The sequence below is a fragment of the Nannobrachium achirus genome, assembly GCF_963921795.1.
Source record: "Nannobrachium achirus genome assembly, chromosome: 10".
NCBI lineage: Eukaryota > Metazoa > Chordata > Actinopteri > Myctophiformes > Myctophidae > Nannobrachium > Nannobrachium achirus.
Window position 1 is genome coordinate 9,433,064 of NC_137819.1, and position 72,089 is coordinate 9,505,152.

At 42.9% G+C, this 72,089-nt stretch overlaps 1 protein-coding gene across 2 annotated transcripts; it reads left to right on the forward strand.

The window, feature by feature from the left end:
* The first annotated feature begins 5,790 nt into the window (after positions 1-5,790).
* grinaa (glutamate receptor, ionotropic, N-methyl D-aspartate-associated protein 1a (glutamate binding)) lies at positions 5,791-59,914 on the forward strand. 2 transcript variants are annotated; one of them, XM_080735086.1, is made up of 8 exons: positions 5,791-5,869; positions 27,193-27,295; positions 29,332-29,674; positions 32,876-32,991; positions 35,459-35,659; positions 40,081-40,209; positions 46,181-46,324; positions 56,602-59,914. In XM_080735086.1, the coding sequence occupies exons 3-8, from the start codon at positions 29,368-29,370 to the stop codon at positions 56,749-56,751; spliced, it is 1,047 nt and encodes a 348-aa protein (XP_080591212.1). In that variant the 5' UTR covers positions 5,791-5,869; positions 27,193-27,295; positions 29,332-29,367; the 3' UTR covers positions 56,752-59,914. The 2 variants fall into 2 exon arrangements, with proteins under 2 accessions (XP_080591212.1, XP_080591213.1); XM_080735087.1 differs by lacking the exon at positions 27,193-27,295 and having other exon boundaries at positions 5,816-5,869.
* The last annotated feature ends 12,175 nt before the right edge of the window (positions 59,915-72,089 follow it).

The following is a 72,089-nucleotide window of genomic DNA, read 5'->3' on the forward strand; positions in this document are numbered from 1 at the left end:
AATAAATTAATATCAATGAAACTATACAACTTCTCTCAAGCAAACGATTCCCGTTGAAGCCGGTCGATTTGACATATGGCTCAAGTATGTGTCGCAAAAACTGTGGGAGTATTTGTTTGGGATTGAAGAACTTATTAGAAGTTTGCATAGGAAAAGTTACAGTTTCATGACAGTACAGTAACAGTTCACTGGTACAAGGTCAACTAAAAGGATAGGCCCAAGAAAGCACATGGCTCATTTAAATTCAGTTTGTTTTCTTTAACTCATATTATAACATTGAATGACAGTAGTACTGTGCAGAGGATATCAGAAAAAAATTTGTAAAATAAAACACTGCAAAAATAAACAGTACAGAAAGGTCACGGAGGTAAGAACAGTCAGTGGAAAATAGATGGTGAGGTAAGGATAGGCTATGTTTTCATTGAGCGGCCCCCGTATTTAAAGGAAGTTATAGGGATATATATTCCTTTATGGCCTTCAGTAGTTCCACATTTGAGCGGCAAGAGAATGCATTTGACCCCTTTTTGTGCCAAATCTGTGTTGAACATGATCTGTGGAGCTGCCTCTGGTCTTGTAATTGTGAACATCCATGATGTTTTGGAAGTAGGCTACATTTATTCAGGTACATGGGTATCTATAGTGGTGCAGTGTATCTTATAGGAGCCGGACACACTTTTGGTTACTCTAGAAACAGAATAATAATAAAGTATTGTACTACACTAATAATAAAAATACCCTCTCAGTGGTAGTGGGATCTGCTGTTTTCACCAAAGAGATTTGTTGTAGAGGGAGAAAAAGGGGGACCAAGTACAAACCAGGGATGTCTGTGTTCATTTAGGGTTTAATCAAACTCAAGCTGGATGTTTATGCACCTTAGGCCTATGTGTTCAAATAGATGACTGTTGTAAATTCACATAACAAATGATTCATATTCAATGTTTACATGTAGGCTACTACAGGTTATATCGATATAATTACATATGGCAAATGAAGTCCCTTGCGTAGCTGCATTAGAGCCTGTCTGCTGGTCTAGTCTTGCAGTAGCCAGCGATTAGATTACATTTGTTTTTTTGTCTAAGACAAATTTGTACAGTATACTATATGACAATTTCAACTGGGTTCCGTTAAACATGTTATACCAGAAGGATACAGCAGAGGGAGTAACTCCCATTTAGTATACATTGGTTAGTACAGCTTATTTGATGGAAGGAAACAAAAAACATTAATTGTTTTTTTTCCCATTTCTTGACCAGTTGTTTCTTATATGAAAGAGACTGAACCACTTTCTCTAACATGGAACTCAAAACGCAGTGTATTAATGGCTGAAGAAGACTTGGCTGCAGCGCTATGAGGGACCCATTCATGCACTGCCCTATTTTCCAGGGCCTGCTGTACACAACGAGGATAATAATCACAAATAGGAGGCAAACCAGCCAAGGGAAGTGGCAGTTAAATCCAGCCATTGTTGACGCCCCAGTCCCAGATTAACCAGCAGGCTACAGGGGCCCCCAGAGCTCCAGGGGGCCCGGCAGCATGCGCACATGTGTGTGCATGCGTGTGTCGATGTTACAGACAAACAGACACATTGCACAAGGCAGGCTGATGTCCAACAAAATATATCCAGACAAGAAAGGTGTTCCTTGATTGTGTTCACTATATACAGGTTTCCCACGGTCATGAAATGGAAATGGAAATATTTTGAAATTAGAAACATATTTTGAGAAAAGTTTTGGAATTGATCAAGGGTCCTGGAAGGTCCTGGAAAAAATAGCTATGCATAGCTATGCTCTGAAATGAGAAAGAAGTGGTAGCCAGCACTCAAGGAATATCCTTTTTAGATGATTTTATTTACCTCAATGCATGGACAGTATACGGACGCGTTTCGGCCCTTCGGCCTTCCTCAGCGTTGCATGAATGCAAAGTCAGGAAGTGACGTATTTAAATGCATTGTGTTACAATCATTGTGATTCGTACCAGCTGACAAAGCTGTTATCACACAAAATAAAAAATAGACAATTTACAATACAATTGCAATACATGCTTTGGTACCAAAGACAAATCGTATGTATATTATTTTTTTTAAAACAGTTGAATGTACAAAATAATTGAATGTACAAAATACAAAAATATAAATCCAATACCACTTATAATGACAGTCGACTCTCTATAAAGAGGCGCCCTCTAGGGGTCTTGGACTGGCCAGTCCTATGGTCAGTGAAGACCAAACTGACACTGATCAAGTGCTATAAGTAGTAAATAGTAATATAAAGAGTAATGTAAAGAGTAAGTTTATAAATTGTAAAATGTAAAAAGTTAGTCGGAGGAAGAGGACACTTGGACACACTGTCTTGTTAAAGCCTCCAAATAGGAGCCTCTTAAATAACAGCTTTGTCAGCTGGTACGAATCACAATGATTGTAACACAATGCATTTAAATACGTCACTTCCTGACTTTGCATTCATGCAACGCTGAGGAAGGCCGAAGGGCCGAAACGTGTCCGTATACTGTCCATGCATTGAGGTAAATAAAATCATCTAAAAAGGATATTCCTTGAGTGCTGGCTACCACTTCTTTCTCATTATGCTTCTCTGAGCCGTGCACCTAAAAGCCTTCATTTAACTTGGAGTGTTGCGGGCTGTCTGCTTTATTGCAGATATCTTTCTCTACATGCTCTGAAATGACAAATTAAACATTGGCCAAATTGTCAAATATTAGAGGCAGAAAGTGTGAAAATAGCCGATCTACGTGCTCACAACGCCTCAGCGTTGGCGTTGTGAGCATGTAGATCGGCTATTTTCACAATAGAACCGTGTTATACAAAATTCCTCAACTTAAAATTCCTCCCCAGTTAAAATATGATTATTTCTGAGGTCACGGCCTGAAAAGGTTGAGAACCACTGGCATACACTACCTGTCTTTGGGCATTGCGTATAGTAGTAAGCGACTTGTTATTGAGCAGAATTATTGTTATAATATAGTCTTGGAAATTGGGTTAAATATTCTGGAAAAGTTTTGGAAATTCATTGGTAAAATTGTGTGGGAACCGTGTATATAAACTAACAGAATTAGAATATATATCTGGAAATTGAGCAGTGTTTTGTATTTCTTTAACAATATCCAATCCATGCCAGGTGCCATCTTCATCAATCAGCCTGTACAAATGAAGTAGGCCTCACTCAAAGAGACTTACTTGAAGGATGACTGCAGAAGGATTAGTCCATTTAAAAGAATAATATATTAGAAATTAGCTAAAACAATTTTCAAGGGAACATGTCTGGTCCCCTGGGTCTACATAGCCTAGTAAGAAGAAGAATGGAATGGTCAATTATTAAAGGCACACTTATAAGCTGCGGCAGAACTGAACATTCTCCAACATCAGCTCTCATAAAGATGTCATTTTGAGAGCCTGCCTGCAGATGGACATTTCAGCAGTGTTCCTCTGACAGAACAAGACAGACTGGAACTTTTCAAATGGTTGTCCAGAAGGCCAGATGGACATGGCCTGCAGGCGTGAGCCTCTTGACTCATTAATAACATGCCTCTGTCAAACAATAAACTGTTAACTACAGTAGTCAGATTCTTGAAGGGGCTGTAAAAGATGTTTTTTGTTATAGCATTCATTGTTATAGATGGCTAGAGTGAGGTTTCTCTCCTTCTCTCCATCACCATGTTTAGGTCAGGATGGATGTATGGACTAGGGTTGGGTATCGTCGGCGATACTTTTAATGGTATCGATTCACTGATGTCGATACTATCGAGTATCGGGTCACGTAAAAACGAACGATACCTTGTTTCGATACTTTTGAATACACCCCTTGCCGGTCGCATCTGTAACAGTTGGGCTACTGAAAGTTTAATGAAAGTTTAGTAGGCTACACTCGTTACTGTGAAAATAGCCGAGAATAGCCTATAATGTTTATTATTCTGATAATGATCCAACGTCTATAAAATAGCCCATAGAAAAAGGCAAATAATAATTATAATAATAACAATAAATAAAAAGTATCGAAAATGGTATCGAAAAAGGTATCGTACGATTCCCAGGTATCGAAAAAGGTATCGTATCGATTAAAAGTTGAACGATACCCATCCCTAGTATGGACGGACTGGGATTGAACCGGGAACCCTTCAGGAACCCTCTGTGTTCTAATGGTTTCTCTACCAATGCCACCCATTTGTTTGTTGTAGCCCTGGGGATGAAGGAGTTCATGTGTTCTAGTTTACAACATAACTGTCTGTGAGGTAAGGGCTGTGTGCAGGCCTGCAGGGCAGTGACTGATTAACATCCTCCATCCTGGATGAATAGAGTCATAGCCAGAGTTATCTTCTCTGTCGCTGAATTGCCACAAAGAGTCAGCTCCAGCCGGTGCGGCTAGTCTAGCGGTCCAGGCACGGCAGCGTGTCGCAGGTTCGACTCCCGATCCCGACGACCTTTGCTGCGCATGTCACTCTCATCTCTCTCTCGCCCCGTTTCCTGTCAGTCTAACTGTTCACTATCAATAAAAGCAGAAAAACACAAAAAAACGAAAAGCTCCATCCCAACCACAGAGCAGAGCCAGGCCGCCTGATAAGTCTGTCCAGTCTCTGTGTAGTCCTTTGTGCTTTGCACTGCTTGCCTGCAGGGTAACCGGAACGCTCGCCCCAAACCACGCTCGCACCCGTTCTTTGAGTGGACCGCTTGCCCTGCTTAAGCGATACTCTCGTCCCTATAGCGGCGAACCACTCGCCCCGCTGGTGCAGAGTGCTCACCCGGAACACCGCCCTGCCTGTGCGGTGCTCTCACCCCGCTTAATGAGAACAGATTACAGAGCCCCTGACATTAAGTTAGGAAGTAGTTAGGCCAAAAACCTCCAGGCCCCCACCGTTGTGTTTAGGTTCGTTGGCCTGGTCACGTACCTGACCCGGGGCGAGCGTGTTTTGGGGCGACCATTCTTGCATTCTTCCCCAGCAGCACACTGCACACCACAGCATTGTAAAGGACACTGGAAACCACACTTATCCAACAACCTGCAGAAGTTTCCTGCAGATATTGAAGGAGGACAATGTCCTCACGAAACAAAGCCTGCTCTGACCCTTCCTGTGTGTATGGTATATCAATTTGATCCAACCAGGAGAGATAACTCATACAGGAAACCGGATAAACAAGTGAAATTGGAAGTGATAGGGCAAAAAAAAAACTAAAAAAAGAGTTGAACTGGGACATTTAAGCTGATAAATGATGTTTGTGTGGGCTTCTCTTTTTAAACCAAAAACAGTATCACTTAAACACCCAATCAAAGTGCCATTCACATTGAGAACCATAACTATAAAGATAACTTTAACTATATTCTTCACCTTTGTATTTTTTTTATAGTCGGTGTCTTGAGTTAGATTTTTTTTAACTATAGTTAAAAAAAAAAAAAAGCCTGGTAGGCGAGGTTATAGTTATAGTGCTCAGTGTGAATGGCTCTTTAAACATAATATGCTGCTAATCACCGTTCCTATGAAATATGTGGAGAAAGATTGTGCTAAAACGTGTGTTAAACATACCAGCTTTAAAAGCATGTATTTATGAAAAGTGAATTTTGGACATAGGCCTATCACAAATTTAAAAATATAAGTATATAATATAAGGATACAATTCCTAATTGACTGTATGCATCCCTGAGAATAGCTTTGATAAAGAGATTTGTAAAAAAAAAAAGAAGGAAAAATGAAAATATTTATTGGAGGTTCCCACACAGCACGTCACGTGACACGCGGTATGGTGAGGTGACGTCATGGCTCGCGCAACCCTACAACACTGACAGTCAGACAGCGTCACAGTGAATTCAACGTTCACTTCACAACATTATAAAACACATTATCCTCATAAAAGGACAACCACAAGGTAAGAATATACATTATGTTCATATTGTTTAACGACAGAAGCCTTCGTTCTCCTGTAAATGTTGTCGTTATTATTATTCTGAGATATAATCTGTCGGACCCGGCTCTAAAACATGGATGTTGTTTCTCTCTCTCTTTCGACGCCAGTATGCTGTTATCGGGACTACACCGAAATCGGTGACTTGTCGAATACGGAGCCGCACGGGGTTGACAATAACGTTTCTTTGACGGAATAAACAACCAAGCAGTTTATTTCTGTCGGGTTCTCACCGCTATCTAAAACTACAGAGTAGAAAAGAGTAGAAACGTATAAAACTCTCTTCTCCGTAAAGGAAAGTACGAACGCGGGGCGGTCGCAGAATTCGCTAGGTCACTGCTCTCGGCGTGGTGTGACTGCACGCTGGGCTGTGGATGGAGTGCAGTGGTCCTGTGTGTTGTGTTTTTAACGCTCGTTTTAGTCCGTTTTTATCATACATATTTTATTTAACAATTTTTTATTAAACTATTTCTAAATATGGCAGTTATAGGAAACTGTTTGTCTTTCAGAATTCCCTTTATGTAATATAATAAATTTTAAAATACAATTCTAACGGCCGCAAAATACAACGGACCCCCCACAAACGTGTGCTTCTTGTTATACAGACTACACAATCACATTCATACATGATGGGGAAACGACCTAAATACACAAATATGATGAATAGAATAATGAACAACACGTGTATTTTCCAAAACTGTTCTGTCTGTGTGTGTGTAATAATTACATAAAGGCACCTGTCGTCCTGTTAACATGCTAGCCATAGCATGATAACTGCTACACCCCCCCCCCCCCCCATATTACATATTAATGTATTCTCATGGCTGACCACAACATACACATACTTCTGCTTTGATCTATACTGTGTTATTGTCCGACACGCATAATGTACTGTAGGCAGCAGCATGTGATGCTAGTTTATGTAGATGATGTCGCATTGATATCCATAGGAGCAGGCAGGCAGTGAGGCCTAGATGGATGGATGGATGGATGCAGGTGTTTATACCAGTGGTGTTAAGCAGGGGTCTTCAACGTTTTCAGGCCAAGGACCCCTTAGTTGAGAGAGAGAGAGAGAGAGAGAGAGAAAGAGAGAGAGAGAGAGAGAGAGAGAGGGAGAGGGAGAGAGATGAAGCAGGGACCCCCACAACCTGTTCATAGATTCCATTTAGTTTCACTGTTTGACAGCACGATCATCAGTGTATTTTTTTGGATTCATGTCAATTTGTGTTTTCTGATATTTAAACACTTGAACCGTCAATACTTGACCTTTCACTCTGTACTTGGTCTGCTCTTTTCCCCCTCTGCACCAAAGCTCTTTGCCAAAAATAGCAGATCTAAAAGCTCACAACATCTCAGATCTGCTATTTTTGGCTTAAAGTTGTACCATGTAACTTTTTTTATAAAACAAATCTTAAAATTGTCCTAACTGTTAAATCGCTAAAGTTTTAGAACACCCACTCCGTTATTTTCAGCTTCTGAAGCCTTCTCTTTATATGTTTTCTATGATCCTGGCCGTGGACCGGATTTCGCGCCAAAATGACGTAATCTGCATCATCTGTATACGTTGTGTATACGTTGCCCAATCACATCGCCGATCATGCACACATGGTACACTACCGGCCAATCACAGCTTATCTGCTCTGGTATCCAGGAAGCGCCTCCGCTTGGCTACAGTGTTTACCATGGTGAAGGATTTTAACCTCTTAATCCACAAATCCTGGCCAGAAAATTACGTTCTACCATGCGTTCTAGCCCTCCACGGATTACTATCGGTCGCGGTGGTTTGCGGCGCCGCTCCGGTGGTCCGCGGCGGTGGTCCGCGACGACTCCGGCCGAAAAACGGCCGAAAAAAGCAATACCGCTACTGACCACTAGTTGAACTTACACAGTATAGCTTTAAGTTATCAGAATAGTCGTTAATATCAAAAAGGAGGAAAACAAAGTCACACAAAGATTTGGAGAACCCCCTGTTGTAGCTCTGAGGACCCCTTAGGGGTCCCGGACCCCCTGTTGAAGACCCCTGGTGTAAAGTAACTGAGTACATTTACTTAAGTGCTGTACTTAAGTACACTTTTGAAGTATTTGTACTTTACCTGGGAATTTCCAATATACTTTTACTTCTACTCCACTACATCTCAGATCCAAATACTGTACCTTTACTCCACTACACTTATTTGAAAACTTTACTAGTTTAGTTACTTTGAAGGTGTAAATTATAATATTATAAAACACACATTAATCCACTTTAGCCCTATTTTATACCGTGGCTATATTTGAGCTTGTAGATCTGCTATTTTCAAACATTTTGTACTTTTACTTTTGGTACTTTTAAGTACATTTTGATGCCAATGCTTTCGTACTTTTACTCAAGTACATTTTGAATTCCGGACACTTACTTGGAGTATTTCTATATTGCAGTATTGATACTTTGACTTGAGTAAAAACTTTGAGTACTTTTTCCACCACTGGTGTTTGTTTACATTTGACAGGCCTGCCTGTCCTGTTCAGCTCAAAGAATATTTACATGTGTGCATGCATATTAACTTGTGTCAGATTATTTGTTGTTGGTTGGTTTGTTTGTTTGATTGATTGATTATTCTATTAGAACAAAATGGAGAACAGTACAAGTATGGTCAATACAATGGACATCTATTACAGTACAAGTACAGTTAAACACCCTGCCTAAAAGGAACATCCCAAATAAGTCCTTTTACAGTATTTTTTCTTCTTCTTTTTTACGTTGGAAGTCCTTGGTATTCAATTCATTGTGTCATTTTAGTCATTGAGTTTTTGCAGGGGGAATTTCAGTCCACTGCAGAAGAAATAGTCGGTGGCAATGCCATTTGTTTACACTTGAAACAAATGGCAAATTGCCCCTTCCCAATTCCCCAAATTGAGAAGGGGCAAATGGACTAGTATTTATTTGGCATATAGATTTGGCAATGATTACTAGCCACAAGCAACTTGTGATGCCATCTGCATTATTCCCATAGTGCCCATACTGGTGTAGGCTATTTATCCTCCTAATCAGATAAGACTTTTCTGTTTTGTGAATGGGCCGTCGACGGAGGTTATTGCACCTTGGATGCACATATAGCATCTTAGGTTGCTTGCGGCTAAACCAGGGGTCTTCAACGTTTTCAGGCCCTTAGTTGATTGAGATGAAGCAGGGACCCCCACCCACAATCTGTTCATGGATTCCATATAGTTTCATTTAGAGATGTTACCGATCAATCGGCAATGGATCGGATCGGGCCGATCAAAGTGTGATCGGCGATAATCGGTGGTTTAGATCAAAAGGTGGATGCACTGATCCGATCCGATCGGTGCATCCGATCAACCAGCCGTTCAGTATGCCCACTTGAGGCCATTTTGGGGTATTGATTTCCACAGTGCTGAAGGAATAATTAGTTACTGCTATGATAATAAATACATAGTAATGCTGGTAAATAACTATAAGGGAAATATATAAATGAATTCATGAGTGAATTAATTAATTAAAGTTAAAACATTAACATTTAGAAAATGTAAATAATATATAAATAATAACTTGATCGGATCGGTGACTGATCGGTATCGGGTGATCAAACTTTTGTGATCGGTGCTCGGTGATCGATTCCAAAAAACCTGATCGGACCATCCCTAGTTTCATTGTTTGACAGCACAATCATGTATTTGTATTTTGGATTCATGTCAATTTGTTTTCAGATTTCTAACCACTTGAGCCGTCATTACCTAATTAACGTGACCTTTTACTCTGTACTTAGTCTGCTCTTTTTCCCCTCTACACCAAACCTCTTTGCCGAAAAGAGCCGATCTACAAGATCGTCTATTTTTGTCTACAGTTTTCAGACGGGACACTAGGGTTCAAGTTGTTAATATAAAAAGGATTGGAAGATATGGAGGACCCCCTGTAGTAACTTTGAGGACCCCCTAGGGGTCCCGGAGTCCCCTTGTTGAAGACCCCTGGGCTAAACTATTACTGCTGACACACTTATTGTAGTCTTCTTCATGTTTGTCCAGTACAGTATATACAGTACTAGAGCCTCTATGTATCTGTGTGGGTGGCTGCGTCTCTGACTGAGCATTGGTGAGGCTAAATCAATGAGGAAACAGGCCAATATCGCTCTTCATTAGCTCGCATAGATTGAACTAAATCCAGGAAATGGAGAGTGATGCAATACAAAATCTAGTGTTTGCTACAGTACCACCGACTGATGCTTCCCAATGTTATTCTCCTAGAGATGTTACCGATCAATCGGCAATGGATCGGATCGGGCCGATCAAAGCGTGATCGGCGATAATCGGTGGTTTAGATCAAAAGGTAAATTCACCGATCCGATCCGATCGGTGCATCCGATCAACCAGCCGTTCAGTATGCCCACTTGAGGCCATTTTGGGGTATTGATTTCCACAGTGCTGAAGGAATAATTAGTTACTGCTATGATAATAAATACATAGTAATGCTGGTAAATAACTATAAGGCAAATATATAAATGAATTCATGAGTGAATTAATTAATTAAAGTTAAAACATTAACATTTAGAAAATATAAATAATATATAAATAATAACTTGATCGGATCGGTGATTGATCGGTATCGGGTGATCAAAATCTTGTGATCGGTGCTCGGTGATCGGTTCCAAAAAACCTGATCGGACCATCCCTAAAAACTACCTTTAACACGTACTCCTGGTTAAACCGGTCCACTTGTGTCTTTATTTAGTTTACAGAGTGACTAGTCGCAGTTGATCAGGGGTAGAAGGCTACCCTGCAAACCAAGTGATGTCATGATGACGTTATGATAACGTCCTCCGGTGACGTTCAGAACTAGGCCAGATCACAGCCCATATGGGGATGATCTTGACGTCATTTCCAGGACGTCATATGGACTATAGGATTATTGTTATTGTTTGTAATGTTAGTTCTAATATGAGCATATAAGGTTATATTCTGGGACATATCTGACTAGTTATGATATTTATCTGGCCTCGATCGGACCCTCTCTGATTAATCCAGGACGTCCGTTTTTCGTGGGCAGGATTTATGTTGGTAAATCCAGATCTGACTAGTCATGGTTTGACTTGATCTGGCCCTATTGGAGACGTCACTGATTGGTCCAGGTCCTGACCGTGCTTGCTGGGTCATGAGTGTGTTGTGATGTAAACATTACATGTCTCAAGTACAAACAGTTCCTCTGTCCAGTCTGTTGCTGTCCTGATAGCAGGAGATGCATGATGCCGTGCGGAACTGAGCAAATTCACTCTTCAGGTGAAACATAGCCTTGCGTAGCCAGGCTTACTCATCTGCAACGATAAAAGCCTGGTTACAATATGAGGCTGAGACGGCATAGAACGGTGCGACTTCCGCCACAAGAATCTCCCCGGATGATGTTTTTTTTTCACAGTGCGGCGTTCCCGCAAACGCATTCCCCGCTGGGGAAAACAAAACAGTTCTACTTCTCCCGACCCTTCGGTATCCAAACAAAAACATGGATTCTGACAAAATTACACCTATGAAGAGCTACAATCTATTTAGTTTTTTTTCACTGGGAGATGTAAACAGACCTGCACTGCGTGACGTAACTTCCCTTGACCGCAGCACTTCCGCCACTTCGCTATGCAGCCCACAGCGGTTATTGGGCCAGGGTGTGTGAAACGAGTGCATCTCTCCATTCCAACATGTCTCCTTTCCGACAGCCCTAACCCTAACCTTAACCTCTATGGAAGTGTTGCCACTCCGACAATAAGAAGTCACTGTCGGAGTGGCGACATGTCGGAATGGAGAGCGCCCCCCCTGTGAAACAGGCCCTGCCTACTTCTTCTGGTCCTCGTTGTATGCATGTGTACTTTAACATTTTACCTTTGTGTGTGTGTGTGTGTGTGTGTGTGTGTGTGTGTGTGTGTGTGTGTGTGTGTGTGTGTGTGTGTGTGTGTGTGTGTGTGTGTGTGTGTGTGTGTGTGTGTGTGTGTGTGTGTGTGTGTGTGTGTGTGTGTGTGTGGACGTTGTAGCGAAAGGGCACTGTGTGCGTTTTCCATGGTTGATTGATTTGGTAAGATAGACTATCATCATTGCAGGCATTAAAAGAGAGAGAGACGATAAGTCTGCTAGGCTGAGTGAGCGACCGACGTGAACCTGGTCCAGCAGCTCTGCTCAATCTTTATAGCAGCCATGGAAACTAGTGCTTCATCCCGGCAGGATCTTTATGGGCTCCCATTTCCATTTTACTATCAGAGAAACAGTCAATGGACGGATGGATGGAAAGTTGGAGAGGAGAACAACAGTTTACCATCTTGCATCGATCTGTCTTTTTATATCATCAATCTAGTTTGTCAGTAATCCGATCCAATTTTGAAGAAGAGCAATTTGCCACGCTGTTCTGGTTTTAAGGTACGCCAGCTGGTAAGCTGTAGCAGCTTGTCAAGTGATGTTCATATTTGGAGATCTTAAATTAAACGTTGCCATTTAAAAACAAACCCTCGCAGGCAGTCATGTTCCATATTGGGCCCAACAACAAGCTTAATGCTTCTCCCCTATCCCCCTTTTTCGTGGATTTAGACAATTAATTAGCATATTGTGCATCACCAAATGGGACTGTAATTTGTTTACTTTGTTTAATTAGTTTAGTTGTTATTATGATGATTATTATTGTTGTTTTGTAAATCAAATGACATTGAACGAATTGTGTATTTTCTTAAAATATTTGTCCAGGATCCCCCCCCCCCCCCAAAAAAAAAACACAACCATTGTGAATTGCTTTTTATGAGTTTCTTTCATTGAGCGTGGCTTGGCCAATGAGCCAGGTGTGGGATATACTCTACATACGTACGTTCGTATACATACAGACAAAGCCAGATGTAGGAGCGATGATTAGCACCGCTCAAAAAACAATGTGAAGTGAAGCTTGTGCAGTCGTCTGTCACAAGGTGAGGTGAGGAGGATGTCTGTGCAGTCATCTGTCACAAGGTGAGGTGAGGAGGATGTTACAAGGTGAGGTGAGGAGGATGTCTGTGCAGTCGTCTGTCACAAGGTGAGGTGAGGAGGAGGTCTGTGCAGTCGTCTGTCACAAGGTGAGGTGAGGAGGATGTCTGTGCAGTCGTCTGTCACAAGGTGAGGTGAGGTGAGGAGGATGTCTGTGCGTTATTTGACATGGCTAGAGTTGCTGCTGACACAGCGTGGCACGGAGGGCATCTGGCTCCTCCTGCCAGGCTGATGCTGCCAGGCTGCCAGCCAGTGGTGGTCTTTTAAGTACCAATACTGCAGTATAGAAACACCGTTTTTGTCTTGGAATTTATTTGGACACTAAAAATATTTAGTATCATTTTAAACGTACAAAGTTATTTTCAGTCAGTTCTAACCAAAATGGCTATTATCTCAATGTTTTCCTCGCAACATAATCACTAAAATGTTGTCACTCTCGGGCAGAAACCTCGTATCTCCAAGTTAAAAATGTGTACGTCTTTTGGTAAAGCAAGGCCCTGCTTCATCATACAAGACTGTCGCACAAAACTAGTGAAAACAGCTGATCTACAAGCACACAACGCCTTGCGATGTTGTGTGCTTGTAGATCGGCTGTTTTTACTAGTTTAGTACATTTTATAGATGATAAATACAAAACGAACGGTTTTGGACATACAAGTGTACAAATGTAAGGTGCTGGGAGTGAGAATTATAATGTAGGGGTGCCTCGGATTAAAAAAATATTCATGGGGTGCCCTGAGACAAAAAAGTTTGGGAACCTCTGGGTTAGTGTGAGACTGGGAGGTCAGAGTTCAAAGGGCTCATACCAAAGTGCCAGTGCCTCCTGCTTGGCACTCAAGGGTTGGACTGGGGGTACAGTAAGTCCCTGAGACATACTAGTGTCATGTCCACTCAAGGATTGGACTGGGGGTAAGCCCCTGAGACATACTAGTGTCATGTCCAGGGGGTTTACTGGTACATCAAGCTGCCTCACGCTGGCTGCAGAAACAGGAGATAAGCTCTTGCCCTATTATAGGCTACATGCTACTTACACTAAGGTCTCAGAACACTTGCCCCTCGGGCAAGTACAGGTCATGTTCTACTTGCACAAAGGTCATGCCCACTTGCCCGAAAAGTAAATCATCCATTATAAAATGATACTGTAAGATTTTAATTACCACTCAATCTTTACTTTCTCAATACCTCCAAATCCAAATAATACCAAAAACCTACATAGCCTGCACTTTTACAGTTGCTGTCTTCTAGAAGATCAATAATCAATATCGTCATGACACACATACTGTGTGTGTGTGTGTGTGTGTGTGTGTGTGTGTGTGTGTGTGTGTGTGTGTGTGTGTGTGTGTGTGTGTGTGTGTGTGTGTGTGTGTGTGTGTGTGTGTGTGTGTGTGTGTGTTAAACTCCATGTTAATGTTAATCTATTTACTGTATGCTATCTGAGCCAGGGGCCGGGCTTCAGCTAGCAATAGCATCAATAGATTCAATGTCCCCCTTTTCAGCATCTTGGACTCTATTACGTCAAATGGACCTGACTACCTTTACCATGGATTGGTTTGAGATTGCGCCACAGTGGCACCGATTTGCTGTGTCCATTGTTCCGAGTTTCGCTATTGTACTTGTACACATTATACAGATATGTATGTTTTGTCCTGAACTGAACTGAACTGTCAACAGAGTAGGGAACTAGGGATGGGACGATACGAAAATGTCATGATTATTGTAACAAAAGAATTTATGATATTATCACGATAATCAAAATCCATTATCCTTGGGCGGAACATTTGCCAAAAAATAGCAGATCTGTGAACTTGTAGATCGGCTATTTATAACATCGCTTATAACATCGCTTATCGTCCCATTCCTACAACAGAGTCTTGGCACAGTGTCTCTAGCTCAGCGGTTCTCAAAGGTTTTTATGTCATGGACCTCCAAATGAATATATATAATAGTTAGTCACAGGTCGCACTCCCAGGCATCTGAAAGGTTTTTTTTTGTTGCCAGGGCAGGAAGGGACCACCCTTTTATGGCAGTGAGAAGTCCATGACTCCTGCGTTGGACTTGTGATAATATAGTTACATATCTATAGTTACTGTACATATCTGAAGACTCACCTCTTCAGACTCCACATTAGCCCTTACTGTACTTACTGTAGCACTTGCCCACCCTGTAAGACCTTTGCACAGGCTTATGCAAAGGCTAAAATGTAGCATTTATTCTTTTGGACTGATACCTGGCCACTTTCGACTTGGCATCTTATCGTGCATCAAAGCTATCCACCTGTTTCCGAGGGAATTTACTGTAGAATCGTGTGGGACACATCCGGGGTACCAGCTGACATACAAGCTCACGTTGCGTCACAGATGCGACCGTTGTGAGCTTGTAGATCACACTTGGCTTGGCTCGGCTGCCACACTGAAACTGCCGCCCACTTTTTGTGCAATGCATGATGGGACATTGGAAACTTGTGGATAGTGTTGTATAGCTTCCATGTAAGGATTATTGATGTTGATGTTTTGACGGTTTTGTTTCAGTAGGTGTGTAATAGCTTGCTTCTTGGCCTACCTAAGTTTTTAGAGGACCATTTCTCTGCATTTGATGTATTACCTTGTGCTGTCCTCCTTGGCTATTGTAAACTGCTCTGGATTAACTGTGTCTGCTAAATGCCTACATTGTAATAGTAAACTGTTAAGGCAGGTACCCACCTGTCTTATCTAGACTGCTACAGTTACAGGCCTCATGATATAGTTACATATTTAAAGCAGGTGTAAGCTGGTAGACTTCCATGTAGGCTCATTTACAGTAGGCTGTATGCTTTTATGTAGGCTGTAGACTTCTATCTAGGCTAGTAGGCTTCCATGTAGAGGCTTCTACAGCAAGGGTCTTCAACAGGGGGTCAGATTTACTACAGGGGGTCCTCCAAATCTTTGTGTCATATACACCTTTTTTCCTTCTTTTTTTTACATTAACCACTTGCTGCGAGGCGTTGTGAGCTTTTAGATCGGCTATTTTCGTTAAAGAGGTTTAGTCTCGAGGGGGGAAAGAGCAGACAAGTACAGTGACTACTAGTACAGTGAAAAGTCAAATGTATTGAGTATTGACGGTTCAAGTGGTTGTTAAATATCTGGAAACACAAATTGACATGAATCCAAAATACACAGATGATTGTGATCAAACAATGAAACTATATATGGAATCTATGAACAGGTTGTGGGGGTCCCTGCTTCATCTCTCTGTCTCAACTAAGGGGTCCTTGGCCTGAAAACGTTAAAGACCCCTGCTGGAGGCTGTAGGCCCCACAGGCTGCTTTGTGCAGCTGTTTCCTGTGTGCTGTGTGTCTGTGTTGATCTCACCATGTGCTGTTCAGTCATGCAGGCTGCATGTTGTACATGAGGGAGGGAGGGGGGGGGGGGGGTATTTTTGTGCTGCTGCTCATCTAATTGTGTTAACGACGACAAGGCTTCCTGGCTAGACCAGTGAAACCCCGGCCCCAGGCCTGCCCTCCCCTACCCTCCCCCAGCTCCAACCCACCTCTCCCACCTCTCCCCCCAACCCTTGCTCTGGTCCATAGCGCAGGGGTCTTCAACATTTTCAGGCCAAGGAACCCTCAGTTGAGAGAAAGAGATGAAGCAGAGACCCCCACAACCTGTTCACAGATTCCATATAGTTTCATTGTTTGACAGCACAATCATCAGTGTATTTTGGATTTTTCATGTTAATTTGGTTTTCAGATATTTAACCGCTTGAGCCGTCATTACCTAATAAACGTAACCTTTTACTCTGTACTTAGTCTGCTCTTTTTCCCCTCTACACCAAACCTCTTTGCCGAAAATAGCTGATCTACAAGCTCACAACGCCTCGCAGCTTGTAGATCTGCTATTTTCGGCTACACTACAGTTCTCAGAATATGGACACTAGGGTTCAAGTTGTTAATATAAAAAGGATTGAAAGATTTGGAGGACCCCCTGTAGTAACTCTGAGGACCCCCTAAGGGTCCCGGACCCCCTGTTGAAGACCCCTGCCATAGCGTTAGAAGGAGTTCGCCTTATAACGCTACTTTCCATTCGTTTCCCGCACACGAAAGCTAGCGGAGGCCTCTCGTGTTTAGTAAAAAAAGAACTCACCAAAACAAAGAGCGTTTTAAGATTAGTGGGAACACTCTGACTGAGCCCGCCACCTCACATCTAAAATACTCTTTTAGGACAGAAAATAAAAGATTTCTCCGGAAGGAAGAAATCACTCCTAGTGTGAAGTGAGCTGTGCTATTTATGAGTTAATTTCTTTAAGCCTCACGCAAAGCTTGGCCAATGTGAGTGGCCCGGGCTGGGCGTACACCTAACGTTGAGCGCTTTGTACCAAGATGTAGGCCAGATGTAGGCCACACTGCAGAGCCCGGACAAAGCCTGATGTTGGAGCTTAGCTCTGTGAAAAATATTCCACCGGATGGAGACACTCTTCCTGGTTGAAGACTCTTTACAGAGTTGAATAACACCCAATGAGACAATGCTCTGTGTAATTCGGTCCTCTGACCTGCGCGGCAGTAGTGAGTTGGGAGGGACCCTGAATGATGGTGACAACAAATTGTGAAAAACTAGAAGAAATGGAGTCTCCATCCGATAAAATATTTTTCATTTTGCCCTAGAAATATATTTTAATCGTGTGGTGGGGGGCTCATACTGCGTCCACTAAGTAGAGTAAGCTTTCAACTGTCAACTGATACCTTGAGGGGCGAAACAGTTTTTGTTATTTTCGGAACAGACGACGGGTCTTTCCGGATTTGCCAAGGATTTGGGATGTAGAGGAACATAGCGTTAGGGAGAACTCCACTAACGCTATGGACCAGAGCTAAACTAACCACAACCACAAGTGTCTCACTCTGCAACTGCTTTTACACTTGTGTTGTATCACACGATAGGGGAATGTTTCTGTTTCATTTGTTTTATCATTGATGTATTTATTGATTTGAAATTGCCATTATACTGTGATTCGAGGACACTGTAAATGAGTGCAACCTCAATGTCTTTCGAGAATAAATAAAGGATTAAGTGAGTTGCTCCACTCCGAAATTTTTCTGTCAACCACATTCTTCCTGTAACCTACTGTACTCTAGCCTACGACACCCTCCTCCTCCTCACTGTGATTGTGATCTGTGACTGTGGAAGTGAAAGCAAAAGAGTGGTTCAACTGAAGTTTACTGAACCTCAACCTTCCGTTACTTTCAAGATGAAGTTGAACACATTGTTTTACATTGATGAATATGTTCCACTTGCTTTTGGTAACAGGAACTTGTGTGCGTGGGGGTCACAATGATCTCCATTCTTTCATTAGGTAGACAGCTGCTGTTGTGTTGTTCCAACTAAGCAATTATTATTGACCCAGATTCTAAGTAATCTATTGCAGGGGTTCTCAACATTTTCAGGCCTTAGATAAACAAAAATAATCATATTGAAGTTGAACTAACAAGCACTTGGAAATGTAGGAGCTGAGTCATTACATTTTGTCGGATAAATATTGTGAAAATAGCAGATCTACAAGCTCAAAACTCCTTGCGTTGCAAGCTTGTAGATAAGCTATCTTCACAATTTGTACCTCTTTCTTATATTATTTAACACTGTGTGGAAGTGAAAGCAAGATTAACATGTTGTTTTACATGTTCCACTTGCTGTTGGTAACAGGAACGTGTGTGGGGGTCAGAATGATCTCTTTGTATTATAAAATGTCATATTGTTTTATAATATTATTTTTATTGACACCGGCTGTGTGATATACTCTGCCCAGCTTGTGGTTTACAAATCTATTTACTAAGTTATCTATGGCAGTGGTTCTCAACCCTTTCAGGCCGTGACCCCCCCCAAAAGAATCATATTTGAACTGGGGACCCCCCGCCCTAACAAGCAGTTGGAATTGTAGGAGTCATTACATTTTGTTGGATAAACATTGTGAAAATAGCAGATCTACAAGCTCACAAACGTTGACCAGTTTTGTATAGTTTGTAAAAAATATCCTTAAATTGTCACTTCACTGTCATCAGGGGCCCCCCCAAAATGATCTGGGGACCATCCAAAATCATGTGGGGACCCCCTGGCCTGACCTATTGCATACACAGTAAATAAACCCCAGTCTTGTTTGGAATGAAAGCTCTCGCTCTGAGGAAATGCTTTCCATCACATGCATGGATGTCGCTGATACCTCTCATCTCCATATTTCAACTTTTCTTACTTTTTTCCATAAATTAATGCTTTCATCATACAAGAGCTTAGCACTGAAGTAGTGGAAATAGCAGATCTACTAGCTCACAACGGGTCTGTTTTAAACTAATAATAATAAAAAAGCAAGGGTTTTGGACATACAAGGTTTCCACCAGGCAGTGAGGACATCAGATGACAGGACTGTGACCGATCGAGTCACGTCTCCATTTAGTCAGGCTTGCTTTGAGTTTACTCCCTTTAAGTTCCTTCCTACGGCCTATGAGTTCACTGGTTCTCAACCTGTGGGTCGGGACCCCCCAGGGGGGTCCCCAAATTATTTCTGGGGGGGTCCCCTGATGATTAACTTAATGTGCAACATTGTTTTCTAACTCAACAGTAAAGTTTTCTAACTCAACAGTAAAGTTTAAGTAGTGGGTATATGCACATTTCTAAAGTGACAATTTAAGGACTGTTTAATAAAGTCTCTAAAATGACGAATTAAACATTTGCCAAATTGTCAAATATTCGAGGCAGAAATTTACCATGAGACTGAGAGGGAGTGGGTTGTTGGCTGGTTCAGCCAACAACCCACGACCCTCGAATGGTAAATTGCTTTTCTACAACGTCTACCATATAAATGAAAGAAAACACAGTTGTAACTTGCAAGGTTATTTAGTTACAATCATTCATTGTTTCAGTGGGCGGGGTCCATGAGCCAACTCAAGTTTGTTGACTGATTTACCACTGTTTTAAGCCAATCAGAATCCAGTATCTGACCACATATGTGACCACAGAAAGTGGTAGAAATGGCTATTTTGGCTATTTTCACAATAGAACAAAATGTAATGCCTCAACTCTTAGTGCTCGTCAGGGTGGGGGGGGGGGGGTCCCCAATTAAAATATGATTATTTTGGGCGTCGCGGCCTGAAAAGGTGGAGAACCACTGTATTATAGTCACGTCTCGATTTAGTCAGGCTTGCTTTGAGTTGCTCCAGTTTAAGTTCCTACGGTCTATGAGTTGATCCCATTCCTGGGCTGACCCCACGCCACGATTACTGGACGTGACTGAAATGAAGCTGGTCTTGTGTTACAGCGAGCCGTCTACTCTTCCAGGGGAAGACTAGTCACCAACTAGTCTCCGCCCAGCAAAACATACCAGGCCTGAAACCGAGCCCTGACGAAGCGACTGATAGCATTTAAGCCTAATTTGAATAAATGGCCCCCCCAACAACAACACATTCTGTTTTTGACCCCTTGATGTCTTTGAGCAGGGGTTATCGTCAGGTTGGCTTGTATTTTTTTGCCAAGGACATAGGAAAATGAGCAGGCAATAAATATTACCAGAAACACATAAAGAGATCACCCCGAATGACCATAAAATGTCTATAACTCTGAGAGTTATAGTTTGGTTGCATTTGTACACACTCGCTCAAAGTTACAGGGGTCCTTGCAAATAAAACGTTTGAGAACCACTAGTACTAATGGACTCATAACATGCCACAGTAGTGGCATAGTAAATCAGTGTCATACATATTCTGCCGTCGGTGTGTGAATGCAATGCACATTGTAAAGCGGCTTGGAATAAAGGCGCTATATAAATGCACCATTTGTTTACCTTTCAACTCTTAACCAAATCTGTTGTAATACCATTCTGTACCCCATGACAACAAGATCTAGAGTGCATTACTGTATTTTGAACCAAGCCATGTAAGATACAGTAAACATAAAAAACCTGGCTTCCTTAGAGGTACAGTATACCATCGATGCTGACAACATGATACACACTTTACTCCTCTGTGCGTGCGTGTGTGTGCTGCTTTGTGCGTGTCAGCAGCCGTGTCTCTGTCTCACCCTCATCTCGCCAGACAGGCAGACAGAGGGAGGAGTGAGTGGTGAGCGTAGCACGAGGACAGGAAGCTGCTGTGCGGTCAGCAAAGCTGTGCTTTCTGCTTACTGCACAGCACACTGTCCACTCCTCTCAATGCTGCTACAGCAGTGGTCTTCACACTGTCCACTCCTCTCTTAATGCTGCTACAGCAGGGGTCTTCAACGTTTTCAGGCCAAGAACCCCTCTGTTGAGAGAGAGGTGAAGCAGGGACCCCCACAACCTTTTCTTTTTTTTCCTTTTTTCTATATTTTTATCCCACGTTTTTTTGCAACCCATTTTCTCACCCAGTGTCAACTACCTAACCTGTAGTCCTGGTTTCCACTCTCCCCCTGCCGCACCAGGGGAATTGGGGAGCACCTGGCTGGCTAGGGGGAGGTAGTATAGAAACCAGGACTACTGCATGTTTTTGTGAGGGTATCTACCCTAGGAGACACGGGGAGAACATGCAAACTCCACACAGAAAGGCCCTATCGCCAACCCCACCTAGGGTGTGGGCGCTGATGACGCGGAGGGAGGAACACACCCCCATGCAGCGCCCACAGCTTCCCCCGGCGGGAATCGAACCCAAGACCTTCTAGCTGTGAGGCGAAGCACTAACCACTGTGCCACCGTGCCCCCTTCTTTTCTTTTTTTTGTTTTGGGGCTTTTACGCCTTTATTGATAGGACAGTAGACTGACAGGAAATGGGGGAGAGATGGGGAGTGACACGTGGCAAAGGTTGTCCGGATTGGGAATCGAACCGGCGACGCTGCCAGGCATCCATGCCTATGTAGCAATGCCTAAGTGGTATGCGCCTGGACCAATAGGCCAGTGGGTGCCCCCCCCACAACCTTTTCATAGATTCCATATAGTTTCATCATTTTGACAGCGAGCGCAATCGTCAGTGTATTTTGGATTCATGTCAATTAATGTTTTCAGATATTTAACCACTTGAGCCATCAATACTTAATAAACTTGACCTTTCACTCTGTACTTAGTCTGCTCTTTTTCCCCTCTACACCAAAGCTCTTTGCCGAAAATAGCCGATCTATAAGCTCACACCGCCTCGCAGCGCGAGGCGCAGTGAGCGTGTAGATCTGCTATTTTTGGCTACAGTTCTCAGACTATGGACGCTAGGGTTCAAGTTGTTAATAAAAAGGATTGGAAGATTTGGAGGACCCCCTGTATTAACTCTGAGGTACCCCTTAGGGGTCCCGGACCCCCTGTTGAAGACCCCTGTGCTACAGTATATTCACAACCTGTTGTACTCATAGTTAAAACCTGATGTTTTTACATTTGACAGATGTACTGACAGACACACCGACCTAATGGTGCTGCAGTACTACTGTAACATGATACACGCTGCTTATACAATCCATAGTAATTGTTGTCCACTGTTTGTGGTCAACTTAATGATTGCATTGTGTTTTTGAATAGGGCATGGGCGAATTTAAAACATCGATTTTTTTTTAACTAAATACCTCCCTGTGATATTTGGCTTAAAAAAATAGGTATGACATTTTTTTATCACACAGCCCCAGAAAAAAAAGGTTAAATTGAACTGTTATTTAAATTTTACAGATCGTTTTATAATGGACGATTTACCTTTCGGACAAGTGGGCATGGACCTTTGGGCAAGCAGAACATGACCTGTACTTGCCCGACTGGGCAAGTGCCTCTGAGACTTTAATAGTGTCAAGCCTTGGAAACGGGAACACGTGGCAGATCCGTTGTGTGGCTGACTGGCTGGCGGGAAAGGCTCTGGTTGCATAATGAATGGATCACCGTCGGTCGTTGAGCTTGGCTTGTGGAGCCGGAAAAAGACAGCTGGACGGAGAGAGTGACGTTGTTCAGCTGCTCTGCAGCACATTTCACCACAACACAGAGAGAGAGCGAGACAGAGGGGATTATTTGTATATACTGTAAGTACAGTAGATATGAGAGAGATGGAGGGTAGGGGTGGTGATATGGAAAAATACAATATCACAATGTTTTTCCAAGCAGTATCACAAATGATACACGATCATATCATGATTATTTTTACTGTTATAGCTATTTTTCAAGTTATAGCTATTTTTCAAGTTCAGGGTCCATTTGGTTTCAATTGTATACAGTCATAGTCAAGGGGAGACCTTAAGGTTTGAGAACTACTGATTTAGACCAAAATGCAGGTTTAAATTGAATTCTGCAATGAATCTCTATTACGATTCAAAAGGATTTTCTATAAGGCTCCCTCATTGTATCACCATATATACGATATCTCTGAAATGACATAACGATATTTATCAACATATCGCCCTCCCCTGATGGAGGGTATGATATGTATATACAGTACATGTACTGTATGTATGTAGATATGAGGGGCGGCAGTGGCTCAGGGGTAGAGTTACTGTCTTAGAACACAGAGGGTTCCCGAAGGGTTCCCAGTTCGATCCCGGGATCCCGAGCAAGACTCTGAAGTCTGAACCCCTAGCTGGTGCCTTGCATGGTTTCCTCCGCCATTGCTGTATGAATGTCTATCTATGTGAATGCCTGGGTGAATGTAATGCACGATCCTTGTAAAGCGCCTTGGAAAAAGGCGCTACATAAAATGCTCTCTTTATGAGAGAGACAGAGGGTCCGTCGGTCGGGACGCAGTGTGAGCTTGTAGATCTGCTGTTTTTCACTAGTCTGCGGGGTCCCGGAGAGAGACACAGGTTTGTGAACCACTCTAAGCTGCTGCTACCACACTGGTTCTCAACCTTTTCAGGCCGCGACCCGCAAAATAATCATACTTTAACTGGGGACCCCCCACCCTGACGAGCACTAAGAGTTGAGGCAGTACATTTTGTATAACACGGTTCTATTGTGAAAATAGCAGATCTACATGCTCACAACGCCTCGCAACGCGGCGCGCTGTGAACATGTAGATCGTCTATTTTCACAATTTCTGCCTCTAATATTTGACATTTTGGACAATGTTTAAGTTGTCATTTTAGAGGTATTAAAAAGTCCTCAAATTGTCACTTTAGAAATGTGCAGATACCCTCTATATACACTTAAACCTTATGTTGGTTTGTTTACTGTTGAGTGAGAAAACAATGTAGCACATTAAGTTAATCACCTGTGGACCTCCCAAAATTATTTGGGGACCCCCCTGGTTGTCCCGACCCAAAGGTTGAGAACCACTGTGCTACCACACACACACACACACACACACACACACACACACACACACACACACACACACACACACACACACTGCTTCCCAGTACTTTCTCTGCCCACTCATTTTGAGGTCAGCAGTTTGTGGAAATGGCTTTGGCTTCACCCCCACCACCACCCCCTCCTCCTCCTCCTCTCCTCTCCTCCCTGATGAAGCTCTCCTCTAAGGACTGGAGGCCTGGGCTTTAAAGAGACATGAAACCCTATAGGTTGATTTTGTAGTTTGTTTAATTTCCACTTCAGGTTAATAAAAACGACAGCAGGGTAAAATATGGCAGGCTGCGTAACACTGACCTTTATCATACACAGTGATGTAAGCAACCCAGACTGTGCATCACAGCGACCTCATGGCACACAGTGATGTAAGCCAGGGCTCTTCTAACATTTTGACTCACGGCATCCCTTTAAAGGAGCTATAGTCAACCTTTTCTTGAAAAACGGATGCTAAAATAAAAATAATAACACATTTTATTAAGAAATATGCTTCATATATGTGTGTTTCTGTTCAGAAATGTCCACAAAAAGCGTAAAATAATGATAAAATAATCATTTTGGCCATTGTCAGACCGACACTTTGTTTACTAGTCTATTCTTTTATATGGATTGATAGGATGTAAACAAAGTGTCAGTCTGACAAAGGCCAAAATGATTATTCTATCATTATTTTACGCTTTTTGTGGACATTTTTGAACAGAAACACATATGAAGCATATTTTCTTTTATAAAATATTTTCGATTTAGCATCTGTTTTTCAAGAAAAATTTGACTATAGCTCCTTTAACTGTTCTGCTGCTGTTGACGGCGCTCACCGTCATTGAAAGGGTTAATACCATGGCGCCGTTGACGGTGAGGACTGTCAATCTTACTGTATATACAGTAAAGATATTATTACTTACTGTACGTCGCTCCGGTCCCGCCCGCATCGGTAATGTCCGCGATTTGTTTACAACGCACGTCGGGCGTGCACGCGAAGTTAACGTCCTCCATAGTAAATCCATTGAGAGGCCCATAAAGAGACCTCATTTTCTCCAAAAGGGACATTCTTATACAAAGGATGGTCTCCACTCTTCCATACTGTACACAAACGCTGGGCGCAGCCATGTTCTCTTCTGGGCTCACACTGTCATGTGACTAGATGACGTAATCGTTGCCGTCAAGTGATAATCCAAAAAAACTAAAACAACCCCCTTCCAGCCCTTCAAAATAATAGCGGCGGCCTATGGAGGAAACGGCGTGGCACCGAGGCACCAAGCAACCTTCAGATTAACAGGCACTATTAGTGTTAAATGAGTAGTTCACCCCCAAAATGACTTTTTTTCTATTGATTAGTCATGCCATGGAGAGTAGAGTTCAATAATATTTTTTGGTTTTTGTCACATTCCTAAGACAAAAATTTGATTCGAGTAAATCTACCCCCATTGATTCCGGATGGTGACCCGTTTCGAAACGGGTCACCATCCGGAATCAATGGGGGTAAATTTATTGTTATCACATTTGTCTTAGGAATGCGACAAAAAACAAAAAAAAATATTGAACTCTAGTCTCCATGGCATGACTAATCAATAGAAAAAAAGTCATTTTGGGGGTGAACTACTCCTTTAAATAACCTTTTAATCCACGGCACCCCTGAATTGCATTGTTATTTTTTTAGAATCTTACATCATATATTTGGTAGGCTATGTCACAGACATGATGGCACCCTCTTTATCAGCGGCCCTGTGTCCTGCATTCTGAGTGTGTCTGTGTGCGTGCGCGCGTGCGCATGTGCGCAGTGGGGTGACGACACTGCAGTTGGGTCTCCTACCCCAGTCCCAGGCTAGTCCCATTAATAATGCATTCTATTTCCAAGGCAGCGCACGCGTCCATGGCAACCCCGCTAGCACTGGCGGAAGAAAAGGAGAGCTCCCTTTAAGTAGAAGTGTGTGTGTGTGTGTGTGTGTGTGTGTGTGTGTGTGTGTGTGTGTGTGTGTGTGTGTGTGTGTGTGTGTGTGTGTGTGTGTGTGTGTGTGTGTGTGTGTGTGTGTGTGTGTGTGTGTGTGTGTGTGTGTGTGTGTGTGTGTGTGTGTGTGTGTGTGTGTGTGTGTGTGTGTGTGTGTGTGTGTGTGTGTGTGTGTGTGCGGTTACATTGTTTATCCTTCTACTAAAGCGTTTCATCGCTCCGTCTCTCCAGTTTTCTAATCAGTCAGATGTAGCTGTTGACTCTCTGCCAGTTCAGACTAGATGATGGTGTAATGGAGTGGCTTACTGAATGTTTAAATAGCTCTGTTCTGTTTGCTTTATGGCTGTGGTTCTCAACTTGTGGGTCGGGACCCCCAGGGGGGGTCCCCAAATTATTTGGGGGGGGGTTCCCCAGATGATTAACTTAACGTGCAACATTGTTTTCTCTCTCAACAGTAAACATATCAACATAAAGTTTTAAGTTTTCTAAAGTGACAATTTAAGGACGTTTTAACACCTCTAAAATGACAAATTAAACATTGGCCAATTTGTCAAATATTAGAGGCAGAAATCGTGAAAATAGCAGATCTACATGCTCACAACGCCTCGCGAACGCGAGGCGTTGTGAGCATGCAGATCTGCTATTTTCACAATAGAACCGTGTTATACAAAATGTAATGCCTCAACTCTTAGTGCTCGTCTCGTTCGTCCCCAGTTAAAATATGATTATTTTGGGGGTCACGGCCTGAAAAGTTTGAGAACCACTTTGCTTTATGGGACCATCACTACACAGAGATGAGTGACTGTTCTGTTCTGTTTCACTACACTGAGTGGGCTGACTTCCGGCTCAAAGATATGATGGTTTCTTCCCAGAAGTTCTTCTCGCCCCCCTAGTTGAAGAAAATAACTTCTGGGAACTCAGGTAGCTAGCGGCAGGGCCTCTGTGTGGCAATGAATTTCCCCGGTTCCACTTCCACCTCATCCTGCATACGTGACATGATGCAACCTATGCATTTCTGTTCAGAAGAATGCCTTGTACCCAGGGCCCAGAGTTTGGTGTGACACATCTGGCTATATGTTGGCATTCTCAGCTGACAGTTTCCTCTTATGGACAGGTCTTGTGGCGTCAAAGCTCTGGAGACGAGTTCAGTCCTGGTCAGTTGAATTCCTGCTCTGAGACGCTGCAGACGTCAACTAGAACTCAGCTCAACAACACAGGTAGACATTAAGTACTGTACTTTTACATGAAAAGTATGCTACTTTTGCCATGTAGTTAAATAAATGTTATCAAGATGTAGTACATATGAGATTATAATAGCTTGGGGGGGGGGGGGGGGGTTTAAGAGAAATAATAATTTAAAAATATATATTTTTCGGTAATTTCTGTGGAAAATAATTTTGTGTTAAAAAAATCGTGAATTTGTGAATCGCGATTCGAATCGCATCGTGGGTTGAGTGAATCGTGGCATGCCTAATATTTACTTCTACTACTTTTTGTGGTCACATGTTCAGATACTGGATTCTGATTGGCTTAACCCATTCAGGCCGGGGCAGAGTCTTCTAATCAGAGAGTCCTGCCACTGCGGGGTCAGAAACAGCGCTGGTCTCGTGGTTCATTGTCACTTTACACCTCATAGACTTCAATGCATTTTGTAAACTTCCGGTTCGACGTTTGTCACTATACGCCAATAGATGTGTGCATAGAAGACCTGGCCCCATGAAGTGAACGGGAGTGACGCAACTCTCCGTAGGTAGAAGGCTCTGGGCCGGGGTACACATTTTAGTGTATGGGAGGGGCTTATAGTACATGTACAGTATGTATCAACATATTTGTTTTTGTAGGCTAATTTCTGATTTGGGCATAACTATAGGTTAGGCCTAAATGAGTAAATCAGTCAACAACCTTGAGTTGGCTCATGGACCCTGCCCACTGTTGTGTTGCAGTTGTATAAATAAATAATCTTGCAAGTTACAACTGTTTTTTTTTTTTTTTTTTTTTTCATTTATATGGTAGAAGTGGTAGAAAAGCAATTTACTATTCGAGGGTGTTAGGCATCCCTGAAACAGTGGTAAATCAGCCAACAACCCACTCCCTCTCATAGTAAATGGCTTACATTCACCCTGGGTTTGGTGTCATTGCAATTGTGAGTAAATTTGTTGGAGCTGAGTTGATTAATATGGATCAGCAACTCGGGTTTAATTAAATTGTTAAAATCATGTGACATGAAGGTTTGGGTTCCTGTTTGAAGTTCTTTCATTAGAAGCAGTTTTCTGTTCCAGAGCACAGTGTGATTACAGACAGTCAACGTTTTATTATTGTTGTAACTTGTATAGTAAGTGAATCCATGAAGTCATAAAGTCATGTGGGGGGGGGGGGGGTGTGTGTGTGTGTGTGTGTGTGTGTGTGTGTGTGTGTGTGACTGTGTGTGTGTGTGTGTGTGTGTGTGACTGTGTGTGTGTGTGACTGTGTGTGTGTGTGTGTGTGTGTGTCTTGTCCTGTCTTGTTTTTCTCTTTCTTGGGACTGTGCCCTGGGGGGGGGGGGGCACTGCAATTATCCAACCTGTGACCTTTGAACCTACGAGGAGAGGAGACTTTTTTTTGTTTTTATTTTTTTTTACGGAATTGTAATAATTTTTGGGGGCTTTTTCTGCCTTTATTGATAGATTTATAGTAAGCTGACAGGAAACTGGGAGAGAGAGGGGGGGTGGGTGACACACAGCAAAGGTCGTCAGGCCCGGGACTCTAACCTGCGACGCTGCAAGGCTGGTCTGGATTACCAGCCTAGGACCACTACCCTGTGGCCCAGACCGAGGAGACATTCTTTAACTCAAGTCCAGTGTTGATTTTGTCGACTAAAACTATGACGAACATTTTTTGTCGACTGCGTTTTTTCACTTAGGGTTAGGGTTAGGCATAGTTTTACTGAGGTTAGGGTTAGAGTTAGGCATAGTAAGCTAATGGCTAAACACAGCTGAGCTAGGCTAGTAAGAAAGAGGTGTCGCAAACGAGTGACGTCAGCGACTACACAAGTGAATGGCTGTTGTCGCCATCTCATTGTGATTATGCAGAATTACACAGGTGCGGCAGAGACTATCAAAGTGAATTGATCCAGGTGGTGTTAGGGGTGTGTGGTGAACGACAAAACGAGCGTTCTTACCCCAATCTCACTGAGTTACCCAATCTAACTGTAACATATATAAATGCACCATTTAAATAACAGCCTGTCTCTGTTCCATGTCTGTCTGTGCTGTAGGACTAGGAGTGCAGTGAGGCGGCCAGCAGGACCACCATGTCGCAGGATAAGAGCGGTTTCATGGGGGAGAACAACCCCCTCCACAACAGCGTCTACGGACCCCCGCAGCCGGGCTTCACCCTGCCCCCTCCCCCCAACTACGGCCCGGGCCCCGGGGGGCCCTTCCCCCCGGCCGCCGCATTCGGCGCGCCCTCGGCGCCCGCCTACGGGCAGCCGGGGTACCCCCAGCCCTCGGGGTACCCCCAGCCCGTCATGGGCTTCCAGCCCGGACCATACCCCCAGATGAACCCGTACCAGCAGGGACCCAACATGCAGCCCGGAGGCTACCCCGTGGACCCCACTGGTGAGTTGTTGTGTTGGGGGCGTATCACACTAGGGCAGGAGTTCCCAAACTTTTTTGTCTCAGGGCACCCCATAAATATTTTTTTAATCCGAGGCACCCCTACATTATAATTTTCACTCCCAGTACCTTATATTTATAGCATATTGTCGTTGTCGGGTGGAAACGTTGTATGTCCAAAACTGTTTGTTTTGTATTTATCATCTATAAAATGTACTAAACTAGTGAAAACAGCAGATCTACAAGCACAGAGAGCCTCGCATCGCGAGGCGTTGTGTGCTTGTAGATCGGCTGTTTTCACTAGTTTTGTGCGACAGTCTTGTACGATGAAGCAGGGCTTTGCTTTACCAAAAGACGTACACATTTGAAACTTGGAGATACGAGGTTTCTGCCCGACAGTGACGATATTTTAGTGATTATGTTACGAGGAAAACGTTGAGATAACAGCCATTTTGGTTAGAACTGACTGAAAATAACTTTGTACTTCAAGTTTAAAATGATACTAAATATTTTTTCAAGTGTCAAATAAATTCCAAATATTATCAAATGATCTCACGTACTGCCGTCACTCACTTTGAAAACCCCTGCACTGGGGATGGGACGATATCAAAATGTCATGTCACCATTATTGTGACAAAAGAAATCGCGATTTACGATATTTTCACGATAATCGAAATCCATTATCCTGGGGCGGAACATATGCCAAAACATTGCAGATCTACAAGCTCACAACGCAGCGTTCTGAGTTTATAGATTAGCTATTTTCGTCAACGAGATTTGCTAGAGAGTGAAAAAAAAAAGACTGTATCAAGTACGTATATTATAAGTACCTTTTACCAATTATAGAGGGTTTAAGTGGTACCGGATGCAGCTCAGCAAATAAAAGGTGAATTGATCCCAGTGCAGGACAGAGGACGATGTCACGATAAATTAAATTTATATAACATTAAAAAAATATATATATTACGATAAACGATAATATCGCTTTATCGTCCCATCACTAGGGCAGGGGTCTTCAACGTTTTCAGGCCAAGGACCCCTTAGTTGAGAGAGAGATGAAGCAGGGACCCCCACAACCTGTTCATAGATTCCATATACTGTAGTTTCATCATTTGACAGCACAATCATCAGTGTATTTTGGATTCATGTCAATTTGTGTTTTCAGATATTTAACCAGTCGAACCGTCAATACTTAACAAACGTGACCTTTCACTCTGTACTTGGTGTGCTCTTTTTTTTCTCCCCTCTACACCAAACCTCTTTGCCGAAATTAGCCGATCTACAAGCTCACAACGCCTCACGTTGTGAGCTTGTAGATCTGCTATTTTTGGCTAAAGTTGTAAATGAACACTGGAATATGGACACAAGGGTTCAAGTGTTTAATATACCACTTATAAACCCTTTTGGTAAAACAGACCTGGAAATAACGTACTTGATACAGTTTTTTTTTCACTCTGTACCAAATCTCTTTGCCAAAAAATAGACGATCTACAAGCTCACTACGCGACCCGTTGTGAGCTTGTAGATCAGCTATTTTTTGGCAAACGTTCCGCCCCAGGATAATGGATGTTGGTGATACTGATATTTTGATTATCGCGATAATATCCTAAATTGCTATATTTTTGGTCACAATAATCGTGACATGAAATCTTCATATGATCGTCCCACCCCTGGTACACACAGGTTTGGAACTCGACCAATTAACTAAACAAAACCACTTTTAGGCCTGATTTTAATTTATACTTGCACGTTTGCAGATGTTAAAGAGTGGGTAAAATTCTTTCTCGTGCAAGCTCCAAGTGCTGCAACTATCGATTAATCTTCTTGATTATTGATTTGATTCATTGTACAACTGTGTCCCGCAAACATCTACGGAATAATAACATCTACATCTAAGGAAATTAAGTCGGGTAAGGAGAATGTAGTGTAAAATACCAGAAGTAGAGATTTACACTACTAGAGGTAGTATTGTTAGCATTGTATTCCCTGAATGTAGCTCTTCCCTGCTGCTCCCTAAGGCCGAGTAGTTTTCCCATGGAGAGAAAGGCACCAGTTTGGATGGAATGTTCTTCTTCGTTTAGGTGGCAGTTTGCCTTTCTCTTTAAAAGTGGGCCTATAATTATTATCCTAACCCAGAGAAATCCTGCAAGCGTTGCTGTTAATCAGCTGCATCATTCTGTAGTCTCTAGTCTAGTCTAGACTGCATCAACGCCTCACTGGTCGATCAATATGTGATCAATGCTTTGGTCACATGGCCTGCGTTGAAAACAACAACAGTGCTGCTTATTCATTTAGCACAGTGATTCTCAACCTGTGGACCCGGGGACCACTGGTGGTCCCCGGGTAGCCAGGGTATAGCCAGGGTATTGCAAGTGGGGCCCCTAAATAATTGCCAAAATACGTTAAAGATTTTAATGATCAAAATATTGACGATTGATTGATCAATAACATAAACATTCTCTAAAAATGCACACGGCCCACCCATCTGACCACTTAAGTTAACCCATTCAGAACGGGTACACATTATTGTGTATCATTATTTTATGCTTTAACAGCAGATATACAAGCACACAGCGTGGCACCGAGTGCTGCGCTGCGAGCTTGTAGATCTGCTATTTTTGAAAAATCGCTTAGTGTAGATTTGCTGTTTGCTGAAAAATCGATTCTATTGGTGTCTTTTGAATCCTTCTAAGATTTTTTTGAAAAACCTATGTTTCTGTGTCAGCAATCTGGCCAGCCATTGTCAAAGAAAAGGTCCTTTTCACTTAACTGGAGCTCAGTTAGTCTGTTCTTGAGAGACTACTATGTCAGTGGTTCTCAAACCTTTTCAAGTGAAGGACCCCCAAAATTATATTTATTTGGCCACGGACACCCATCTCAAAATATTTAGTTCCAGGGACCACCCAGAAGCAAAATTTTAGTTACAAACATTCGCTTTGAAAATACATACATTCAAAGATTTGCACACATTTTCACGACTTTTTCAAAAATAGCAGATCTACAAGCTCACAGCGCGGCACTCGGTGCCGCGCTGTGAGCTTGTATATCTGCTATTTTTCACTGGTTAAAGCATTCAATCAGATGGGTGGTCCACAAACATTTTGGAGATGTAGAAGTGGTCCCTGGTCCAGGAGAGGTTGTGAACCACTGTATCGTCATCACATAGTTCCTAAAAACATGTGTCTGTCTGTGATGTTCCTCCAGCGCCCATGGTCAGCCCCGGTTACCACGGCGACATCCCTCCCTCCTACGATGACAACGACGAGTTCACCAACTCTGGCTTCGAGGACAAGAGCATCCGACAGGCTTTCATCAGGAAGGTTAGAATATATCTATAAGAATATATCTAATATAATATATCTCTATAGAATATATCTATAAGAGCATCCGACAGGCTTTCATCAGGAAGGTTAGAATATATCTATAAGAATATATCTAATATAATATATCTCTATAGAATATATCTATAAGAGCATCCGACAGGCTTTCATCAGGAAGGTTAGAATATATCTATAAGAATATATCTAATATAATATATCTATAAGAATATATCTATAAGAATATATCTAATATAATATATCTCTATAGAATATATCTATAAGAGCATCCGACAGGCTTTCATCAGGAAGGTTAGAATATATCTATAAGAATATATCTAATATAATATATCTATAAGAATATATCTATAAGAATATATCTAATATAATATATCTCTATAGAATATATCTATAAGAGCATCCGACAGGCTTTCATCAGGAAGGTTAGAATATATCTATAAGAATATATCTAATATAATATATCTATAAGAATATATCTATAAGAATATATCTAATATAATATATCTCTATAGAATATATCTATAAGAGCATCCGACAGGCTTTCACAGGAAGGTTAGAATATATCTATAAGAATATATCTAATATAATGTATCTATAAGAATATATCTATAAGAATATATCTAATATAATATATCTCTATAGAATATATCTATAAGAGCATCCGACAGGCTTTCATCAGGAAGGTTAGAATATATCTATAAGAATATATCTAATATAATATATCTATAAGAATATATCTATAAGAATATATCTAATATAATATATCTCTATAGAATATATCTATAAGAGCATCCGACAGGCTTTCATCAGGAAGGTTAGAATATATCTATAAGAATATATCTAATATAATATATCTATAAGAATATATCTATAAGAATATATCTAATATAATATATCTCTATAGAATATATCTATAAGAGCATCCGACAGGCTTTCATCAGGAAGGTTAGAATATATCTATAAGAATATATCTATAAGAGCATCCGACAGGCTTTCATCAGGAAGGTAGGGATGGCCCGGGGACCACCAGTGGCTCTTGAGGAGGTTCCAGGTGGTCCCCAGCTAAATCATGGAGAGTCAAGAGCAAAATCATTGTTAATCATTTGCATTACTTAATTTACCAGAAGTCTACACAACTAGAGAAAGTAGAAGAATTGTTATTTTTATCAACGTTTTGCCAGTTATCTCTCCTATGGCACCAACATCAATACAGCATGGAATTGTGGACAAAACCTTATCCAACAATAATAAAGTTTGTGGTTTGAGTAGGGATGGAGCTTGAGACATGAGCTGTTACATACTCCATAACAAATGTATTGAGTACCTGAACCGGTATCAATAAGCTTTGGTCTTAAAGCCTGTTATCAAGCATATAGCAGCCCATGGCGTCATGTTTAAACAATCAAGACAAGAGGCCATCAAGAAATTCTACTATTCATAATATAAAGCCATTTAACACTTACGGCACACTAATGAATGATTGTTTTAATGATAGGCAAAATATGTTTTGCCTACCATCTTCATAGATGGTGGTCAGCCACAAACTCTCACATACATTACAACTGGCCAAATGAAAAAAAAGATGCCAGTTCTGTTCAGAATTTGTCGTCTTTCCACAAAATATTAGAAAACGCTCAATAGTGAGCTTGATATACGATATTTTGTGGCCCCCACCTTAATATGAAAGTTTAATGTTAGTGCGGCCCGTGAGTTTTATATGAACCTCAAAACAGTTAATAATACAGTACAGTTAACAGTACAGTACATGTTCCATAAGTTAAACACAATTTGTTTAGACCAGGGTCCTTGTTCATCTTATTTTGCGTTAAAAAATAAAAAAGGCATTTGAGAAGACTGATGGGGAGATAGATATAGTAGTTGTTAGACTGGTATGACACTACAGTATAATAATCAAACAAATTAGTGCACATGCACTAATTTGTTTGATTAGTGCATGTGCACGCGCACTCGCTGCGCACGCGTGCATGTGCGCTGAGGCTGCGGCCCAGCCTCAGCCAGACTCTGCCTCCAGCGGCCCCAAGGTAAATTGAGTTTGAGACCCCTGTCATAAATGGTGGTTCTGTGGCTCAAATGCTGAATAAATAATGGACCTTGATGTGAAAAGGGTTGAAAACCACAGATCTATATAATGCTAGAAAGAATTAAAACCAGTTAAAGCTGGTTGCACACTGTTTTTTTGTTTTGGAGACCCGAAATCCGCAAAAACAACTGTCGCAAGGGAGGGCGACAGTTGAGAAAATCGTAAAAAATCAACCTTTGGTCCGAAAATAAATATGAAACGGGCGGCAGTGTGCAAACGTGATTGACATAACATGATGTTGATTTTTGTATTTATGTGCCTCGAAATTTGCTCCTATATTCGTCCGAAAAAATGCAGCAGTGTGCAACAACCTTTATTTTAATGTTCCTCCTTCCCCCCCCCACCCAGGTGTTCCTGGTCCTCACCGTGCAGCTGATGGTGACCTTCTCCTTCGTGGCCATCTTCACCTTCGTGGAGGACGCCAAGGTGTTCGTGCGGGCCAACCCCTGGACGTACTACGTGTCCTACGCCGTCTTCTTCGTGGCTCTCATCGTCCTCAGCTGCTGCGGAGAGTTCCGCCGCAAGCACCCCTGGAACCTCATCGCCCTGGTAACTACACTCAGAGTTCCCACAGTCATGAAATTCCTGGAAATATTTTTAAATTAGAAAAATATTTCTCCAGTACTGGAAAAGTTTTGGAATTTTATCAAGGGTCCTGGAAGGTCCTGGAAAGAAATAGCTATGCATTGTCTTTGGTTATTGATTTTGTTAATACCTCTGAAATGACAAATTAAACATGGGCCAAATTGTCAAATATTAGAGGCAGAAATTGTGAAAATAGCAGATCTACATGCTCACAACGCCTCGCGTTGCGAGGCGTTGTGAGCATGTAGATCTGCTATTTTCACAAAACCGTGTTATACAAAATTCCTCAACTCTTAGTGCTCGTCAGGGTGGGGGGTCCCCAGTTAAAACATGATTATTTCGGGGGTCACGGCCTGAAAAGGTTGAGAACCACTGGCATACACTACCTGTCTTTGGGCATTGCGCATAGGAATAAGTGACTCGTTATTGAGCTGAATTATTGTTATATAGTCCTGGAAATTGGGTTAAATATTCTGGAAATGTTTTGGAAAAGTTTTGGAAATGAATAGGTAAAAATGTGTGTAAACTAACCACACCCACAATGAACCTCATCGCCCTGGTAACTAAACTAACCACACCCACAATGATGCGTTTGTCTTTTAACCCACTAAGACAGGGAACGCATCTGTGTAGATCAGGGGTCTTCAAACGTTTTCAGGCCAAGGACCCCTTAGTTGAGAGAGAGATGAAGCAGGGACCCCGACAACCTGTTCATAGCTTCCATACAGTTTCATTGTTTGACAGCGCAATCATCAGTGTATTTTGGATTCATGTCAATTTGTGTTTTCAGATATTTAACCACTTGAACCATCAATACTTAGTAAACTTGACTATTCAGTATTCACTCTGTACTTAGTATGCTCTTTTTACCCTCTACACCAAACCTCTTTGCCGAAAATAGACGATCTACAAGCTGTTGTGATCTGCTATATCTGCTATTTTTGGCTAAAGTAGGGTTCAAGTGGTTCATAAAAAAAAAGGAGAAAAAAAAAAAGCTTCTATCACACAAATATTCTGAGGACCCCCTGTAGTAACTCTGAGGACCCCCAAGGGGTCCCGGACCCATTCCGGGACCCCTTATCTCAATTATCTCAAAACAAGACTTTCAAGTGGGAGGATGGCAATAGATGATCGCTAATAATACACATGTTGAAAAGCAACGGTCCGCCATTACACAATACCACGTGTACGATCAGCGTCATGACGTCATGACGTCATGACGCGATGACGCGATGACGTCAGACCGGAAGTGTTTACGCTATGGACTTCTGGCCTTCAAAATAAGACAACGGTCGTGAATGCAGCCTGAGGGTGGCATCGTGGACTTTTTAATCCGTTAATTTCAGGAGCACGATATGAGTTAACTCATTTGCTGCTATTTTAAACATAAGCTGAACTGTTTTCCTGCCAAATTGTCCTTACTTTTTAACGTGGGCACGCGCACGCATCGTGCACGATCTGTGCGAGACTAGACGTGTAGACTCGGTGACAGCTTTCGAATAAAAAAAAACCCCATTGAAATAGACATATCCGTTGCCACGCTGTATCCCTGCTGTATCCGCCAGTGTTTACATAAAAAACATTGGAAACAGCCGGCTGTACGCTATGGTAACACGTGGACACGTTCGCGCACATAGCAGACGATATGTGCGCAGATCATATGCCAGGCGGGTAAAAGAATCAAACAGCTACAAAATAAAAAAAAACCCTATGGCCGTGCAGTCAGCTTACTTGTTTACAATGAAAAGCTATGCGACCGGAGCTGCGATTGGACCTCAGACCGGATATGTAAACCTAGATCCGGTCCAAACCGGAAATACGACCGGATACAGTTAGGAGGCGGGCCTAAAGAGCCAGAATCGGCTATAATCAGCGACCATACTTTTAATCGTTTCATAATGATTAAAGCTAATTAAATCTTCAGGCTCCTCGGGCATCGCAGAGTGGTACAGCGGGAAATCTCCGGTTTCGACGGGGATCGCAGGAAATGAGTTAAAAGCAGTTGTCCTCAAAACCATTCGTCATTATTCTCAGTCCCGCGACGGCGTCGCTCGCACAGAACGGCCGGGCACAGCAGACCTCCAAGCTCACAACAGTCGCATCCACAACGAGCTGTGAGCTCGTATATTGAAAGACAGCCTGGCGTCTGGACAGCCAGAGGACTTGCAGCCCAAATTTGTGAATCCGTGTATAATATTTTTGTATAAAAACTAAAAACAAGTAAAATGCATGTTCAATGCAGTTCAATGAGACAGTCATGTCTCACATGACTGCAAAAACAGCTCCACCGACTGGTGTGGGCTGTCATTTTGTTCTGTTGCTGGTCACGGTTGCCAGTTCCCACCTGATGTCATGTGGGAGTTCAGACTCGTCCAGACCATAATGAATAACTGAGAGCTTGCATAACGTCTTCAGGCTAGGACTTAAATCTAACACGTGCAGGTCATCAGATGTTGTATAGTATGGTTTGCATTTATATCCTCCAAAGATGATGATATGCCCTCCCACCATGCAACAGCACATCCCACGCATCGTACAGGGTCCTTTCCCCTTGGGCTCGACCTGCTTCCAGGAAAAGGTCTCTGGACTGAAACTCCACAGATCATTAAAGTGCTGTTTCCCATCATTCCAGCCACCAAATACGTACAGCTCTCCATTGTAGGCGAAAGCTGAATGACTTGAACGTTCTTCTGGGAGAAGCTGTGCAGAAGGTGTCTTCAGCCAGCAGTCGGTCCCTATGTCAAACACAGTGGTGTTGTTTAAGTTCCCCTGGCTCCCCCAGCCCCCAAATACAAACATCTTTGTCCCCATGATGGTGGCAGAGTGACGCCATGAAGCAGGAGGTGGAGTGCCTCTGGTGTTAATTAAAGACCAGACCATTATGCTGGTGTCCAACTTGTACATGTCATTAGTGCATAGAGTCTGGTTGCGTCCTCCATACACATACATGACCTTCTCCAGGACACAGGCTGAGTGGGACCTCCTTGCTTCTGGAATAGACCCAGAAATATTGGGTCTGAACCAGCTGTGGGTGTCGACATCAAAGGCATAAAGCACATTGCAGTAAGGATACACTCCTCCCCAGATGTAGACAATCTCTTCTACCAGCACAGCTGTGTGGCCCCAGCGCCCGGAGGGAACCTCAATGGGACTCAAATGTGTCACTGGGGGCAACTTCTTCCAACGCAAAGACAATGTGTTGAACGTGTGGACATCAATCTGATCCCTTCTATTCAGGTTGTTGTTTCCTCCAAATGAGTAGAGTTTGTGTCCGACTACCACAGCAGCATGGTAGGATTCATCAGGTCCTCCTTTCAGATCTGTTGTCCAGTGAAACATTTCACAGGCCAGCACAGCACGTGAATCAGTGCAACAAATGTACAGGATTTGTTGTCAAAGGACAGTCGAATTAGTCGGAATAGTTGTTGAATGACATCTGGTTTATTGGACGTTTACTTTATAAGACAAACTGTACACTGGTTGTGATGACAATGTTGTGGTGTCAAATGTGTGATGATGTAATTAGGTAGTATTTGGAATTTGGATCCATCCAGACTAGTACTAGTAGTGCCCTGGTGGATCCCAGTCAACTAAGCATAGAGGGTTTAATTGGCTAGACTGGCATGATCACAGATCTATAAAGCTAGATGCCTTCAGGAAGCTTGCCAGTCCTCTTTTACGAGTTTTAAGAAGTTTCCTCGCATTTGATTTCAAATCAAAATATTTAATAAACAAAATTAAAAAAAATCTACCTTGTTTAGTCAAAAAAATATGCTTTGTAATATATTTCAGCATAGTGGAGTTTGGGGTTGACTCTGTGCTGCAAAGTGTCGGGTCTCTGAAACTAGCCGTGTCAAAGTGCGTCCGTGAAAAGTTATCCAGTCTTCATGAAATCCATGAAACACTTCTTCATCATCGTCGTCGTTTTCAAACATATCACGTAACAATAACAATGCCAATTCCAGCGGGTCCGGTTTGCCTTCGCTCAACGCGTCTTCCATTTCGCCGCTATGAGAAGCTGTTCTTGTGCGCACTGGGATTCTCTGACAAATAAAGTTACATAAGCCACAAAAAAAAATCCCAGAATGCTTTGCGGTAGTCAGGGAAGCATACGTCATCGCCTCCTGATGCATTTCATTGGCCACGAGACCAGAAGAGGGTAAAAACTACAGGAAACGCAGGAAACGCATTTTGCGTTCCCGGTCTAAAAGGATAAACAGCATTTTGCGTTCCCGACCTGAAAGGTAAAAACGCATTTTGCGTTCCCGGTCTAAATGGGTTGAGGATAACATGTTAATGTGACCTCTCCCTACAGTCCATCCTGATGATAACATGTTAATGTGATGTTAATGAGGATAACATGTTAATGTGACCTCTCCCTACAGTCCATCCTGACGCTCAGCCTGTCCTACATGGTAGGGATGATCGCCAGCTTCTACGACACGGAGACGGTCATCATGGCTGTGGGCATCACCGCTGTGGTCTGCTTCACCGTGGTGCTGTTCTCTCTGCAGGTCAGTTACACACACACACACACACACACACACACACACACACACACACACACACACACACACACACACACACCATATACTGTACACATACTGTACACACACTGTACCGTGGTGCTGTTCTCCCTGCAGGTCAGTCACACACACCACATACTGTACACATACTGTACACACTGTACACGTACTGTACGGTGGTGCTCTTCTCCCTGCAAGTCAGTCACATACACACAGCACACACACCGCAGGGATTGACGCTAACGGTTGCCTGACTGCCCGTGGCAAGTAATTAAAATGTTGGGGCGAGGTGGAGTCTGCTTTCAGGTTGTCCGACGGGGAGTCTTATGCATACCTGATCAGCTCAGAGATGGCTGCGTAGGCAGCGATCAACGTATTCTAAATCTAAACAATGCACACAATGTACATAATGACCCGCATGCCATCAGCACTTAAATCTACACAAATTAACACTTTTATTATGCAACATTTTGGTCACAGACCACCTTCTTTTCAAGCATCTGTTGACAGCCCTAAGCACCACAGCTAAATACATACAGAGATCGACTACACCCAATCACAGTTTCCCTCGTTGGTCGGGATGAGCCACAACAGGTGGTGATCATTATAATGTGATCTTGTCATCGCCGTCAGTATGTATACAACAGTTTAATACACTTCTTAAATTCGCCTTACAGATTATACTAAACAGTGGATCACAATGTATTCAAAACTATGAAACAATATAATATGAAATGCAGCAGAGAAATCTTTATTTTCTACAAAAGTCAGGCATAAAGGAGAAAATTCACTCGGGCAGGAGATTGTCCTGGTGCCTGAGTAACGTTGCTAGTACCTGTTAGCAGATGTCTGAAGGAGGCTGTGACTGAAACGTTGCACAATAAAAGTGTAGATGGTGTGCAGGTCTTTGTGTATATTTCGTGCATTGTTTAGAACAGGTTGTCCGACAAGCAAGTGCGTTAGAGTGGAGGTAGAAACTGTCTTTAGCTTTCTATAAACACAACACAAGATGTCTGTGGTGTTTAAAATAAGTCATATTGTATAGTGATGTCTGTGGTGTTTAAAATAAGTCATATTGTATAGTTATGTCTGTGGTGTTATAAGTCATATTGTATAGTTATTGAGATATTTGGCATAAATAATTAGGCGTGTCTAACTGTCCATATGTCACAGCCCCAGTATTCGCAAGTAAGTAAAGATTATGTGTGTGTTCAAATGAACGGTAATTCAAATTTGACCTATCTTTCTCTATTTAGTTTTCGGGCCAGTGGGCATCAGCTTGGGGAAGTAAAACATGACTTGTACTTGCCTGACGGGCAAGTGCCACTGCAGCGCTTCCCTTTACTTATTATTACAGTATTAAACAAACTATACAGAAAGTTAGGAATCATTATCAGTACTGTTTGCACACTCATGTCTTGATACAGAGGCACATTCTGTACCCTAATAAATCTTTTAAACCTTTATTTGGCCTTAGTAAATAAAAAATAAACATTTACAGAGTGATGGGAGTAATAACACCACTGGCATAGGCAGGAATGAGAGTCAAGGTAGGCAAAATGCCTGCTGAAATGCCAGCGAAGTGCCGCATCACAACACATTGTGAGCTTTTAGATCGGCTATTTTCAAATGGACAAAATGTATAGGCCTATGTTTTATAATAATATTCTAAACAAGTAACTAGTAACTAAAGTTGTCCAATAGTGGAGTAGACTACACAGGAGAGGCATTTAGGCAAGCGTTTGTCATCGTACTTCTGCGTGCACATTTGATTCTTTTGTAAAGCCAGGTGATGGCCCAAAGTAAACACCCCTGTCACCCAATGAAAACAATAGCAGCAATGTACATCTCTGTCAGCGAGTTGAGGAGGCCTAGGCTATCGGCTGCCTACCAGTGAGGAGGAGAAGGAACTGGCTGAGCTACATTCTTTCGGAAGACAGTCAGGTCTTTACGCAATGGAAATATAGATTTTTTCATTCAATTTCTATTTTTTAATTTTAGGCTAGATCAGATCTCAGTTGGTAGGACTAACGCTGCCTACGCATCTGAATAACACCTGATCAAGAGGCTATTTTGCACAGATAAGATATTAGTACATGCCTTGAGAATTTTACTTGACCTTTTGGTGTGCCTTGGTCACAAGAAGTTGGAAAACTGATGGTCTGCTCACTTTGGCAGTTAACTCATTTAACGCTGATCCCGAGTATACTCGCGTAAAATACTCGAGTATTTAGAGTGCCGATCCCGAGTATACTCGCGTAAAATACTGTATATAGAGTAACGCCGGTTCTCCTACCCTACAGTCCGTTGGAAAGTCCTGGCACGATTGGACTCGCCGATTCATCATCATCACGGATCCACGTGCACAAAATAGTAATCCCTTAACATGGAGGCCGACGGGGAATCTCATCTTTAATGTCCATTTTCTCCAAACAACACTTTTAAAGCCAAGGATGGCATTAGATTCTCGCTACAATAACATAATAACAAAGGCAACGATCAGCCATTTTAGCAACGGCATGGGGTGACGATCGCTTCCGTTGAATGACGTTCAAAATAAGAGAATGGCTGCGTATGGAGCCTGCGAGAGGCACGCTGGACATTTAACCCGTTCATGTCTGGAGCACTAAATGGGTTAAGCAGACAGTTAGGTGCCCTCCACACTACAGGCGGTTGCCGTCGGGGCTGCCGCTAGGATCAGCGGTGGCCGCACCGTGGTGAGACACAAACACACTCGCTCAGTGAGTAAACGCCGCGCAGTATTTCACAAAGATGAACACAATTCATCTCTCACCGCCCGCGTACGCATGCACAAACGAGCACGCTCGCGGGGATTTCACGGGACCGCGCCCACTCTCCTCGCCGCCCCAAAACTTCGCTGCGTGGCTGAAAAAGCCGCCCGCCTCCCATTGAAAATGAATTGCTAGGAGGTGGTGACCGCGGCTGGTGTGGAACCCCCTTTAAGCAGACATCATTAACTGGTCCTGGTCTGTTTTAAAAGGCCTGTTTGGCATATATGTTATATAATGGTGCTGTCATAAAACTAAATCCTGGCTTATACGATGCATAAGTATGGTAATAATTTGGATGAGAAATACAGATTTTTCAGTCTTGTAAATGTGAGATGAAGCTAGTGGAGAAAGCTTGTGAAAGAGGAAAACTAAACTAACAGCTGTCAGCAGGAATCAGGCATTACATTTTAGTTTGACTCTCTGGTACTAGAACCTGTGATGTTGTTTAGTTTGACTCTCTGGTACTAGAACCTGTGATGTTGTTTAGTTTGACTCTGGTATTACTGTAGAACCTGTGATGTTGTTTAGTTTGACTCTGGTATTACTGTAGAACCTGTGATGTTGTTTAGTTTGACTCTCTGGTACTACTGTAGAACCTGTGATGTTGTTTAGTTTGACTCTGGTATTACTGTAGAACCTGTGATGTTGTTTAGTTTGACTCTGGTATTACTGTAGAACCTGTGATGTTGTTTAGTTTGACTCTGGTATTACTGTAGAACCTGTGATGTTGTTTAGTTTGACTCTGGTACTACTGTAGAACCTGTGATTGTGATGTTGTTTAGTTTGACTCTGGTATTACTGTAGAACCTGTGATGTTGTTTAGTTTGACTCTGGTATTACTGTAGAACCTGTGATGTTGTTTAGTTTGACTCTGGTATTACTGTAGAACCTGTGATGTTGTTTAGTTTGACTCTGGTATTACTGTAGAACCTGTGATGTTGTTTAGTTTGACTCTCTGGTACTACTGTAGAACCTGTGATGTTGTTTATTTTGACTCGCTGGTGCTACTGTAGAACCTGTGATGTTGTTTAGTTTGACTCTCTGGTGCTACTGTAGAACCTGTGATGTTGTTTAGTTTGACTCTCTGGTACTACTATAGAACCTGTGATGTTGTTTAGTTTGACTCTCTGGTACTACTATAGAACCTGTGATGTTGTTTAGTTTGACTCTCTGGTACTACTATAGAACCTGTGATGTTGTTTAGTTTGACTCTCTGGTACTACTATAGAACCTGTGATGTTGTTTAGTTTGACTCTCTGGTACTACTATAGAACCTGTGATGTTGTTTAGTTTGACTCTCTGGTACTACTATAGAACCTGTGATGTTGTTTAGTTTGACTCTCTGGTACTACTGTGATGTTGCCCTGTGAGCTTATAGAGTAATAATCAATACCTTACTTTGAGGAAACTTTTAATTCTTGTCATTCCTCAGAAAGCCTTGCACTGCAGCAAAGAACCCTCCTTGCTGCAGTGCACACAACTCAAACTATGGCTGCACCCCCCCCCCCCCCCCCCCCCCCCCCACACACACACACACACACACACACACACACACTTAAACTTTAAACTCTATGTTCTCTCTCTCTCGCTCTCTCAATGTATATACTGTACCCCATCGTATACATCCCATTGTGCAGTGGTGTGTTCTAGGATTCTTTTCAGGGCATGCCCTCCGTGGCTATTACAGTTTAGGCATTTAGCAGATGCTCTTAAGCAGATGCTCTTAAGCCAGAGCGACTTACAATAAGCAAGCTGATACATAAGCAATGTAATACAACAATATATCAACATAAAAAAAAAACATCAATTGCATAGACATATCAATCTAGAAAAAAAAATAACTTATGGTAGACCAAGCACCTAATCAGTAAAAAAACATTATATATACCGTACACCTATCTAGCTATCTATTGCTATAAATGCTACCTAGCTTTCATGTATGGTTTCATGTATGGTTTCATGTATGGCTATTCGTGTGGCCAGGGCATACACCAGTGCATAATGCCTATCAGGTACACTACTTTGAAAGGTTCAGGAGGGCATACGCTTTTCTGTATTTTCTGTATTTCTTTTTGTCACAGCATATAGACCCAAGTGTCAGGTAGAACACAGCACTGCCATTGTAAGCAGCTCGGTGGTCTTGTAGTTGGAGTGTCCGTCCTGAGATTGGGAGGCCTCAAGCTGCCTCACACTACAGAAACAGGAGATTGGCTCTCCTGAGCTATGAGCCTCATGGCATGGGGACCGTTGGTTCTCAAGGCTACTTACTACTAGGGATGGAGCTCGAAACAAGGGCCTGCTACAAACGCGATAACACATTTATTGAGTACCCGGTATCAATAAGCTTTGTATTGATTTGTATTTTTTATCAAGCTTGTTTTCGAGCACAGTGACCCACAACGTCATGTTTAAACTGAAGACAAGAGGCGATCAAGAAATTATTACAGTACTATTCATCATATAAAGCCATTTGACATTTATTGCACACTCATGAATGATTGTTTCAATGATATTTAATAATAACATTTGTTACTTTTATTAATTGTCATGTTCATAGATGGTGGTCAGCACAAACTCACAGTCACAACAACTGGCATATATATAAAAAAAAATACCAGTTATGTTCAGAATTTGTCGTCTCACATCTTTCCACAAAATATTAGAAAAAGCTCAATAGTGGGCTCGATACAAGTCCGGCTCAATAAGCAGGATCGATAAGGTGCTCATTATCAATAAAAATGATCATCCCTACTTACTACTGTTGTGGCACACTACTACTACAGTACCCCATGTTAGTCTGGCTTAAACGTTAAGGTTGCCTCACACTACAGAGGCCACTTACACAGTGGTTCTCAACCTTTTCAGGCCGCGACCCCCAAATAATCATATTTGAACTGGGGACCCCCCACCCTGACGAGCACTAAGCGTTGAGGCATTACATTTTGTATGACACGGTTCTATTGTGAAAATAGCAGATCTACATGCTCACAACGCCTCTAGTGTTTGACATTTACTTAGAAGTCCTTAAATTGTCACTTTAGAAATGTGCAGCCAGATACCCTCCATACACATAAACTTTATGTTGGTTTGTTTACTGTTGAGTTAGACCTACTGTACCCCATGTTACGCCAGGCTTAAACGTTGTCTTTTCTCTCCTTCTCTCTCAGAGCAAGTATGACTTCACCTCGTGCCGGGGAGTGCTGTTCGTCTGCCTCATCGTGCTGGTCCTCTTCTCCTTCCTCTGCATCTTCATCCGCCACAGGATCCTACACATCGTCTACGCCTCGCTGGGAGCTCTGCTGTTCACCTGCGTAAGATACCCTAAACCCTTACCCTAAACCCTTACCCTAACCCTAAACCCTTACCCTAAACCCTTACCCTAACACTAAACCCTAACAGGATCCTGCACATCGTCTACGCCTCGCTGGGAGCCCTGCTGTTCACCTGCGTAAGATAACACTAAACCCTAACCCTAAACCCTTACCCTAACCCTAAACCCTTACGCTAAACCCTTACCCTAACACTAAACCCTAAAGCCCGTATCAGAGTCGGGTCCGCGGTGGAAGGCTATCCACTGCGCCCTTCCACCGCGGTGTAGTGCTGTGTAGTCTTTTTGAGTCATAAAACTACAACGTTAACGCTCAAAAAGACTACACGGCACCCGACTCTGATACAGGCTTAACAGGATCCTCCACATCGTCTACGCCTCGCTGGGAGCTCTGCTCTTCACCTGCGTAAGATACCCTAAACCCTTACCCTAACACTAAACCATAAACCCTTACCCTAACACTAAACCCTAACAGGCAGGCAAGCACAGCACCGTATCATGTTGTTGTCTCTGCGACTGCGTAAGCTGCGCTCATAGCTCTATGGCCGCGCCGCTGCGCCACTGCAGCGCTGTTGTTAACTGCACTTAGTAAACACTTCTTCGTCGCGTTAGTTTACAAAAGTCTTTCCACCTAAAGGTTAGGTCCTAACCGCTAACAGCTCCTCGTGACCATCTGAGCAGACAGCAGCTGGTTGAAGCTGTGTTCCCTTCCGTGAATTAGTAAAGGATGACCTAATAAAGCAGTGGTGGGCAACAAGCGGTCCATGGGCTAGAATGGGCCCGCCAGCGATAATATTTGTCTCACAATATCCGACTCACAGTCCCACATGTGGACAGTTAAATACACAAGGGCTTTGCTATTGATGACACTGAGTGGGAGGTGTGCATAGTTTCTCTTTCCATTCTCTTTTGGAATGTTCTGTTTTCACTGTCAATTCTCCTCTTTAGACTCTTGGATGAGAAACGTCTCTCGCAACAAGAACTGTTTAACATGCCTTAAACAATACACTGTTGCTCTCTGTGTCTAACAAGAGACCTTGAAAAATGAAAGAGCTTTGTCTCTTTCTGACTCCCTGAATACTTTTTGCGTGTCTCATTCAAGGATAGGGCCTGCTGCACGAAATGAACCTGTATTGTAACGCTTGATTACACGCACGCACACACACACACACACACACACACACACACACACACACACACACACACACACACACACACACACACACACACACTGCTCTGTCAGAGTATGCGATTATGCAACAAACATCTTTATTCCGTACCTTTTCATTACAGTGTCAATATATTTCATGTTGTAAAGGTGGTCTGTGGTCACGTTCCACTTCCTAATTTAGCCATTGATTGGTTGTGTTCTGTCAGCTCATGGCTTAGTGCAGTGGTTCTCAACACCAGTGGTTCTCAACACCTCACAACGCGAGGCGTTGTGAGCATGTAGATCTGATATTTTCACAACAGAACCGTGTTATACAAAATGTAATGCCTCGACTCAGGGTGGGGGGGGGGGGGGGCCAGTTAAAATATGATTAATTTGGGGGTCGCGGCCTGAAAAGGTTGAGAACCACTGGCTTAGTGGAACCCTGGCCTGGGGTTTCATCATGTGTACTGTATGTTATGTTCAGATCTGAAATAAGCAAATTATATTCTTCCAGTATTTATAGACTTGAATAGAAATCTCACTACCTTTCCTATATCCATAGTATTCAATGTGTGGCTTTTGGCTCTTTTCAGTGTTGTTGTACTTCTGCCTAGATATCATAAAAGCATTTAATAGATAGATAGATCTTTATTGATCCTTTGAGGGTAATTCAGTTGTCCCTGTCACACTATAAGGGAAATCCTCACTTTCACAGCTTTTAAAGGACAATTGAAACAGTGGTTAATAAACAACCAGTCTTGTGATCATGTCTGACTTATCAGTCCACAATAGAGTAGGTCTACCCTAGTAATAGTCTTAATGTTTTCTTACTTTTCTAGTGGCACTGTCCCGTCATAATAAACACAATAAAGTAAATAGCAGCATTATAACGCACTAGAAATGGGCATGAGCAATAGGGATGGGACGATAAGTGATTTTATCTTGATAAAAAAACACACACGATAATCGTATCGTGGAGATTTAATTTATTGTGAAATCGTCCTCCGTCAGGCACTGGGATCGATTCACCTTTTATTTGTCGAGCTGCATATCTGGTACCACTTCCCTCTATAATTGGTAAAAGGTACTTATAATATACTTGATACAGTCTTTTTTACACTCTCTATCAAATGTCTTTGCCAAAAAATAGCTGATCTACAAGCTCACAACGTGTCGCGCTGAGACACGTTGTGAACTTGTAGATTTGCTATTTTTTGGCAAATGTTCCGCCCCAGGATAATGGATTTTGATTATCGCGATAATATCATAAATCGTGATTTATTTTGTTACAATAATCGTGATATGAAATCTTCATATCGTCCCATTCCTAATGAACCCCCTGATGATGACTCATCTGTCTGGAGGAAACATAGGACGGCCAAAGGGCCACAACATTGAATCATGTCTAGGGTACCAAGCCGAGGGCCACAACATTGAATCATGTCTAGGGTACCAAGCTGAGGGCCACAACATTGAATCATGTCTAGGGTACCAAGCTGAGGGCCACAACATTGAATCATGTCTAGGGTACCAAGCTGAGGGCCACAACATTGAATCATGTCTAGGGTACCAAGCCGAGGGCCACAGCATTGAATTATGTCTAGGGTACCAAGCTGAGGGCCACGACATTGAATTATGTCTAGGGTACCAAGCCGAGGGCCACGACATTGAATTATGTCCAGGGTACCAAGCCGAGGGCCACAGCATTGAATGATGTCTAGGGTACCAAGCCGAGGGCCACGACATTGAATCATGTCTAGGGTACCAAGCCGAGGGCCACAACATTGAATGATGTCTAGGGTACCAAGCCGAGGGCCACAACATTGAATGATGTCTAGGGTACCAAGCCGAGGGCCACGACATTGAATGATGTCTAGGGTACCAAGCCGAGGGCCACGACATTGAATTATGTCTAGGGTACCAAGCCGAGGGCCACGACATTTTATTATGTCTAGGGTACCAAGCCGAGGGCCACGACATTTTATTATGTCTAGGGTACCAAGCCGAGGGCCACGACATTGAATCATGTCTAGGGTACCAAGCCGAGGGCCACAACATTGAATTATGTCTAGGGTACCAAGCCGAGGGCCACAACATTGAATTATGTCTAGGGTACCAAGCCGAGGGCCACAACATTGAATTATGTCTAGGGTACCAAGCCGAGGGCCACAACATTGAATTATGTCTAGGGTACCAAGCCGAGGGCCACAACATTGAATTATGTCTAGGGTACCAAGCCGAGGGCCACAACATTGAATGATGTCTAGGGTACCAAGCCGAGGGCCACAACATTGAATCATGTCTAGGGTACCAAGCCAAGGGCCACAACATTGAATCATGTCTAGGGTACCAAGCCGAGGGCCACAACATTGAATTATGTCTAGGGTACCAAGCCGAGGGCCACAACATTGAATTATGTCTAGGGTACCAAGCCGAGGGCCACAACATTGAATTATGTCTAGGGTACCAAGCCGAGGGCCACAACATTGAATTATGTCTAGGGTACCAAGCCAAGGGCCACAACATTGAATGATGTCTAGGGTACCAAGCCGAGGGCCACAACATTGAACGATGTCTAGGGTACCAAGCCGAGGGCCACAACATTGAACGATGTCTAGGGTACCAAGCCGAGGGCCACAACATTGAATTATGTCTAGGGTACCAAGCCGAGGGCCACAACATTGAACGATGTCTAGGGTACCAAGCCGAGGGCCACAACATTGAATGATGTCTAGGGTACCAAGCCGAGGGCCACAACATTGAATTATGTCTAGGGTACCAAGCCGAGGGCCACAACATTGAATTATGTCTAGGGTACCAAGCCGAGGGCCACAACATTGAATGATGTCTAGGGTACCAAGCCGAGGGCCACAACATTGAATGATGTCTAGGGTACCAAGCCGAGGGCCACAACATTGAATTATGTCTAGGGTACCAAGCCGAGGGCCACAACATTGAATTATGTCTAGGGTACCAAGCCGAGGGCCACAACATTGAATGATGTCTAGGGTACCAAGCCGAGGGCCACAACATTGAATCATGTCTAGGGTACCAAGCCGAGGGCCACAACATTGAATTATGTCTAGGGTACCAAGCCGAGGGCCACAACATTGAATTATGCATGGGTACCAAGCCGAGGGCCACAACATTGCAGGGGGCGACGGTGGCGTTCCCGCTACTCCAGCGACAGTTCAGATATCGCCGTTGTCGGGTGAAAATCTTGTACGTCCAAAACCGTTCGTTTTGAATACATCATTTTTAAAATTAAACAGCTGTGCGAGGCGTTGTGTGCTTGTAGATCTGCTGTTTTCACTACTTTGTATGATTTGCGAAAGAACGTACACATTTGGAGATACGAGATTTCCACCCGACAACGACGATATACTAGTGTTGTTGCTGCTCTTATACCACCATTATTACTGGGGTTGGTGTGGGCCAGACAGTAGCCCCCCGCGGTCCGCAAATGGCCCGTGAGCCGCCTATTGGGGAACCCTGACGTAGAGCATCATTTCCTGTTAGCTATAAACAATATTATAGAAAGAGTTGGTCCTGTGGGTGGCAGGAAATGACCGGGCCAATCAGTGATTGCCCTTCACTGTTTAAGTTGAAACGCAGTCACGGATTGGCCCGGTCATTTTTTGATTTCGCATACTCGCTTTCTATTGGCCGAAGTCCAGACTGATACTGAGGAGTGAATCCATGTTATGGGTCTGGCTGATGCCAGGCTAGACGTTCCCAGCCATGGACATGCCAAGTAGGGCTGTCACAATTATTACATAATCGTCTAATCGCAATTATCTGACATAATCATGATTATGTTTCATAATCGTCATAATCGTTTCCATGTTGAAAAATGTTCATATATTTTTTTTATGTAGGGGAAGTATTTGCACATCCACTAGATTCAGGTGCAGGTGCGTAGGTCTGTGAACACTGAAGAAATCACGAATAGATATTTCATGAACAAAAACTCCTGCACTCTGCTTTTTTAATTATAAAGTTGTCAAAAATGTCAGTAATTTCTTTGTATATTTAGGTTATGTGTCATATCTACCATGTGCAACTTCAAAGTCTAAAAACCAAAGAGAAATGTAATTGTCAACGACAAAAACACAATTAAATCGTTAATCGCAATTATTTGAGTGACAATTAATCGTCATGTAAAATGTCATAATCATGACAGCCCTAATGCCAAGGACCCTCAAATAACCCCAGCCTCTGGCTGCGGCCGTCCTTTTGCCAAATGGCTTAAATGAAGAAAGATGTGGTGTGCCGGTGTGGTCTCTGACCAACAGAGAGACTCAGATCCATGTGTGCTGGATGTGGGATGAATGATGAAAGCCATTGATAGATTGTGAAACGGAGAAAGGATGCATGCTGACTGTCGTCGTAGAGGTGATGAATGATGACACAATTAAAACTAGTGTGACATCCTCTATTGAACCCTGACAGAGGAGGTTGAAATTCTATCTACGGCTGTGTTTGAAACGCTATTAGAACAACAACAAATAAAAGCTGATGTCATGTCTATGGCGGGAGTGCACAGACAAAACTGATCATGCAGTGCAGATTATGTTAGATTTTTTTGTTGGCAAATGCCTCCAAAAGGCCTGGCTCGGCTTGCTGCAGTTAGAAGGACGCGCAGGGATAAGGTCTTTTGGACAATTTCCTTGGGAAAATGTATTTATTTCTGGTCGGGATTAGAGATGTAACGATACCATTCTTTTCCTTCCCGATAACAATTCAGATCCCTGTAAGTGGGAACCCAGGGACCCTCTGGGTTCCTTGAGGGGGTTCCAAATGGACCCTTACAACTCTGTGATTTGTACCCTCTCAGAGTTATGGATGGGGGTCTTTGAAATTAAAAGGTTTGAGAACCACTGATCTAGGAATAAATAGAAATCTATATATAAAACGGTAGTGTGAACATAAACTGAAGCATTCAGTAATTGGTGATAATTGATTACTTTAAATGACATATTATGTGATAAGTTGTGTGGCGGCTGAGCAAAGGCCATGGTTTCTGTGAGATCACAGAGGAGGAGGAGGAGGTCACAACTTTCCCCAGCAGGAAGCACAAAAAGGCAGAAAAAAAAATTGACTCAAAGTGCTGGAAGAAAAGTTAATGGTTGAAGTCTGAGCAACATAATATGACAAGAACACATGAATGACCTACATACTGTATGGGACTACAGGGACGAGACAGAGACGCACGCCTTCCAAGTCGAAGTCGACTCTCAGTTTCTCCTCGACTGACAGCAATGTCTCTGCATTTTACTGACATCTTCAGACACAACTCAATGCTTTTGTTCGTCTGCGGCTACAAATTCTTGTCATTTTATTATTTTACAAAATGAACCTTTCCCCCCTCTATTTAAACCTGCAGTTAACTGTACATTTCAACATATTGTGGGATGTGAAAACAAATGTAATCCTAATGGAACGCAAAAAAAATTATGTTTCTGCAGTGTGCAATTGGAGACTGCCACTTTAAACAACATTAAAAGTAACATTACCTAAAGCAGGCTTACAGACTTATTTCATCCCATTTACAAACATGGATTGCATAGCTTAACTCTATGGAAAGAATGTATGGCACAAATAGCCTCGTGTAGCCAGGCTTACTCCTCTGCAAAGAGAAAAGCCTGGTCAAGATATGAAGCAGAGAGAGTTCCAGGAGGTGGGGCTGAATTTTCCCGGAAGTTGTCTCTTTTTCACAGTGTGGTGTCCCTGCAAACGTATTCCCCGCTGAAAGAAATCTGTTCTACATGGATTCGGACAACGTTACATCTATTAAGAGCGAGTTAAGAGCTACAATCTTTGTGTTTGTTTGGCTAGGGAATGTAAACAGACCTGCACCACATGACGTAACTTCCATTAAACACATTACTCCCGCCACCTCAGATAGAACCAACCGGAAGTCATATCTTGCCCAGGGTTGACAAAAGTGTCTCTGTGTTGCATCCAAACGTCTACTGTGGGCTTAATTTTATAGAACTAAATGAATGAAGATGACGTTCCTTTGGCATTCATTCCCTCTCCATCTAAAACCCTACAGTACCACATACCTAAAATAGTGGTTCTCAACCTGTGGGCCGGGACCCCCAGGGGGGTCCCCAAATTATTTTGGGGGGTCCCCAGATGATTAACTTATGTGCAACATTGTTTTCTCTCTCAACTGTGTATAGAGGGTATCTGCACAATTCTAAAGTGACTATTTAAAACCTTTAAAATGACAAATTAAACATTGGTAAAATTGTCAAATATTAGAGGCAGAAATTGTGAAAATAGCCAATCTACATGCTCACAACGCCTCGCATGTAGATCTGCTATTTTCACAATAGAACCATGTCATACAAAATGTAATGCCTCAACTAAGTGCTTCTTAGGGTGGGGGGTCCCCAGTTAAAATATGATTATTTTGGGGGGCACGGTGGCGCAGTGGTTAGCGCTTCGCCTCACAGCTAGAAGGTCCTGGGTTCGATTCCCGCCGGGGGACGCTGTGGGCGCTGGCGGCGTGTTCCTCCTCCGCGTCATCAGCGCCCACACCCTAGGTGGGGTTGGCGATAGGGCCTTTCTGTGTGGAGTTTGCATGTTCTCCCCGTGTCTCCTAGGGTTGATACCCTCACAAAAGCATGCACGTAATCCTGGTCTCAATAATGCCTCCCCCTGGCCAGCCGGGGCGCCTGATGGAGGGGAAAGGAACTGGTTGGAATAACGTGTTCCTTCCACGCGCTACGTCCAAACCAGGGAAATCTCCACTGTCAGGTGAAAAGAAGCAACTTGGACTCCTCATGCATAGAAGGAGGCATGAGGTCAGTCCGTTGTCTCCCCAGGCGCGGCAGAGGGAGAGCAGAGCCCAGGATTACATAGGCAATTAGCACTGGGTGAAAAAATGGGTTACAAAATTGTGGGATAAAAATGTATTTAAAAAAATATATATATATGATTATTTTACCGTATACTTATAATCACCCGGGGGAAACTAGTCACCGGGCACCAAATACCTACCACTATTCAAATGGATGCAAATAAGTATTGCAAATAGCTGGCCGGCTCTTAACATTTAGGCCTAGAATTATTGAAGGCTTTAACTATTGAAAAATAGCAGATATACAAGCTCACAGCGCGGCACCGAGTGCGAGCTTGAGCTTGTAGATCTGCTATTTTTGAAAAAGTTGTGAAAATGTGTGCAAATCTTTGAATATATGTACTTTTAAACGTTTGTAACTCAAATTTTGCTTCTGGGGGGTCCCTGGGACTAAATATTTTGAGATGGGGGTCCGTGGCCAAATAAATATCAGTTTGGGGGTCCTTCACATGAAAAGGTTTGAGAACCACTGACATAGTAGTCTCTCAAGAACAGACTAACTGAGCTGAGCTCCATTTAAGTGAAAAAGACCTTTTCTTTGACGATGGGTTAGGGTTACATTGCTGTACCACATTGCTGACATAGAAACATAGGTATTTCAAAAAACCTTAGAAGGATTCAAAAGACACTTATAGAATCGGGTCAAAATTCTAATTTTCACAATTTTTCAAAAATAGCAGACCTACAAGCTCGCAGCACGGCACTCGGTGCCGCTCTGCGAACTTGTAGATCTGCTATTTTTCAATAGTTAAAGCATAAAATAATGATACACAATAATGTGTACCCGTTCTGAATGGGTTAAACCCCCGGGAGGTCCCGGGCTACTGTTTGGAAAACTACTGTATATCTAGTCTAGTGGATGAGGTCCAAAGAACGGCTAAAATGAATTCTTGGGTTTTGGATTTATTATTCCGTGTCCTGACTTCACGGTCAATGCAAAGTCTGAGTCCTAATCCTCAAACCGTAGGGGATTTCACTCTGTTTTCCTTTTCTTTTCTCTGGCTCTGATGAAGACCTTCCAAGGTCAAAACACTTTGGCAGGCAAATTATATTAATCCAGTTTTCCTCCATTGTACTCGTGATGAGTGCCCTGAGGATCGTCTGCTGTTTTTTCTCTTCTTATTTTTTTTCTTTGAACACCACTGATACATTAAACTACTTTTAACCATTTTTATATCCTGTGAGCACCTGGTCGTTCTGTTTTCTCAGTCCTTAACACATTTACTAGGACTAGAATTATTGTATGCTTTAACGAATGAAAAATAGCAGATCTAGTTCTGCTATTTTTCCAAGTAATGAAAACGTGTGCACATCTTTGAATCTATGTAATCTTAAAGCAAACATTTGTAACTCAAATTTTGCTCCTGGGGGGTCCCTGGAACTTAATATTTTGACATTATAATGTTGGGGGTCCTTCACATGAAAAAGTTTGAGCACCACTGACATAGAAACATATGTTTTTCAGAAACCTATGTTAGGGTATAGGAGACATAAATAGAATTGGGTCAAAATATTGAAAATTGTCATGTTAAAAAAAATAGCAGATCTGCATGCTAGTGCCGCACTGCGAGCATGTAGATCTGCTATTTTTCACTAGTTAAAGCATAAAATAATGCGTAATAATGCGTTCACGACCTAAATGGGTTAAACCGTAACGTTTGTCTCTATTGATGACGTGTTTGTACTTAGGGGTGGGTGATATGGGGATAAATACCGTTGAGACGATACAATGTCTCCATGATATTCCTTTTCAGAGATATCGTATGTATCGTGATACAATGAGGGAGCCATATCAAAATCCCTGCTGAATTGTTAAAACAGAGATTCATTGCAGAATTCATTGAAACCTGCAATTTTGTCTAAATCAGTAGTTCTCAAACTTTAAAATGTCTTGGTCTCCCCCTCACTCTGACAGTATACAAATGAAACCAGGTGCATTTGGTTTCATTTGTATACTGTCAGTTACATACATTTTTAAGGGTCAATTTAGACCTCCCAAAAGGAACCCACAGGTCTAACATGGTCTGTTACTCCCTTTTCTTTTAGTTTTTTTTTACCTTGTAGGTGGTTGTTGTACTTACTTGATAAATAACCATAAAAACCAACGTGAAAAAGAATCGTGATAAGATTGTGTATCATAATAGAGCTTGGAAGAATATCGTGATATTGTTCCATATCGCCCAGACGCCCAAGCCCTAATTCCATGCTTGCTTTCTTTCTGTTTCCCCCCCTCCAGTTCTTGGCCGTGGACACCCAGCTGCTCCTGGGCAACAAGAAGCTGGCTCTGAGTCCAGAGGAGTACATCTTCGCCGCGCTCAACCTCTACACGGACATCATCAACATCTTCCTCTACATCCTGGCCATCGTGGGGCGCTCTCGCGACTGAGGAGGACCCTGGCCGAGCGGTGGGCGGGCGGGCGGGAGAGACGGAGGAAAACCTCTCCTCATCGTTGAATGCTGAATAATAATAATACGTCTCCCCTCTCCTCTCTTCTCAAGCCTTTTTCCTTTCGTTCTTAGTTTCACTTTCCCCCTCCCTCCCTCACACTCTACTGTTCCTCTCTCATCACATAGTTCTCCTCTTTGTTTTTATCTATTTTTTTTAAATAGCAAGTGGTGTTAGATATGGAGGAAGAAGATTGTGTACCTGGCAATGCAGCTCCCGAGAAGGACACTGGTTTTATTTATTTATCTGATGAAAACATTTTAATGACCACTTTTAATATCGCTCTATTCCTTTCCCCTTTTATTGTCATTCATCGGGCCTTTACCGACCGTAGCGCTTGCTCTAACCAACCACCCTCTTTGGCTACTACTAACACAGATGACTTGTCCACAAAACAACCCATCCATCGGCCTCCTCCGGTTTGACTTGACGCCGTAATAGCTGAGCCTCCTCCTCCCATCATCCCCTAGCTGTGTGCCTGGCACTCTGCCTCGCCATGCAGCGTACGCGCTGCGGAGAGATTGAACCCAGAGAGAGAGAAGGGAGAGCACTTGGTTGAGTGCAGTGCTGTGACGCAGAATGTCTGAATGGGAAGAAGCAAGTGTTATTAGAACAATATCTCCTTATCCTCCAGGCCAGGGGTCTTCAACAGGGGGTCCAGGACCCCTAGGGGGTCCTCAGAGTTACTACAGGGGGGCCACCAAATCTTTGTGTGATAGGATTATTCTTTTGAACCCTCGCAGCCCTATACTCTGAGGAGAACTTTAGACAAAAATAGCAGATCTACAAGCTCAACGCCTTGCAGCGCGGCTATTTTTGGCAAATATGTTTGGTGTAGAGGTAATTAAAAAAAAAGAGCAAGTACAGAGTGAAAGGTCAAATTTACTAAGTAAACGACCAATGATTTAAGTGGTTAAATGTCTGAAAAATACATTAACACGATTCCAGCGTAGACTGTCAGTGTACACTCAGTGTAGTACTCCGTGTCTTGTTTGACAGTGCTGTCAAACAAGTCGATGAAAATCTGCAACACTATGTTATACAATATATAGTGGGGGTCCCTGCTGTATTTCCCTCTCAGCTAAGGGGTCCTTGGCCTGAAGACGTTGAAGACCCCTGCCCCAGCTCTCCCCATACTTCCCTTCTCCTCGACTTGTCAATGTAAAGTAAATCTGCATGGCAACTTTGAAACTAAAAACACCACTAAGATTTTCTCCTGAACCACCAGCGGGGTACCTCCTGTCCTAGCTTGCTTGTACACATTGCTGTAAATAGTTGTGTGTTTTCCCCTATAATACGACGCTGACATCCCTACATCTCTGACCTCTTAGGCATGCGAGAGCGAGCCTTATGGGGGAGGCTGTAGCTCGGGCATCTTAGCTAGCCCAGTGCAAAGAGCAAACCCCTCTTTTAATGGCATAATACATAATGGCATAATACAGAATGGAAAGAAGAGTTTCGTTTTGGATGTATTATGATCTCTCACAAATATACCGTACACACATATGGAATATATAATCTCGGTATATATTCTTACTGGATATCTTTTATTAAAGAAGTCGGATTTGATTATTTGAAATGACGAATACCTGAGTGTCTTCGAAGAAGTAGCATCCTTTGGTGTTATATTTAATTTTCCCTCTCTTTGTTTTTTCTCCCCACTAACCCCACTTTGTCTGATCTTTTATGTAAAGTGAACCCAAGTGCTGTTTTTTTTTCTCTTTCTTTTCATCATAATGTGAAAAAGTATTAATATTTCTCATCACTTTTATACTCCGCTGTTCAGAGTATCGCTAGTCGCTTGTAATTTCTAAAGAACTAATGTGAGGTGAAAGGGTAGAGAGACGATGAAGAATTTGCCAGTGATATTAAGTTATGAATCTTTATTTATTGAAGTTGCTGTAGTAGAGAACCGGGTTTGCTTGGTTGTCGTCGTAAGCTGAGGAATGATACTCTCAAAATGTACAAAATTATGTTTTCAATTTATGTTACAGTTAGGACTGCTTGAAACATGGAGGATTAGCATGTCAGTACTTGAAATCTCAAAAAAATACGTTTCGGAAGGAATTGTTTTTGAAGTCCTTTTGAAATCATCAAACGACTATTACACTCTACCGTAGTACCACAACATTGATACCTGAGACGAAAGTCCATATTTTACAGTTTTGAATATAGATTTTTTTTATTTATTTACCAGACAGTAAACCACAAACTAGAAGTTTTTAATCTGTTCAATTCTTTATGCACTCCCCCCTCATTTTGTTGAATTGGATTTTTTTTTACTTGACTCATATACCGTATATATATATATATATATATATTAGGAATTATAAGACATAATACATATGGAAAGTGGAAAAACAGTATATCTCCAACAGTTTGTGGAACAACAGTATAAGTCCGTACAAGCAATATTCAGCAGACAAATGGAGCAGATAACATTAACACAGACAATTGAACAAAATGAGGGGAGAGTGCATTAACAATTTAACCGATTAAAAATGACTGACTAGTTTGTGGTTTACAGTCTGGTAAATCCAAAAATATATATATTCAAAAAATAAATAAATATGGACTTAGTTATTCGTCTCAGGTACTCAATTATAGAATTGATCTGTACTTCATTATTAATAACGATAATACCATAGTGTCCACAACACAAATGGTATGTTTCAAAATGTATATCAAAACGTCTTTTGAACGGTGATTTCACATTGTATTTTTTCACCTGTTGCATGATGACCTCCCCCCCCCCCCCCCCCCCCATGTTTGCATGTGCTAACAATGCGCACACACACACACGCACGCACGCACGCACGCACGCACACACACACGCGCGTGCGGCACACACTCAATGTTTCTGTTTCAGAGAGACACGGTGTTAAAGGTATTGTTTTGACGACCCTTTTTTTTTAACTCTTGTGTTTGTATCTAACTAATGTGTATGTGTATATACAACTCCCAGTGGTTTGATGTGTATAGATAGTCATTTTGGGCTATGTTCGGTCTGTTTGCACTGTATATTTGCTTTTAAATTAAAAACTGGAGTTGCATTCCTCTATTACTGCTGTTCGCTTTTCATTAAAAGAGATACGATGTACGAGTGCTGTCTCTTGTGTGTTTATTAACTACACACACTACACAGGCCTTGGGGATATTGTTTTATACAACAAAGTGACAGGTAATATTGCTGCCCTCTGAGATAAGTTAAGGTTTGTAGGTTTAGGGTTAGTTATTGGTGTTGATGTGAAAAGTACCCGACTGTAACTTACAGTATATAAACCAAACTGTTGACAACTGTATATATCGAGGGCTTGGCGCTAAAATCTTCCCAAAGAATTATTAAAAATAAACGAAAAAGGTTATTGATAAAACACGAACTGCTCACGTATTAGGAGGGTAGTATGAGTCACCAGAAAAAAGAATAATAATCTCTCAACTAAGGGGTCCTTGGCCTGAAAACGTTGAAGACCCCTGTTCTAGACAGTCAGTGTGCCATGTCAACATAAAATGTAATGACACCCCATCAAAATTCAGACATATTTAGATTGTCAGGACATTGTTATAATGATCATTAGCAATAACCCTCCTATCTCCCTGACTCCCTCCCCAGTCAGAGTTCAGAGTTTTAGGCCATGACTACACGGAGCTGGATATTTCTGAAGCTAGACATTTTTTGTGCTGTTGGGGCTTGCAGCCACATGAAGCTGGATATTTTTTAAACCGGATAAATAAATAAGTGAAGACATTGAAAAATATCCGATTCACTGGATCCGTGTAGACGGGGAACCCGGATATCTCTGAAGACTTTACTGTGTGTTTGCTTGTTAGACCTAGATATCTTTGTCGTGTGGACCTAGATATTTTTCTATCCACGAGTTTCCAACGCCCCATAGTGCATTGCGCAGACGTCTGCACCGAGCTTCCGACGCCGATTTACAAGCTCACAACGGGTTGCATCTGCGACGCGACGTGAGCTTGTATGTCTGCTGTTAAACCCGGAAGTTTGGTCCCGATAGTCTCCAGTAAACTCCCGCGGAAACTTGTGGATATGGATATCTGAAAAACCGGGATATGTGACAAATCCAGCTCTGTGTAGCCATGGCCTTAATGAATGTAGAATTATGTGCAGAAGAATGTCATTTGCTGTAAATTAGGTGACTTAATTTAATTGAGCACATTTAAAACCATTTTTGATTTTACAATAAAAATCCTGTCTCTCACACTTCTGCCAGTGATCTGAATAGACAGGTCAGCGCCAATGACAGTAAGTATAGACTGTACACTTATACTCCAGTACTTTTACTGAAGTACAAGTACTGGAGTTGACTGTACTATGACAAGACAACCAGTTTTCAGGCCAAGGACCCCTTAGTTGAGAGAGAGATGAAGCAGGGACCCCCACAACCTGTTCATAGATTCCATATACTGTAGTTTCATCGTTTGTCAATTTGTGTTTTCATATATTTAACCACTTAAACCGTCATTACTTAATAAACTTGACCTTTCACTCTGTACTTTGTCTGCTCTTTTTCCTCTTTACACCATGGCTCTTTGCCAAAAATAGCCGATCTACAAGCTCACAACGCCTCGGCTATTTTTGGCTAAAGTTCTCAGAATATGGACGCTAGGGTCCAAGTGGTTAATATAAAAAAGGAGAAAAAAGTTTCTATCACTCAAAGATTTGGAGGACCCCCTGTAGTAACTCTGGGGACCCCCTAGGGGTCCCGGAGTGGACCCCCTGTTGAAGACCGCTGTACTATGGCAATTAATTCATGTTTAATGTAATGTAACATTCAAATGTAATACATGTCATGGTGTTTTTATTTTTTTCTTTAAAACCTTGAAAAATGTGTCGTTGTGTCACATGTCCACTGATACAAATGTAGTCTCTGACTCTGACCTTACTAATGCAGACACGCTGAAATGATGGCACCAGTAAACACAATGGATTAGATTTCAGCCACTTTTATTGTGGAGACACAGTACCCAGTCAGCTTTTATTGTGGAGACCGAGTAGCAGTGAACTTTTATTGTGGAGTACCCAGTCAACAGGCTGGATCACACATTCCACTCAACAAGGTGTTTATCTACGAACACACACAGAAGGAAGTTTAGCAGAACATTTGTTGTCAATCCACTGAGATTCATAGTTTGCTGCCACACAGTTTTCAACTGTGCCACCATTTGGCTCACCACTACGCCACCCAGTGTAGCCCACAGTGGAGCCATCAGACCACATCCATGTACCCTCCACATAGAGATCATTCAGTCCAATCCAGGTTTCAGTGGGTGATGGGTCCTGGTCCTTGATCAGCTGCAGGATGAAGTTGTCCTCCGCAGCACTGTGGATGGACACCAGGTGGCCTCCTGAATAAGGATAAGGATAAGGATTTGTGTTATGACGTGATAACATTGAGACGTTTACAGCATGTAGCATTGACTGTTCAGGACACTTTGGTTACTTTTTACCAACGTTTACGAGTTGATTATTATAATTTTTTTCTTTTTCGCTGTATACAACTTTTTTCTTTCCATACTTTAATTACTTTTTTCACACTGTAATTTTGTAACCTTAAAGGAGTAGTTAACCCATTCAGGCTGGGAACACATTTTAGTGTATTACAGTATTACCCGCAAAATGACTTTGTTTCTATGAATTACTCACGCAATGGATCAATCAAGTGGCTAAATACTGTATGTATTTTTAGACACAATGGGCCCTATTTTCACCAAGCCGATCTACATCAACACGTTGTGAGCTTTTAGATCAGCTATTTGAACTGTTTAAAAATGTTCAATCTTCAAAAATAATTCATAAGAAGTTTAGGGGCTTAGGATTTTTTAGGACGAAAATAGGGCCCAAAAAGCCCATTCCCCAGATGCACCACTGTCTTTCATTGGCTGATGTGACCACGCCCCCAGAACCCAGGGCTAGACCAGTGGCCAAAGCTGGAACTGCAGGCGGGGTGAAAAATACATGCACAAGCAAAAGAGCACCGCTGGGATCTGCTATGGGGTTCAATGGACGTCGACGTCGTTCGTGACGTCATTACGTCTCAACGTCAAAAATGTTGGCAAATAATTACGTGCCAATTTCCACCCGAATGCACCTGGATTCAGCTTCTTCCGCATGCTTCAAAACGCCACTGAGCACTTGCATTGAAATGAATTGCTGGGGGCGGGCTGTTCGGTCTCTATTTAATATATAGGCCTACTCTATAGATGTGACTTATGGGGGCCAGTAGTGTTACTGTAAATAGAAATAAAGAAATTGCTGGCTTATTGTGTCTAAAAAGACACTTTTAGTCACTTGTACACATGCCCCCAAACAATGAAATCAAAATCACTAAACGTGCTAAAACGATAGAACAAAGTAAATGAAAACATCCCCTCTCTCTGGCCTACCCTCCAAACTACTCAATAAACTACAAATCATTCAGAATTCATCACCCACACTAAACTATCCGCCCACATCACCCCCATCCTTATCCAACTCCACCGGCTCCCCATTCACTACCATATCGATTACAAAAACCTCCTCCTCACCTACAAAGCTCTCCATAACCTCGCCCGGAGTCGCCCCCACCTACCTCTCTGACCTTCTCCGTGGCTATGTCTCCTCCCGTTCCCTGCGCTCCTCGTCAGCTGGGCTCCTGGACTGGCCCCCTGACAGTGCCCGCATCGGCACCATGGGTGCCAGTGCTTTTAGCTGCACTGCACCCAGACTCTGGAACTCCTTACCCCCTCACATCCGAAAGTCTGACTCCATAACCACTTTCAAATCCCAACTCAAAACTCACCTGTTCAAACTGGCCTACTCACTTTAACACACACCCACATCACCCCTTTCATCTGCTTACCTACCCTCACTCCTCTTTTACTATTGATCTTGACATATTGATGTATTATTTGTTCTATTTCAGTGTTGTATTTTTTAATTGATTTTTGATATGTTGTATATTCTGTTGTTGACATGTTGATGTATGCTTTGCCTGTTTTTAATGATTGTCTTTTTGAATTGTACGGGGACCTTGAGTGTCCTGAAAGGCGCCTTTAAATAAAACGCATTATTATTATTATTATTATTATTATTCCCTTTTCTTTTCTCTAATTACAATCTGAAGCGCGAACCTGTGTTGTAAAAAAACTTCCATTAAAGGTATCTATCTATCTCACTATCTATCTGTCTATCTGTCTATCTACCTACCTTCAGACTGGCAGTTCTTCTCTGCATCGTGCCAGCTCAGTTCTGCTTGTAACCAGAACCATGGACAGCTCCCACATTCCATCATGACGGCATTGACGGGAGCAGCAGAGGGACCGGCGTGCACTGTGCCTACACACACACACACACACACACGCACGCACGCACGCACGCACGGACGGACACACGCACGCACGCACGCACGCACACACGCACGCACGCACGCACGCACGCACGGACGGACACGCACACGCACACACGCACGCACGCAAAGACACACACAGAGGGGGTAGTAAAGAAAAACAGAAAAGAAAACATGTCAAAAGAAAAATCTAAAGATATCTACAAATCTAGGATCTACAGTACATACAGTATAGCATAAATATAAATACAAATATTAGAAGTTTTTCAGTAAACAGGATTTAGAAGGTGTTTTTAGAATCGACCTAAATGGGTTTAAAGAACCTTATATTAATCTACCTTTTAAAGAACCTTATATTAATCTACCTTTTAAAGAACCTTATATTAATCTACCTTTTAAAGAACCTTATATTATATACCTTTTAAAGAACCTTATATTAATATACCTTTTAAAGAACCTTATACCAGTAAGACTCCCTAATCGGGAGATAAGCGACCGTTGGTCGCTTATCTCCACAAATATCACAACCTCCACCTCTCACGTCATACGGGTAGCCATAGTTACACCTGGAATGTTGAATCTCCATATATGGAGATAACCTACGCATCACACAAAGTCTGACCTCACCAGCCCATACTTGGGCATGGACGACTTATATCTCCATATACGGAGATGGCCATATATGGAGATACGATGACATCACAGAGTCCACAGCTGATGATGTGGCGTGATGTCATACAATACACAAACAAGCCCTATATAAAGGGGCAATTCTCACCAGGGAAGAGAGCATTGCCTGGAATGTTGAATCTCCATATATGGAGATAACCTACGCATCACACAAAGTCTGACCTCACCAGCCCATACTTGGGCATGGACGACTTATATCTCCATATACGGAGATGGCCATATATGGAGATACGATGACATCACAGAGTCCACAGCTGATGATGTGGCGTGATGTCATACAATAAACAAACAAGCCCTATATACTGATGCGATACGATGACATCACAGAGTCCACAGCTGATGATGTGGCGTGATGTCATACAATAAACAAACAAGCCCTATATACTGATGCGGAGATATGAGCAGGGCAAAGGTGTGACGTGTGACGTGTGACGTGTGACCGACCGACCGACCGACCGACCGACCGACCGACGGCCGGTGGAGGTTTTCATTGCGACCGTCAGGGAGCAGTTTACTACCAGTAAGACTCCCTAATCGGGAGATAAGCGACCGTTGGTCGCTTATCTCCACAAATATCACAACCTCCACCTCTCACGTCATACGGGTAGCCATAGTTACACCTGGAATGTTGAATCTCCATATATGGAGATAACCTACGCATCACACAAAGTCTGACCTCACCAGCCCATACTTGGGCATGGACGACTTATATCTCCATATACGGAGATGGCCATATATGGAGATACGATGACATCACAGAGTCCACAGCTGATGATGTGGCGTGATGTCATACAATACACAAACAAGCCCTATACCAGTAAGACTCCCTAATCGGGAGATAAGCGACCGTTGGTCGCTTATCTCCTGTCACACTGCTGACATCAGTATGACATCACACCGTACACAAATGACCCTTATATAAGACCGGCATTATCTACCGACAGATTAGTAACAAGATGTCAAAATCATTGAAGGTTTACCCTACTAACCAACTGTTTACCATAGCAACCATGTTTTTTACCTTAGCAACCAACTGTTTACCCTAGCAACCAACTTTTTACCACAGCAACCATGTGTTTTTTACCCTAGCAACCAACGGTTTACCCTAGCAACCAATTGTTTACCATAGCAACCATGTTTTCTTACCCTAGCAACCAACTGTTTACCCTAGCAACCAACTGTTTACCATAGCAACCATGTTTTTTACAGGGCCTGGGATTGATGACATCAGAAATCTCCATATATGGGCATGAAAGGGATTTTGTTTCTGGAAATATGTCTGTGGGGTGCCACATTTGGAATAAAACACTTACATCACACATCTGGATATCCATACAGCCCATCTAGTTTGCCTGTGTCCATTTATGCCCATATATCTGATGACATTGGGACAATGATCTCCATATATGGGCATAAAACTTATGTTAATTAGTAAAGCCTGGGGATCTCCATATATGGGCATGAGGGGTACCCTAAAAGGGCATCATCTGGGAATAGCAAATATAGTTATCCTAGAAAGTGAAAATCTTACATCAAAGGCCATAACTACCTACCTACCACCATACTGCATTCCTCATTAAACTACCTACCAGTAAGATGCCTAAGGGAGAAAAGTAAAGGGCGAGGTTGCACCATTTCTTGGTCTTCTGGCCAGTGATGTATATCGGACCATTTAACCATATATGGAGACATCTGGTACCCAAAGATATTCACAGATATGGGCTTAATATTGATGACATAAGGGATCTCCATATATGGGCGTAAAAGGGATTTGGTTCCCCTGGCATCACAGGGATCTCCATATATGGGCATAAAATGGATTTGGTTACCCTGGCAACACGGGGATCTCCATATCTCCATATATGGGCATAAAAGGGATTTGGTTCCCCTGGCATCACAGGGATTTCCATATATGGGCATAAAAGGGATTTGGTTCCCCTGACATTACAGTGATGTCAGTGGCTGGTTCTACAGAGGGGATCTCCATTTATGGGCATAAAAGGGAATGTATGTATGATGATGTCAGATATCATAGACGTCATAGGACTTTCACATAACGAATAACTGAGTAAGCATGTAAACCCGTAAAATCTATATTTGGGCATGGCTGATTTATGACCTCATCATGATGACACGAGCAAACACAGCTGAATTGTATAAATGATCAGTGCAGAAAGTATTTGACCAAGACTCTTCGATTTAAACATCAACAAAGGTGTGACGTTTGTTGATGGTCACGTGTGACGTGTGACGGACGGACGGACGGACGGACGGACGGACGGACGGCCGGTGGAGGTTTTCATAGTAAACTGCTCCCTGACGGTCGCAAAACACAAAAGGCCATGATGGCTTGTTTCCATTGTGATCCTTTGTATTCAATTCATCAGGACATATAAGACAAACAGTACCAGTAAGACTCCCTAATCGGGAGATAAGAGACCGTTGGTCGCTTATCTCCACAAATATCACAACCTCCACCTCTCACGTCATACGGGTAGCCATAGTTACACCTGGAATGTTGAATCTCCATATATGGAGATAACCTACGCATCACACAAAGTCTGACCTCACCAGCCCATACTTGGGCATGGCCGACTTATATCTCCATATACGGAGATGGCCATATATGGAGATACGATGACATCACAGAGTCCACAGCTGATGATGTGGCGTGATGTCATACAATAAACAAACAAGCCCTATATACTGATGCGATACGATGACATCACAGAGTCCACAGCTGATGATGTGGCGTGATGTCATACAATAAACAAACAAGCCCTATATACTGATGCGGAGATATGAGCAGGGCAAAGGTGTGACGTGTGACGTGTGACCGACCGACCGACCGACCGACGGACGGACGGACGGACGGCCGGTGGAGGTTTTCATAGTAAACTGCTCCCTGACGGTCGCAATAAAGGGGCAATTCTCACCAGGGAAGAGAGCATTGCCTGGAATGTTGAATCTCCATATATGGAGATAACCTACGCATCACACAAAGTCTGACCTCACCAGCCCATACTTGGGCATGGACGACTTATATCTCCATATACGGAGATGGCCATATATGGAGATACGATGACATCACAGAGTCCACAGCTGATGATGTGGCGTGATGTCATACAATACACAAACAAGCCCTATATAAAGGGGCAATTCTCACCAGGGAAGAGAGCATTGCCTGGAATGTTGAATCTCCATATATGGAGATAACCTACGCATCACACAAAGTCTGACCTCACCAGCCCATACTTGGGCATGGACGACTTATATCTCCATATACGGAGATGGCCATATATGGAGATACGATGACATCACAGAGTCCACAGCTGATGATGTGGCGTGATGTCATACAATAAACAAACAAGCCCTATATACTGATGCGATACGATGACATCACAGAGTCCACAGCTGATGATGTGGCGTGATGTCATACAATAAACAAACAAGCCCTATACTGATGCGGAGATATGAGCAGGGCAAAGGTGTGACGTGTGACGTGGTGACCGACCCGACGCCGACCGACCGACCGACCGACCCGACCGACCGACGGACGGCCGGTGGAGGTTTTCATAGTAAACTGCTCCCTGACGGTCGCAATTAACATACCTAGTGCCATGAGGCCCAGCAAGCACAGGAGTGAGGAACCAGCTTCATGTCAGCCTGAGGTGGTCTCTGGGTCACTGGAGCCTGAATGGAGGTCTTCTAGAAGATAGTGGGTCAGTGGAGGTTGGGTCAGTGGAGGTTGGGTCAAGGTCTTCTGGCAGGGAGTGAGTCAGCGGGGAGTCTGGGTCGGTGTCTTCCAGAAGGGTGGTGTGTTTCTGCATGTCTGTGTGTCTTTTTATCCTCTCCACATGAGGGTGGAGTTCACAGCTGGTATCATCTGATTGGCCATGATGCCATATTCATTAACATATTCATTCAACCTTTTTTCCACACGCACGCACACACACACACACTCGCTCGCTCGCTCGCTCGCTCGCACGCACGCTCGCTCGCACGCACGCACGCACACACACACACACACACACACACACTCACTCACTCACTCACTCTCTCACACGCACGCACGCACGCTCGCTCGCTCGCTCGCACACACACACACACACACACACACACACACACACACACACACACACACACACACACACACACACCTCAGAGAGAGCGAGCGTGTGGAGGGGGGCAGAACGGGACACATTACTCTACTAAAGTTTACTGTATTCATGTCACGTTTAAAGCAATGATTTGATTTGATTTGGATCTCTTTTAGAGTCCATGATAAGAACATAACATTACATTGCAAGACATTACATTGGTGATAAAACAACACAGAATATAACAGCATAAATTATTAAAATACAACCCTACTCACTCATTCCCACCCACATACACACACATGCACAGTACAGTACATGCCTGCCCATATAAGAATACTTCTACCACTTTTTCTAGTCACGTGTTCAAATACTGGATTCTGATTGGCTAAATTCCGGAGGTTATGAGAGGACAACTGCCGCAAAGTTGTGTGTCCGAGATCAATGCGCCTCAGTGTACATCCGGGGACTTTCCCCCAACCAACAAATGAAGGTCGCAGCGGTCCTATGTTTACTAACGTGCGTACTATCGTCGCCGATTTATTTGGATCCAATGCAATCCGCCAACTTTAAAGCCCCTTTTCTCTGAACCTATGCCTTTCTGGAAGCGAACAGCCTCTATTTACGGCCGGAACGGTGCTTTTAACTGACGTTAGCTTAGCTGTAAGCTAGACGCTGGATTAGTATGGAGTTGGCGCCATCTGTTGGTGAGTAGAAGATGTTGTTGGTGGAACTATCTGCTGTCTCGCGGAAGTTTTATAGGCAATAATGATTGTAACTTAAGATCCTTGCAAGTTACAACTATGTGTTTTCTTTCATGTATAAGGGAAAAAGTGGTAGAAAAGCTATTTACCACTCGGGGTCGGACATTATGCTCTCATAATGTCCTGAGTGATGGTGTTATCGGACTCGGCTGCGCCTCGTCCGATAACACCCTCACTGCGGACATTATGAGAGCATAATGTCCTCTCACTCGGGGTAAATTGCTTACACATTCCCATCTACATAAGAACTATGCATGGCAGGGGCGTCTCCTCCCTGAGCCAGGAGATATGAGTAGGGCAAAAGTGTGACATGATGTGTGACGGACAGACAGACTGACGGACAGACAGACAGCCGGTGGAGGTTTTGATTGAAACTGCGACCTTACGGTCGCAATAAATATAAACAAACACATTGACATACTTTTATTATGGAGAGTCATTGTTTTGAATGGAACAGTGTAGTCATCACAGAGACAGACTGTATGGGAGCACACAGCTATGCAGTACAGTCACACAACATGGCTGCTCATTACATTTCATGGAAGTTTAAGTATTGATAATGACTCCAGTGGGGTGCCCGCTGGCCTACTGGTCCAGGCGCATAAAAAAACAGTATTTGCATACAATGTACTTGTATATCTATATCTGCATTGTGCTCTGTGTGAGTGACACTCCAGACAGTCCAGGGTGCATCCTGCTGCAACAAAGACCTAAAGACGTCTATTCTACAAATGCCTTGTAAACAGGGGTGTCACACCACATTCTGGGCCCTGGGTACAAGGCTTCACTGTGGGCCATACATCTTTCTTCAAGGGGATGAGGGTGTTTCAAGGCCCCCCCCCACCTTGGGCCCAAGTAACTCAGTCCCCCCCCCCCCCCCCCCCCCCCCCCCCCCCCCCCCCCTTGCGACGCGACCTGGCGTTTGTCAACGAATTCGAACCTAAGCACAACAGTGGGGGCCAGGGGTGGGCAAGGAGGTAGGGAGCGCTTCGCTGTGTTCACTTGGACCTTATGGAGGTGCCGATTTACAGTTCTGTAGATAACGGCACATAAGTCGGTAACGAACTTATGTGCCAACGAACCTTAAGCGCAGCGGTGGTGGCGCGGGGGGCTGCAAGAGAAAGAAGTAAGCAATTTACCCCGAGTGAGAGGACATTATGCTCTCATAATGTCCGCAGTGAGGGTGTTATCGGACGAGGCGCAGCCGAGTCCGATAACACATCACTCAGGACATTATGAGAGCATAATGTCCGACCCCGAGTGGTAAATAGCTTTTCTACCACTTTTTCCCTTATACATGAAAGAAAACACATAGTTGTAACTTGCAAGGATCTTAAGTTACAATCATTATTGCCTATAAAACTTCCGCGAGACAGCAGATAGTTCCACCAACAACATCTTCTACTCACCAACAGATGGCGCCAACTCCATACTAATCCATGCGTCTAGCTTACAGCTAAGCTAACGTCAGTTAAAAGCACCGTTCCGGCCGTAAATAGAGGCTGTTCGCTTCCAGAAAGGCATAGGTTCAGAGAAAAGGGGCTTTAAAGTTGGCGGATTGCATTGGATCCAAATAAATCGGCGACGATAGTACGCACGTTAGTAAACATAGGACCGCTGCGACCTTCATTTGTTGGTTGGGGGAAAGTCCCCGGATGTACACTGAGGCGCATTGATCTCGGACACACAACTTTGCGGCAGTTGTCCTCTCATAACCTCCGGAATTTAGCCAATCAGAATCCAGTATTTGAACACGTGACTAGAAAAAGTGGTAGAAGCGCTTGTTTTCGGTGATGACAACGGAGGCGGCGGTCTCATGCTACCGTCGCAACGCTCAACACAGCGACTCGCTCGCTCGGCGGTGTCTCGCGTGGATCATCGTCGCCTGAGACGGCGCGCCTCCGTTGTCATCACCGAAAACAAGCGCTCCTTTCCCTTGCAGCCCCCCGCGCCCCCAAAGTACAATCAAATACGGCCATGGTGATATGCATATCAAATAGCCAAGAAACTACAGTATAATGGCCGTGGCTGCATATCAGCGGTCTTTGATACATGGGTCACTTATCACACAAAAGGTGTGAAATGAAATCCCCCAAAAAACAGAAAACATCTTCTGTTTTGTGGGACATTCTGGACCAGGAGACATGGTCAAATAACAGGAGACTCCTTCCAAAAACAGGAGTGTTGGCACTGGCAGGTATGTAAAAGAATACTGTAGTCGTCTAAAGGTATTCAATAATACTGGTGGGAAACACAAGGAAACTGGCACAGGTAAATAGGATGCACCTGCAGTTTCTGGGAAGGGAATGAAGAGTGAAGACATGAGGAAGAATACAATGATACTTCTGTAACATAATTCTGACGATAAGAACCAA

Coding starts and splice junctions, on each gene's coding strand:
- grinaa (XM_080735086.1), top strand. CDS start 29,368: ATGTCGCAGGATAAGAGCGGTTTCATGGGGGAGAACAACCCCCTCCAC. Junction 29,675..32,875: donor CTACCCCGTGGACCCCACTG/GTGAGTTGTTGT, acceptor ATGTTCCTCCAG/CGCCCATGGTCAGCCCCGGT. Junction 32,992..35,458: donor GACAGGCTTTCATCAGGAAG/GTTAGAATATAT, acceptor CCCCCCACCCAG/GTGTTCCTGGTCCTCACCGT.